Source organism: Panthera onca, chromosome D4 (assembly GCF_046562875.1).
Source record: "Panthera onca isolate mPanOnc1 chromosome D4, mPanOnc1 haplotype 2, whole genome shotgun sequence".
NCBI classification, from domain to species: Eukaryota; Metazoa; Chordata; class Mammalia; order Carnivora; family Felidae; genus Panthera; species Panthera onca.
The window spans coordinates 77,918,112-77,990,200 of record NC_138351.1 but is presented as its reverse complement, the minus strand read 5'-3'; the positions used below and the strand labels follow the sequence as shown (position 1 = coordinate 77,990,200).

General features: G+C 43.2%; 1 protein-coding gene and 1 long non-coding RNA gene across 4 annotated transcripts; both read right to left on the bottom strand.

Moving 5' to 3' along the window:
- Positions 1 to 39,797: 39,797 nt before the first annotated feature.
- LOC144614133 (uncharacterized) lies at positions 39,798 to 58,335 on the bottom strand. Its single transcript, XR_013551684.2, has 2 exons — positions 58,163 to 58,335; positions 39,798 to 57,559 (listed from the first exon to the last, which is right to left on the bottom strand). It is a non-coding gene; the product is annotated as an uncharacterized LOC144614133 (long non-coding RNA).
- Positions 58,336 to 58,767: 432 nt separating this feature from the next.
- On the bottom strand, positions 58,768 to 69,965 carry TLR4 (toll like receptor 4). Of its 3 annotated transcripts, XM_060608862.3 has the most exons (3): positions 69,550 to 69,965; positions 65,002 to 65,168; positions 58,768 to 61,681 (listed from the first exon to the last, which is right to left on the bottom strand). In XM_060608862.3, the coding sequence occupies exons 1-3, from the start codon at positions 69,640 to 69,642 to the stop codon at positions 59,440 to 59,442; spliced, it is 2,502 nt and encodes an 833-aa protein (XP_060464845.2). In that variant the 5' UTR covers positions 69,643 to 69,965; the 3' UTR covers positions 58,768 to 59,439. The 3 variants fall into 3 exon arrangements, with proteins under 3 accessions (XP_060464845.2, XP_060464846.2, XP_060464847.2); XM_060608863.3 differs by lacking the exon at positions 65,002 to 65,168 and having other exon boundaries at positions 69,550 to 69,661; XM_060608864.3 differs by lacking the exon at positions 69,550 to 69,965 and having other exon boundaries at positions 58,768 to 61,610; positions 65,002 to 65,115.
- Between the last annotated feature and the right edge of the window lie 2,124 nt (positions 69,966 to 72,089).

Sequence of the window (72,089 nt, the reverse complement as noted above, 5' to 3'; positions counted from 1 at the left end):
GGCATGGGTAATTATCTTCCCCCGACATCAGACAGGAACACTAGGCATTAGAAAGTTCTTGAGACCAAAAGCTGGCAGTTTTTGTGAGATGGTAAGGTCCCCAGATGCTACTGCCCATGGCACAGGCAACTGACCCTATGACACATCCAAGCTACAGGCAGACAAAGAGGACAGAGCTGAAGGGAAGAGAATGGAAGGGAAGGAAGGGAAGGGGAACCACAAAAAAACACAACCACTCAATTTGGGAGACTCGGGGCAGGCTGACATTGTCCATGACAAGGCAGGGTGTGATGGCAGCTACAGCCCTTTGCCTGCTAGCAGTGGCCTCCTGAGTCTCTGAGTAACCAAAATTGACTCAGAGCGCATTTGGCATAAGAATTTTAGGGGATTTTTGTGAGCTAATGGTATACCTTATACTGAGAAAGTCAGGCAAAACTCAGGTTCAAACTAAAGCACAGAGAAAGAGACTTTTATGAAGATTTTATGAGCACCAAAATTGTCACAACTTCCGGTGCTTCCCCAATCCATTCCGATAGCCACTGACACCAGCATCAGAGCCCATTATATCACAGAGGTACTTCATGACCTGTTTATTGACTATTGCCCCCATGAGAATGTAAGTTCCACGTGGAGAGCCACTTGGTTCTGTATCTTCAGCACCAAGGAGAACGCCTGCACATGATGATCACTCAGTGCTTGTTAAATAAGTCAGCACTCGGGAGGGGGAAAAGGGGGCAGAGCTTGCTGCTCTTCCTTTTCCCTTAGTCTTGGGAGGATACATCTGACTGTGTGACATTGTCAGTGAGCCACAACTGGTGCTGTTGACACCCACACCCCAATTCCAAATTCTGTGTGGGTAACCTGACTTCAAACATATTTGGGATGCAATCCCACATCTTCTACTTGGTATGCGTGTAACCCTGGCCCATCATTTAGCTGTTCTGAGATTTAATTTCCTCAAAAATCTTTTCACCAGAAGGTCATCGTGAAAATCAGATGGTGAAAGTGTGTTGAAGGTGATGATGAGGCAGGGGGGCTCAGTTATCTGGTCCAGTAAACCCCAGGTTACTTGCTGCCAAGCTTGGATAAGGGAGGAAATGGAGAAAGGAGAAGCAAGGAGGAAAAAAAAAAAAGAACAAATAAAAGAAACCTGAAGAAGAGGAAGGGAAAGAGGCCAGGCTTCTCCCACAGAGGAGCTCTAGCCAGCCGGGAGGCAGAGCCAGGGTCCCCACAGAGGCTGGGGCTCACCCCCCTGAACTAATCCTTCATTTCATGCTCCCCAGCCCCTCTGATTGGGTCTGACAATTAGCGCAGCCTTGGCTCTGTGTTTATGGCACAATGCAGGCTCCAGCAGACACCATTAGCCCTGACTTTATGGGGATTTATTCAGACTATTACCATGACTCATACTTTAGTAATGAGGTCTCTCTTCCAGGGGCTCGGTGCTTTGTTGCTAGTGTCCCTCCTCCTTGCTTCTCACAGTGGCCCCGTTTCCATTTTCCTCCCAGAATTTTCTGGCTTCCCACTTGGTCTCAACCACCACCACAGGTGGGGAGCAGACAGTGGTGTCTGTAACTTGTCTTTCACAAGGATTCGGAGACTCGCAGAACCACACAGCTAGACCCAGTCTATAAACAACCAGGGGCAAAACATACAGTATGAAGAAAATGGGGCTTATCTTCTAGAGAGACAGGAGATGGGAGGGAGGGAGGGAGATGCTGGACCTGCTATAAGAACCCCACTTTGGGAAAATGTTTACATTCCCTTACCTTGCTTGATGTAATTTAGAACATCAGAGGTGGAATGGAACTTAAAAGACAGACAAAAATCTCAGTTCATAGATGGGGAAACGGAGGCCCAGGGCTGGGGAGAGACTCGCCCAGGATCTCACAGCAAATGATCTTCCAATCTTGGATTTGTAACTTCTGACTCCTTTTTCCTGCCAATTATTTTAATTTTTTAATTTGTTTATCCACTTAAGCGAACACTTAAATCACTGATCAAGGGCCAGCTCTATCCTGAAGGCTTCCGAGACAATTAGGGTTAGCTTGGTTCCTACCTCCCTTTTGCACCTCCTGAGCCATGAACACGTATACCAATATTGTGGACTTTAACATTGCATTTATAATTTTGTGTCTAAGGGGGCATCTCTTTCCCTGGATTGCAATCTTCGAGACGGAGCTCTGGTCTTACTCATGTGTGTATCCTTAACACTGGCACAAGGCCTGGCACAAAGTAGATGCTGTTTGTAGATACATGTTTGATGAATGAATGAATGAATGAATGAATGAATGAATGAACGAACACACTTTATTTTCTTATCACTTGCTAAGTATCAGAGAGCACTATGGATTCAGAGGACCATTCTCTGTCCCAATTGACTCCTGGAACATGGACTCAGCCCTTTGGGAGGCACATACCATCCTTTCTCTTGTCCTCTTGATCTTTGATTTCCCAAACTACCTGGGGAATATGTACCACCTTCCTTCCTCTCAAGAGACTGATTAGTGCTGATTTAGAAGTTTATGGAAATTGATTTGAACTTGAAGGGGAAGAAATAAGCCCTTCATCCCTTGAGAGCTGACATGACCATTTTCAAGGTTCAAAGTTCCCTTTACCTATTTTAGTGAATCACTGAGGACATTGCTAGGCAAACTGAACCAAATACAGCTTTTAAAAGAAACAAAGCTGGGTCATTAAATCCCAGGAAAAAGAAGGGAAAAGAAGGAGCCAGAAAGATGTTTCACTCACCTGCCAATTTGGATGTTCTCGGGGTTGCATGATGCCTCTTAAGTCCAAGGGGGGGCGGAGATGACACTCCAGGGGAAAAGACCCCAAGACAAAGACCCACGGTGGGCTGTGAGTGGGCAAGATACAAACAGGCAGCCATTTCTGCCAGGTAGGCTATAAATCCAAACTTTATTACCTTTTATTATGTTGTTTCAACAGACTCTTAAAGACAGCACAACGGTCGGTTGATAGCTGCACTAAATCTCTTTCATTTTCTCCCCATATTACTTTCGCCTCCTGGATTTTTTTTTCCCCTCTCTCTCTCTTCATGAGTCAAATTTTATCGGTCTTCTCTAGAGGATGGAAGTAGAATAGAAACATTGTTTATGATTGGGAAACAAAACCCAACAACCCCCAAACCCCAAAACTGTGAGCAAGCAGTGAATGTGTATGTGTGTAATCTATATATGTATACACATTATATATATACACACACACACACACACACACACACACACACGTGCACGCACACATAAGTGGAGGAGAAGTATAAATCCAATTATGGCAAAAGGGGGGTGGGGGGATGGCAGGAATGAACTTAGGAGGAATTTACTGCCACAAAGTCAAAAGGCTGAAATGCGATGACAATAAACTAGGGATCGCAATTTCTAAAAGCCCTGCTTAAGGAACAGAATTCTGTTAAGGGCTAGAAAGTATTTCCAAGAATACTCTGCAATAGTGAAGTGAGGCAGAAAGGCAGAGAGATGGGAAGGTAGAATGAGTTAGTTAGGAAAAAAGTAAATTCTAGGATCTGTCTGAGCTCTAAAGTAAGGCTCAGAAACATTTTCATTACATTTGATGAAGTAATTATTAAGCAGGTACTGAACAAACAGATCTTTAATCCACTTTCCTTTCCTTTATTAATCAATTATTGGCATCTCTTAAACTGATTAGTAGGTGCCCATCCTTCTCTGTGACTCACACACATATGAGCACCCCCTCAGCAAATGCTGACAATCCACCTTACTTTGAAAACCCCTCAATCTACCTTCCATTTATTCTTTTTTTATTGAAAAAAAATTTTTACTGTTTACTTATTTTTGAGAGAGAAAGAGAGAAAGAATGCAAGCAGGGGAGGGGCAGAGAGAGAAGGGGGCACAGAATATGAAGCAGCTCCAGGCTCTGAGCTGTCAGCACAGAGCCCAATGCAGGACTTGAACTCACAGACCATGAGATCATGACCTGAGCCAAAGTCAGATACTTAACTGACTGAGCCACCCAGGCGCCCCTACCCTCCATTTATTCTTAAATAGTCAATTATTCCTCCTTATTGTTGAAACTCCTCCCCCCCCCCCCACCCAACTCTGATCTTTCTCTGAGTCCCTTGCCCTGTGTTCACACTGTCCATGTTATCTTTGGTCCATCAGATCTGGAAGACCTTTTTTCATCTTTATTCTGTTCCTTCTTTTAGATATGATTATCAGCTCTTTGAAAACTGGAGACCTGTACATCTTGAATTAGGCTGCCTTGTTCAAAGCCCGGCTCTACCATTTACTAGCTATGTGATCTCAGGCAAGTTACAGTCCCTCAAGAACCTCTGTTTCTTCATCTGTTATGTGGGGGAAATGCTACCATCTACATTGTGGGGTTGTATCAAGGATTTAAATGTAACAACAAATGAAAAGTGCTGGCCCTGCTATGCCACTTTGTGGATGAGAGGAGATAGGCTCTGAAGTTTCCTTTACCCGTACGAAAACTAAACATAACAACCAACTATTTGGAACATCATCAGGTAGGGCAATGCAGTGGTTACAAGCTCAGACTCTGTAGCCAGACTTTACAGGTTCAGTTATCAGGTATACCACTTACTACTCTATGACCTCGGGCAAGTGAATGGTACCGCTGTCTCTCACGGGTTACTTAGCCTCCCTTTGCCTCTATTTCCTAATTTAATGATACTAGTAGTACCTGCTCTATAAAGCACTTGTAGCTACTACGTGAGTCGATTCAAGTAAAGTCCTTAGAACAGTCCCTGGCACATTGGAAAGGTTTAATACGTGTTAACTAGTATTATTGTGATTAAATGAAATGATACATATGAGGGTCCTAGGTACATGGTAGGAGCTTATGAAGTGGTAATCCCCATGCAGAAAGTGAAGTCTTTCTACTCCTAGGGCCAGAGTCTGTTAAACCCAGATAATATCTTGCAAGAAAATGGAATTTTTATCTCCTGTAGTCAAGGTGAATGACAGATCCCATCATTACCAAGAATTTGCTTTTCATTTATATTCCTTATGCTTCAATATTTTGTTCAGGTAGAGCACCCATGAGATCGTGTCCAGAACTTGCATGTTCACCAGATAAGAAACTTTTGTTGTTTCTAACGAGGAAACCAATTCTTCAAGCCTTGTTAGAATTGCCAAACAGGGTTTCCTGCTGGGCGGTTTCATTTACTTGGCATCTCCTGCTGAGAGACACCGGTACCATTCACGGAATGGGGAAGAGAGAAGACAGACAACTGAATGAGAAATACCAACTGAAAGTTGTCATCATCTTCCAGAGAATAGGCACAGATTACTTTTAACAAAATGAATTTTAGAACTTAGACAAACTCATTGCATTTACATATCCTGAAAATGTCAGAGTTAAAAAATAAAATCTTAGAAAGCATCTAATCCTACAATGGCAGCGTTCCAGTTGGTTGGTAGCAGCTGCAGGGAGCAGTAAGGAGAGAAGGATCCTGAGGCTACTTCCTAGTTTGGTGGGAAGGTGCTTTAATCCATTAGTGATGTCTGCCACGGGCAAGGAGTTGGGCAGTGTAGGGCCAACTTGCTGTGTCTTTCTATTCCCCATCAAGTCCCACTTCCTAATTTTACAGATGGGAAAACCAAGAACTACTAGTCTGCTGATGTTTTCAGATTCCCTGTGTTGGGAAAATAGGGGTTTAGACTGTGTTCATTTTTACATGCCATTTTAGTACATGCAAATTTACTGAGATATGAAGAACTGAATATAAATAAGAATGATTTGTGTATTCTTGGCGGCAGTTGGATACAGCTAAATAGATTTTATCTAACTCTTGAATAACGTCTGATTTCCTGGATAGTTTAAACCTTCTTTTTCCTGTCCCCATTGGTAACTTTGTTTTCAATCTTTACTGCCTAGAGCTTATTAATAGTCTAATACTTGTTAAAATATCTACTGATTCTAAAATACTAAGACATATAAATAAAGTAGACTTTACTAAGAATTTAGGAATAAGCATAACAAGAAAAGCATATATGATATTTGTGGGAAGTCTTCTAAGAGTTTCAACCTAAAGAAAAGTTTTTCAGGTAGTCTATGGATCCACGAAGTTTTGTTGCAAACAGTTTCTGTTGTTGCCCTAACAGTAATTTTAGCAATTTGATTTTTTAAAAATACTCTCCCTTGTATTATCTCATTTGATCCTCATTAGCCCTGTGAGCCATGGGAGGTAGCTTTATTCCCATTCTCTTCAGGGAGAATTGGTTGGAAATACCAATTAAATAATACTCCCCTTCCCCCCTTCTTCCCTCCCTCCCTCCCTCATCTTGGGAAGGAAATCAGAGATTGGACACACGAATGTCACTGATTTGATCCAAAATTTCACCCTCCTTCATCTCTCTCCTCAACCCTAATATCCCTGGACAATAAGCAGGTATAAGTGAAATTGCAAAATGTTCAGTGCTAGATGAAAAAGTGAGATGAAAGGCTAGCATTCTAGAATAACTGGATAAAGAAAGTTACGTCTAGTGGTGGAGCCAGAGGACTCGTGGGTTAGAGGGACTGAATTTGATTCTCCAAATCAGATACAACGAAAAGAAGGAGGTGAGGATTAAAAAAAAAAAAAAATCTCAGAAGTTTCAGAGAAGTGGTGTAGGCTCCTTACCTTGAAAAGCAATGAGGAAAAAGCTACTACATCGTCTCCTCAGCGTAAAAGATGAAAGACTGTTTCTGACTCCTTTTGTGTCTTGGTTGTTATTGTCAAAGCTGACATCCAGCCACCATAAGAGTTTCTTCAGTAGTCAGTGACCCTGCTCAAACATACCACATGGCTGTTAGTGACAAATGAACCTGTTTGTGAATCTGTTCTCTGTCATTTGCTTGATGTGTGACCTCAGGTATATGATTTCACTCCTAGGCCTTTCCTTTTCCTTTTTTCCCTACACTTTGCTTAATCTGCCTTGGAGGAATAATGACATCTATCCGCCAGCGTTGGTGTGAGAATCATCACTGACATACAAAGAGCACCTGATGTATAGCATGTGTTCAGTGCATTTGTTTTCTTCCTCGTTTCTTACTGTCAGAAGTATCTATCTGACTCAAGAGGAAAGAAAATATTTGATTTTCCTCAAGTAGAACCAAGCCTGTAGATGAAAGTATCAGTGCTGAAATTGAACTTCGTGTGTCTGTGTGACATAGGGTAGAACATTTCATCAATTTCTAACTCTGTTCAGCTAGAGACTTAGGGTAGGTCTACAGGAAGGCATGGAAGTGACTCCAAATTAAATCAACCTGGTAAATTGCTCAGGGATTGTGATACTTTGCCATTAAAAAAAAAAAAAAAAAAAGACTTAGATCCCCAATGGCTTCCAGCTTGATCTAGCAGAAGTCGTTCTTTAGAAATGTTACTAAATACTTATTTAATGAGTGTGAGGCAAGAGATACAATCTAGTATGTATGAGAACAGATAATGAAAGTTATAATTGGTTCCATTTCATAGAATCAAACTTAATTCATATGAAGTCAATGGAGTGAGAAAAGAAAAACTGGAATTTTAGGATTTCGTGATGAAAAACATACACATACAGCTTTACCTGTATCCATACCTATATATGTACGTATGCATTTTTTTTTCAGATACAAGTGGTAAGTCACCTACCATATCTAAATATTTTCTCAGTAAAGATCCTTGTAGGATGGATAAGATACTATTATAACTAGCACACTATTTATTGTCATACATGTGGATGTGTCTAAAGTACAGAGAAATAATTTCCACTATTAAGCTGTCTTATCATTGCCTACCCCACAGTCTTTTTAATGGTATATTGAAAAGGCTTACTAAATAAAACATTTTAAATAGTATGTGTGAAGGCTTATTTTAAGCTGCAAACTAGGATGGCCCAGATTGACCACCACCATTAGTCACTGTTACCTGGATACAAATGTTCTATCAGGTATTGGAATGAAAGTTCTCTTTAGAGAAGTCATATGTTGGTCTAGCCATTACTCGTTGCATTGTAACTGGAGAAGCTTATCAAGTATCATCAGGGCCTTAGTGGAAACTAAAAAAGCCCAAGTAGATGGTGTTTCTCTGTGAGGATGGGTAGAACATAAAAGTTACCTTGAGAAAGTCAGATGGTTGGTAAAAATGGGAGGTTGTGATAGTGCTGATCATCTGACATGGACTAGAGATGGATAAGAGAAGAGGAGCGGAAGCAGGGGAGCCCAGGGATCTGTGTTTTCATATGCTCTTCTGGGAGATTTTGAGAACTACTGGCCTAATGGAAAGTGCTCTATAATGTCAGCTCCTCAAAACTCTCCTGACCCAGAAAATGTGAATGGGAAGCACAGCTTCCTGTAAAGTGGCAGGAAAGGGACTGATACAGTTCCTTGAGTTCTTGCTTGTTTCTTTGCCTACAGTCACTTGGTCCTATTGTAATATTGCCTGGTGTATGGGGTCCCAATATTTTCTGCCCACTAGAATTACTGAAGAGCTGTTTATTCATTCAGTCACTCATTCATTCATTCATTCATTCATCCTACAAATACTTACGGAACATTTATATTAGTCACGTAGATGCATTGGCAAAAAAGACAAAGCATTATACTTACTCATCTAGAGTTCACAGTCAAAACGGGATCTCAGAATGTAAACAATCACAATAAGAAAATAACCTTAAATATTCCACAGGAAAATAAGAAATTATGAAATAGAAAGCTTGTCTGTGTTGGGGGCGAGGGGTGATTTGAGAGTCAGGAAGTATCTCTCCGAAGAAGCAATATTTAAGCCGAGCTGAAGGATGGATAGACATTACCCAACAAGAGATGCTAGGCTGTGCAAAGATCTTGGGAGAGGCCAAACCTCAGCGTATGCAAGGAACTATAAAAGGGAGTGTGCGGCTGGGATGCAGGGAACAAGGGAGAAGATGTCCTGCTTGAGATTGACACCATATAGGTTGTAGAGATCACAGCATCCAACCTGGGGGGACATGGTGAGCAGGGAGAAGAGATGTAATTTAGGGTTTAAATGATCATTGTGGTCACAGGGAGGAAAATGGATTAGAACAGAGCAGCGGAAGCAGGGAGAGTACCTTAGAGGAGCCCGCTGCAGTGGCTGGAGTGCCCCAGGGACTGATGAATGGCATAACGGGGGGAAGGGCTAACAGGTAATGCCGTGGCTTAAAAAGCAGGACCCCTGCATCTAGAGCAGGTCAACATCATTCACTGGAATGGCTTCCAAGCTGTGTGGACTCACAGATCCCGGCCCCTCACCAAGCCTTGAAGACCGGATAGAGAGAGTGTGCATCTATGTGCTATTCTTTCAGTGACCTTAAGCAGGTCCTTGCTCAGAAGTCCCTTCTCTCTGGTGCCACCAATCCACTCTTACCTCTTAGCTTCCTTTTCCTAAAAGTGTTGCCCTCTCACTGTTCTTTTAAAGTGCACGTCTCCTGGGGAATTAAAACTCTGAACTGTCTCTGATAATGCTGAGCACATCAGTTTTTCCTGACAGAGGCAGGTTAAAAGGTTCCTCGGTTACAATGCTAAATGCTCTGACATGACCTTGGTTTCCCTCTGACCCAGGTCAGGACAGGGATGTGATGTGACTGACACTTCTTACCCCACACACGGCCTCTGGTGACTGGAGGCTGACACCTTCACCAGCCCTCCCCCTAGGGTGCCCAGCCATATCTCCCTGTGGGGCTGACAGCAGGTTGGCATCGCTGACAAATGACTCATTTCCAGCCACAGAAAATGGCTTCAATCTTCTTTTCTTTGAAGTCTCACAGATTACGTCCTCCACCCCCTGCTTTTCTGACAACTTCACTCCAGCAGTGCATTATGTTAAAACCACACTTATTATGCCAGAGTGGGGCTGGCACAATTAGAGTTCCGTTTTCATCACGGACGTTGATGTGCTGTAATGACCTGCTTGGATCCATGTTCCTGTGGGCCTTTGACTCCCGCAGAGGGGACCATAGGACCCATTGTCCTCTCCTCAGAAGTGGGAAGAGACTATTCCTCCTTCTTCATTCTCTTAGTGCTATTTGATTACAGCATGCCACCATGAACTAAGTCACCCAAGTCAGAAACCAGGGTATCAGTTCAGGTTCCTGCCCCGACTCTATCCCTCTTAGACAATCAGTCACCAAGTTTCCTTCTTTCCTTTGCTTTGGCGTCTCTCCAATGCCCACTGCCATGTCCCTGGATCACACTACCAGCACCTTTTTAAAAGTAAAGACAGCCCCCAACATACAATATTTTGACTCATAATTTTTAGATTTTATGATGGTGTAAGAGCAATCCATATTCTGCAAAAATTATACTTGGAATTTTGAATTTTGATGTTTTCTCAGGCTAGTGATATGTGGTAAGATACTCTCTCATGATGCTGGGACAGTGGCATCGAGCCACAGCTCCTGGTCAGTCACGTAGTCATGAAAGCAAACAACCAATACACTGACCACCATTCTGGACCCACACAGCCCTTCTGTTTTTCACTTTCGGTATAGTATTCAAAAAATACCTGAGATACTCAACACTTGTTATGAAAGAGGCATTGTTTTAGCTGATTTTGCCCAACTGTCTGCTAATGTATGTGTTCTTAGCATATAGTGTATACATATACATAATGTATATGTAAGGCAGGCGAGGCTGAGCTAGGACATTCAGTAGGTAAGGTGTATTAAATACATTTTTGACTTAAGATGTTTTCAACTCATGATGAGTTTATCAGGATATAAGCCATCATAAGTCAAGGAAGATCTATATTGTGAAATCCTTGATGTCAATCTCTCTTCCTCCAGTCTTGCCCCTTCCTAAATGACCCCCAAAGTAATTGTTCTAAAATGCAGACTTATTGATCTGCATTCATTGTCTTCAACCCTGTGCTAGCTTCCCACTAACCTTGGCAGAAAGTCTTCAGTTTGGAATTCAAGGATCTCTCTTTCTCTCAAGCCTCTATACCCCACCCCAGGCAACTTTCACCTAACTCCTGTTATGCCCCTAGGGTACCAAGCCGCTTGGGTCTGCATACATCCTCCTCTTGGATTCCTTCAAATCTTTGCTCAAGCTCATTCTTATATGGAATGCATGCTTTTCCTCTCTTAAGCTCACAAATTCCTTCTCATCCTGCAGGACTCATTTCACCTCTAAGATATCTATCATGACATGCCATCCCAAAGGAATTAAGGGTCCTTTCCGAGGTTCTAAGACTCTTTGTCCCCCTCTACCCTGCCATTAATCTCATTAACATATTGGTTCTTTTACTTGTCTTCTGTCCCACTGAAATACGACCTCCATGAGACACAGCTGGTACATTAGGCGACTCTGTACACCCAGAAACACATACACTGAAAAGTGATTAACTACAGGCTCATCCTTTAGGTCTGCAGCTCAGCTTTGATAATGGTTAGTTATCAGAGGTTAGTGTGTGCATCCTGGTCTTCGATGTATGACACATTTTAGCATCTCTCACAACATTTAATCTTCACAGCAAACCTATAAGAAAGTCATTGTAGCCAATCTTACACAGGAGAGAAAGGAGCCTCAGGGAGGTTGAGATTCTTGTTTGTTTTCATGCTGTGAATACAAGGTGGTGTAGTGCATGTGTACCTGCTGAGGGAAATCTACATGGATTTGGGTGTGAAATGGTTATAGTTACAGAACTAGACCGTGAAGGATCAGAAGGAATTTGTCATTGACTAGGGTGATTAGAAAGATTATTCCAAGCAGAACCAAGGATATCTTCCTACACATTGACATCAATATGAAGGAGGGAGGTGGTTAAGAAAAAGTCCTAGACTGAATGCATCTCTGCCAAAGACTAGCTGTGATTTAGGGCAGTTTCCTCACCTCATCTTCCTCATATGTATAATGGGAATAGTGAAAGCTCCAAACTCCTCTGATCATTGTGAAGACAGCATGAAGTAATGTACACAAATTCCTAAAAACATTCTCTGACAAACAGGAATGGCTCAATACACAGCAGCTATTTCGAGCACTGATATTCCAATTATCTGTTATTCTGGAAGAAACTACTTCCAAGCAGAGCACTGTCAACCATTTGACTTTGGGTGTCAGGATTCCAAGAACTGGTCAGCTGGGTGGTTTTTCTCCGACCCATGTGGCATGGACTGGAACATCCACCGCTAGGATGGCTTCTTCACTCACTTGCCTGGCGTCTGGGAAAGGATGCTAGTTGTCAGATGGACACTGAGCTTAGGCTGCTGACCAGAGAGCCTACAAAGACCAGATAGACTAGAGTGGTCTCTCCAGTGACTTGGGCTTCTCACAGGGTGGCCACTCGTTTCCCAGAGAGGAAAGAGATCTGAGCAGAAGCCACAAGGCTCTTCCAAGATAGACTCAGAGGTTACAGAACATCGCCTGAAAACATTCCCTTGGTTAAGTAAGTCACTAAGGCCAGCCCAGGTTCAAAGAGAGGCAATTAAATTCCACCTCTCAATGGGAAGACAACAAAGAAGTTGCAGCCATCTTTAATCTACCGTACACCTAGTGGTACTGATGCTATTATAACATTAGCAAGCAATAGCAGACACTCCACTGCTGTGAGAGTGTGTATGGAAAGGGGATGATGGGGCTGGGGGCATGGAGCTGCTGAGAAACGACTACACCAATGTGGCAGACTAGAAGGAAGAGCACTGTTCCAACCACTCCACTCCACCCCGCGAAGCCAGTGAGAACTAAGCAGGTGGATTTCCCAGCCCCAGGGGGTGCATATATAAACCAGGGACTCTGGGGCAGCACTCTCTGAAAACAGGTGAGAATGCCAGGAGCATCCCTGGGATTTCTTTTCTGAATCACCTGAAATGAAGCAGCTGACTCTCTCTAGCCTCTTTCTGTCTCTTACACGAGGGAGGTCACACTGAGCTATTTTTCCAAACTGTCGAGGTAAGAGGATAAAAGGTCTCCGCTATCTTGGCCATCACAAGCTGGAGTTACTCATGGGGAACAAGGCAGGAGGCATAAAGAGGACACAGCAAAGCGGATGCTGTACATGAAAGACACTTTCTAGCACAATATAGTTCACATTTCTTGTCCTTACTGACTGTGCTCATTTTTTTTTTTAACCACGTAGGTTTTTGTTACCACAAGATATGTATGGCCTCTTTTCTCAGTTCACTGATCTGGTTTGAAAAAAAAAATAACATATCTCTTTGGAGCTGACCTCCTCTTACCTGTTAATTCTATTAATGCCTCTGTTACAAGCCTACAACCTGAGAAATACCTAAATAACTTAATGACTTCTGTTCTTATAAATTCTGGACACAACACACACAAAATTAAATACAAATGTCCATTGAGGGACATATGTTCTCATGCACACATACACACACATAAATGTCATTGTGCCCTGGATTGCCTGGGCCAGTCATGGATCACACACACACACACACACACACACACACTCACATTTCATTCTCAAACATGTCCCATATGAATGATAAATTATATAGTCACCTTCACTTTTAAGCATAGACTCCTTAATAAAACATACCATTCCACAGACACATATACAAACATATATATACCAACATACTGAATTCCCCGTCTCCCCACAAACACATACAAAGATATTCAACCATTGTACAATGTACACACACTCACCAGAATGCATGGATGCCCTCAAATTCTAAGTACGCACTTTTAAATCCTTACCTAAATGATCCTTCCCACGCTAAGAAAACACCCATTCATTCACACAGACAATAACAGGTTCTCATACCCACATGCATGGAAGACAGAAATCCAGAAAGAGGATGTGTAAGGAAAAATGACAATAAAATACATGTAGACATACATACTAACACACACCCTCAATATTCGTTACACAAATGGCACCTTCCAATAGTCCACACACACCCCCATGAACACCCATAAATGTTTGTGCCCAAATGAAGCCCTCACACATACACATACTGAGACAAAATCATGCATATATATTTTTAATTATGATAGAATCAATCACCTACTTTTAAACACAAAGCCACATATAGGATATAACAAAGTATACCTGTGCACAGTCACACACACACACACACACTCTGGTCCCAATGCTCCCTTCCTGCCAGAGCCCAGACTTCACTCAGATGAACATCACCTCAGAAATCTCCCCAAAACAAACAAGTTTTCTGTTATTTTTAACACAGACCTCCTAATGTAGATAATTCCTGTGCCTTAGATGCCCCCCACCTGCCTTGTGGCCCAGACTCACTGCCCTGGCCACCAATACAGAATCCAGGAACACTTTTGCAAACCTTTAATTGGTCCCAATCTAGACAGACTAATAGCTCTGGAAATCTCAGACAACAAAGAAATGCCGCATAAGAAGGGTGATCATGAATAATGAAAGCAAAGGACCAGGTGCTGAGTGAAACAACTTGAACCCACAAGCAGGACCTGAGCTGCCTCTGCCACAGATATGCTGGGGGACCTGGGGCAAGCTCCTGTTGCTCTCTGGTCCTGGTTTCTCCACCTGTGATGGAGAGACTTAGACTCGACAGTTTATTTTGTAAGATCCCCTAAAAGCTGTGATTCAAAGTATTTGGATGTTTCTGAACCAGAAACTGGCAGCAGGTAATAATTTTTATTTTGATTAAGTCAGGACACTGAATCCTTTGGCCTGAGTGGTCTAGGAAAAGGCATGCAGCGCTTAGAATTGAAAGCCTCGACTTAAATCCTTGCTCCGCCCAGAAAAAATTAAATGAATCTTTAATGATGTATTTAGCAGCAATCAAGTGCTATGCTGGGTATGGGGACAAGAGACTCATCCAAAACAACCTCTGTCCTCAGAGTCTAGATGGAGAGAACAATACGTCCACAAAGAACATGGGCATCAATTGTTTAAATGCTATGAAAGAGGTATTATCACATGACTATCAAACCACAGTGTTATATTATATTATACCATGCTATTACCGTGTTACCACATCTACAAAAATCCAGCCCCATCTTCTTTTTCATATCCTCCCGCTGCCTGTTTACACATATCTGGATCTCTAAAAATCTCAGGGCAAGCTCCAAAGCTGCTTCCCAACCCATCCATGCTTTGGCACTGAGTCTCTGTTTCTCATATGGCAGGAAGGGCTGAGCAGCCCGTAACTGGCTCTTGAAGTTGTGCGGCATTGCATGGCACTGATACTTAATTTCATTACTTTTATCCATCCAGCCTTGGGTACTTCAGCTCGTTGGGTTCCAGCCGCGATTAATTGGTAGATCTCCCACTGACTCCTGATTAGCTGCTTTTGATTAGGGCCTAATGACTTCATTCGGTCCCTAATTCAGGGGGATGAGTTGCAAAACTGCCAGCAAACTGCTCAAACAGAATTACATTTTCCCAAGCCCTGAAGACATCACTTAAACTCTGTGTACACAACATTCTCCCTCCCTCGTTCTTCTTCCCCGTTGCCTCCGGACTGTGCTGCACAGAAGCAGGAGAGGAAGGAAGCTTGTGACCCAGCTCCTGGCTGCTAGAGCAGATGTCACAAGAAAAAGGCCTGGAAGCTGACAGCCTGGCTGCTTAGGAGGAAGTCACCCCCCACAGCACTAACTCCCGCACTGTGCCTGAAGGGAAGGCTTGGCGTAGGAGAATTTCCCTCAAGTCTACACCTTCTACCCTTACCGCTTGGCTTCTTCAGGAACAAGATACCACCCCGGAGTTTTGCCTTGATCTTTGCTACAGACACCTAGAAGCCCTGACCCAGAGCAGAAGTCAGAAGACCTAGAGAAGTCTCTACCCAGGATCTAAACTGCCCATGACTGCTGCTGGTCCCTGATACTGGCTCTGACCTCCCAGACCATGCCCCCTGGCATCCTACACTAAGGAGCAAGATGCTCAGAGATACACAATTTTGCCTGAGGATGCAAAGCCCCTGTGATACACGTGTAATGTACAGATTCCCAAGTTGTGAAGACCCACCTCAAAAGATTCTTACCTAGCCCAACATGTAATTCTACACATTCACATATTCTTAAAAGTAATTTTCTAAATATCTATTTAACACTTGTCATGTGCCAGGTCCCATGTTAGGCTCCAGAGAAACACAAATGATCAAGACTCCATCCTTGCCTTCTAAGAGCCACTGTTTACTGGGGAAGCAAATCCTTTGATTGACAAGCCAACATTCAATACTAAGCGTTTGGAACATAACAGGTGGTAACTATAATTTGATAAATTTATATGTGTACATGTGTATACATGTATACATATGGGTATATATGTGTGTGCCTACACACATATGTATATATGGTGTGTGTATACATATAAAACACACAGAGAGAATACACAAATAAGAGGATATGCTAAAATGCAAACCATTTGAAATGCAATAACAAGGGAAGTAATTCTCTATTTCCCCAGTCCTCAAGGTGTTTTCTCCAGAGTCGACTGCTGTTAGCAATTACTTGTGTTCCCTTTAAACATTTTATATTCATATGCACACATTTTAAAATGAGGAAAGCGAAATTCAGGGATAATACAAAAGAGTAACTTGCCCAAAATCACAGAGTAAGATGACAGTGATGGAGGCTGTAATGGTCCCCATGCACTCATGTTTTATTCCAAGAAATCTTTAATGGCCTTGCCTGGCTCAAGAGACTGGTCCAGCAATCTCAGTATTGGTAGACACAGGTTCAAGAGCACAGCATTGTGCAAACTAACAGACAGCTGAAAGAAGGATGTGGGAGGACGGGGGTTAGGAGGCCAATCATAGAACATCAAAGATCTCCTATGACTATGGGACATTATCCACACAGATTCTTCCAGAACTGCTAAGTGCTCTCCCTCATACGTGTACATTTCCGTCTTATCAAGGTTTAGCCAGGCATCGGGCAGGTCCTTAGATTATGGTGCCTACCCCTACCTGGCCCTCCTTCTGCACTTGAACCAGAATCTGACTCCAGGCCATCCATCATTTGTCATGCTGGTTCTCCCCCCACCACTGGATGATCATGTTCCATTCATGTCCCTAGTATATCCCAAAACTTCAGGACCGGTTTGCAAATTCTTCGTGTCTGGGCTATGCCACCTCACAAAGACCATCTAAGTCAAATGATTGTCACAACAATAGATAATATCTATATAGGATCGCTCTGCATTGAGTGAGGTAGCACAGCGAGAAAAGCATGAACCTTAAAAACATCTAGACCTGGTGTCTAATTCCAGTTTTACCATTATAATTGATAAACATTGGGCAATTGCAGAGCTTCTAATTTCTTTGTATATAAAAAAAGAATGATCATATATACTTCTTTAAATGTTTTGTGTGTCCAGCATTAAACACTGTGCCTGTCTTAATAAACATCCACTAAAAGAATGAATGGAAGAATGAAAAAATGATCATTCCTAATTATTAGCTCAATTGGAACTACAATGATAAGTCTTGGGGCACCTGGGTGGCTCTGTCAGTGAAGCATCCGACCCTTGATCTCAGTTCAGGTCATGGTTCTCACGGTTTGTGAGTTCCAGCTCTATGTCAGGCTCTGAGCTGATAGCAGGGAACCTGCTTGGGCTCCCTCTCTCTGCTCCTCCCTCACTCAATTTCTCTGTCTCTCCCTCAAAATAATAAATAAACTTAAAAAAATAAAATAAGTCTTGATTTTGTTCTTGGAGAAGAATGGAGTCGTTCAAGCTAGGGGGAGGTTACAAGTGAAGGCTAGTTAGTGTGCAGAGCCAAGGCATTTTAAGGAACTGTAGGAAAATCAATACATTTGGAAAAGAAGATTGCTAAGCATTGCTCGTGAGTGAGGTGTTGCCTATGACAGCGTCCTGTACAGATCAGGTCCTTAATACATATACTTAATACATTAGTAAGCACACCAAATACTTAATAAATGACGCTGAGAATAAACATACAGCAAACTCAACAAGGAAGTCTGAGGCGACCACAGTAACTTTGTAAAATTCACCCACAATACTTGGTTGAGAAAGCCACAACCTGGGTCCACTCTGTGTCCTCTCCTTGCATCCCCAGGAGGCTGACACGGTGCTCCAGGTAGATCAGTGGAAGCCACACACACCCATCGGCGTTAGGTAGAACAGATGTCCCGGGGTGGCTGCTGCAAGCAGCCAATGAATAAGCCTGCGTCTGGGTCCTGTACAATCTTAAACATTCTATAGCTTGCTTTCCATGCCTTCACCTCTCCTCTGCACAAATTGAGCAAATTGAGGTGGCAATAAATTGATGAAATGTACCAAATTGCATTTTCTTCAGTGTGCTGAATTAAAGTTTCTCTCCCAGCAAATGAAAGTAGGGGGTTTTAGCCAGGCACTATCCCTGGGGGAATCAGTGATGCACTCTTAGCAAATCAAAGACTTAGCACTGGTATTTTTTGTGATGTTCAGAGATAGGTTAACGGGAGGGGTCACATCAGAAGGATGGGGGAAGATAGAAGGGGTTGCAGCATAAATAAGCTGGCCTTTGCCAACCCCCTGCTATGATTCTGCCATGACTTGTGTCTTTTTCACTAACAGTATTTGTAATTATACCTGTCATTTATGGAGCACTCACCAAGTCCTAGGAATTGTACTAAGCACTTTACACACATTATTTAATTTAATCTCCATAACTACTCTGTGAGGAGTACATTATTACATCCAGGTAACAGATAAAGAAACTTCAAATCAGAGAGGCCAGTTAACTTGCCTGGTGTCATATCACAAACTGGTGACAAACTGGGGACTCTATCACAGATCCTTATGATTCCAAAGCCCAAATCCCAACACTTTCAATCTGCTCCCTCCCATTGCCAGGCCTGGTGGGAGGTCTTGCTTTAAGGCACAGCAAGGGTGTTTGCTCAATGACGAAACAAACAAACTACAGTAAGGAATTATATTTGTCTATATCCTATATTGTTACCCAGCAAATTTGAGGACGCTTTCAAAAATACCTGCAATGAAATTGAAAATGGCAAATAGAAGCCAAATAAAAGGACCAGACCAATGTAAAGAAAATACTGGAACTTAGATATACACTGTCTGACATATAAAGGTTATTAAATCAGCTTGAGCATCCCGTCTGCTGAAGCAAAAAGGAAAACACAATTGTTCGCTAGATGTCTAATATTTATAAAGGAAAAGCATACCAGTTCTTCACAGGAAATATGCTGATAAAAATTTACTATCCAGTAAAAGATGATAGTATAGTCAACAGGCATGCTGTGAGAGTTCACTATGCGTCAATCACAGAGCTAGGTGCTAGGGATATGGTGGTGAGCTAAATAAGCACGATGTATGCCTCTCAGAGCTTTCAGGCTAGTGGAAAGATAGCCCTAAAACAAGTTAGGCAGATGCACATAAAGGACTTGGGGCCCTGGACAAGGAGAATGTGACTGGGAGAGGAGTAGCATTTGCAAATACCCAGAGGTGTGGGAGAGCATGTTCTGTTCAAGAATCAAAGTTGTGGTGCCTGGGTGTTTCAGCCCATTGGGCATCTGACTCTTGACTTCGGCTCTGGTCATGATCTCACTGTTTGTGAGATTAAGTCCTACATTGGGCTCTGTGCTGACAGCACAGAGGTTGCTTGGGATTCTTTCTCTCTTTCTTTCTCTCTCTCTCAAAAAAAAAAAAAAAAAAAAAACCACAAAAACAAAAAACATAGGTAAATAAACATTGAAAAAAAAAAAAAAGAATCAGAGAAGTCCAGTGGCTCTAACAGGAGTAGGGACAGAATTAAAGACAACAACAGAACACACATAACCAGAGAGTCCTGGCACCAGTTCATGCCAGCTGCCAAGAGCCCATTGTACACATCTGTTCCTACTTGGGTAGTGGTTTGAAATCTGCCATAATGGGAACATTTATACTATGGGATTGACTATACACGTAGAACCCTTTATTTTCTCCGGAAGAACTGACCATGTCACCATCACATATAACCATATTTCAAGAAAGTGGTCCTTCCAAGGAGCTATCTTGAATGGAGAATCATGTGAAACTGAAGAGATCGGAGACAGCTTCTTAGAAGAGATAGCATTTAGGCTAATGATAGGTGAGCAAAAGTCCAGTCCAGCAGGTTGGCATACGGAATCCAAAGAGTTGAGAACCCACAAGTGATGGGAAAGCACAGATGAGGAACCTTATGGAGAGGCAGCGTGCAGAGATATGAGAGTATCCTGCTTATCTACGAGGTATCAGAAGACCTAACAGATCATTGTTACCAACCAGTCAGCAGTCTGGTGTTCCAGAAAAGGAATCTAGCCTCATGAAAAGAAGAGGCAGGGCCATAAAATTCCAAACAAAAATCAGTCCTATGGTAATGTCAAACTGTGCAGGGACCCAGGGATGATATTTGGAGCCCAAGATCAATGGCTCTCCCTCTTAGCAAACTGAAGGAGTCCAGCAGCTAGACAAATCTGGAGGACAAGTACATAATCTAGTGCAGATTGACCTAGTCTCTGTTTTTCATCTCCAAGTTTTGTGATGCATGAAATAGGCTAAGGTTGAGGCTAGGTGTGAGCCTCTAGTAACACCAGGTGTGTGGAGAGGTGAGGCAAAAGCAGGAACAGACTGGATTTGGTAATCTGGGGAAGGGGATGACTGGTGAAAGAAGGGGTGAGGGCAGAAAGCCACGGGGGAAATATACAAAGCAGTTTCTGATGAAGAAGAGTGGCAGTTCTAGGAGATAAAGTTGGAAAGATTAATTAGGGCCAGCATGTTAAATGCCTTAAATACTTGGCTAGGATGCTTTGACTTTACCCAGCAGGCACAGCGGGAGGGGGTTGGGCAATGAGGGTATCCAAGCAGGGCCATTAGTGAGGTGCCCAGAGCCATGCTTTGAGACTAATCTGGTACTGATGCATACATGTGGGACTGGACAGGGGAGAGGCTAAGGGCCTTGCATTCTCATACAAGTCCAGCTGCACTATGCTAACAGAATATGCTCCTAAAAAGTGGTAAGGGAAATGGCAGCTGAACATGGTGAGCACCATTCCCCCCATATATACACATACATATATACATATATATACATAGATATATGTATATATATGTATATATGTATGTGTATATATATGTACATACGTATATATGTGTGTGTGTGTGTGTGTGTGTATATATATATATATATATATATATATATATATATATATATATATAATTTATTTTAGAGAGCATGAGCAGGGGAGAGAGAGTGAGGGAGAGAGAGGGTGGGGGGGGAGAATCCTAAGCAGGCTCCATGGCCAGTGCAGAGTCCAATGTGGGGCTTGATCCTATGACCCTGGGATCATGACCTGAGCCAAAATCGAGTTGGCTGCTCAACCAACTGAGCCACCCAGCTGCTACACCATTCCTCACTATTTTAAACCCTTTTGCCCTTTTTATGTATTCTTCCTCTGCTCCCGGAACACCCATCAATTTACTGAAATCCTTCTATTAACCATAAGATTGTTGTATAAGGAACTAGTGCCCCAGAAAATTTTGCTGTCTTATAGTTTTCCTGAAATTTTTAAGTTTTGCTCTGTGTAAACATGGCCATGGTCTCTTCCAAAACATATGTACTATTTTTTCTGTGTTTTTCTTTCCTCAACTGAGACCAAGCATTGGAAGTAAGGTTGAGTTGATGAGGAACCCTCTCATTCCTTCAAAAATGCTACAAGGAGTGTCCTATTACAATTTCACTGAAATGACATTTAAGCAACTTGACCTCAGAACTCCATCTTTTGCAAACTCATTGGCATCACTATGGAGATAAATACTCTCATAAAAGTAATCATTGATGAGTATAGTAATATTCCTGCATTTGAGTCAGAAGATTTGGATGTAAATGTTGGCTCCAACACTTTGTGAGCTTTCAGGCAAGTCACATGGCCACTTTGAACCTCAGTTTCCCCCTCTGTAAAATGGAATGATTATGTCTGTCTTGCCTGAGAGAATTATTGTGAGGATCAAATGAGACAATGCGCAAGAAAGATTTTCTCTTTCTCTTTCTTTCTTTCTTTCTTTCTTTCTTTCTTTCTACAGTGAAGGGCTGCTCAGGTGACAAAAAGCAATTCCATCATTGGTGGCTCCTTTTCTTCGGGGTTTCCATGTACTTCCAAGCCCAAAGGAGAAGCCTCATTCCACACTGTATGTGTAGACACATTTTGAGGGACCAACTGACCTTATTGACTACAGGGAAACCATAATTGTCCTCAAATCCTGGTACAGCCTCTTTTCTCACTTGAAAGACAAGATTCAAAGGAGAGGTAAGGAAATTGGCCTCAGATAATGAATCCCCCTCCTTCCCTCACTCACCTGACTCTGGGTTGTAGATGGCCAGGAAGGTGCTACTCCTGATTCTAGAAGCTCTTCCCTCAGCCACTGTTGGCTCTGCTTACTTTAGCTTCACCCTTGAAGGCTCAGGAAGGGGGAGGGCACAGCCTCTGGATGCTCCAATCTCTGGCATCTAGGAGGGATACTGGAAGCCTATCTCCCAAGATGAGACATCTCTGTCAGAATATCTGAGGGGACATTTATCTTCCTGAAACACACACCAATCTGTCAGCCCTGATGAAGATAAAGGGATAAGGAGCAGAAAGGGAAAGGAAAGTGGCCATTTGGATGGGTGCTTGGTACATTCCTGGGGTCGTGCATCCTCCCCACACTCAGTGCAAAGAGGACAGCTGATACAGCACTCAAGGAGGTGAAGGAAGAGGCCTGGGAAGTGCCATAGTACCTATGAGAAAGAGAGTCAGAAGGCCTGAATTCAAGGGGCACCTGGGTGGCTCAGTCGGTTAAGCGTCTGACTTCGGCTCAGGTCATGATCTCACGGTTTGTGAGTTCAAGCCCCGTGTCGGGCTCTGTGCTGACAGCTCAGCCTGCTTTGGATTCTGTGTCTCCCTCTCTGTCTGCCCCTCCCCCACTTGTTCTCGTTCTCTCTCTCTCCCTCTCTCTCAAAAATAAATAAACATTAAAAAAAGAGTTAAAAAATAAAAAGAAGACCTGAACTAAAATCTCAGCCTGGCCACTTCTCAGCCAGGTGACTTCTATGAGCTTCAGTTTCCTAGTACACAAAATGGACGCATTGCTGGTTGGTGATGTTACTTCCTTCATATATCACAGGCTGGCCTGACAACTCCATGACCTAAGACATGTGAACACACCTGCCCCTATGCCTTCCCCATAACACCATCATCCCATACCCTGAACTGCATCCCGCTCTTCCCATCAAAACTGCCCTGTTTGTGTGACTGATGAATCTGCCAGTCCTGGACTGTAAGCACGTTGGTGCAAATGGTTATTATTTCATCGTTCTGATAAAATAGGGTTGCACATTGGCAATAGCCACATGAGGTCTTCATTCTTTAGTTTCCTAAACTAACGGGGTCCTCCAGAATCCCCGCAAGCCTGCAGAGGATGGAAGGACAGGCCCAACAGAGACTAAGCAGGCAGGTTCCATTAACCTGACCCCAATTTCCACTACAACAGACCCTGTATCTGTTTTATGTATGGGATTTTCTAGCAAGGTGTCTTCTGAATACAGCAAAGGTGCTGCAAGGAAAGACAAAAAAAAAAAAAAAAAGATAATAATATTTGAAAACTACCTTAGAAGTGCAGTGGCAGTCAGGGGGTAACTTAGGGCAGGCCTCTTCAGAAGTCTGTCAGGAACTTAGCATATCAAACATAAATATGTTACAAATAGGTAGAAGAATGAATGAACGTTTTAAACAGGCGACGCATTCCCAGATGGGGGCAGAGAAGCTCCAACGTTACTGAGCTGACCAAGCTTTGCTGCCATCATACAGACTCTTCACCTGTTTCTGCCACTCTTCTAGATGTCACTACTGCTGTCCCCACACATGGGCCCCCAGGATGAAAGGGAAGGCTAAAGCATCAGCAGTTTCATTTTATGCTGAAAGCTTCCTCAAGGAAGGCCCATTTTTCAGCTTTTATCTTATGAGACTATCAGAGTATCTGTGATTCCCCAGAGGACACGGGGACGTGTCAGCAATGCTGTCTGGCTGGGTTGCAACTCACCTTCACAAGTGAGCAGTAATATATTACCAACCACAGCAGTGGTGTGCCAGGATCTGTATAAGTATGTACGAGTATTTTCTCTTTCCCCGGATCGATATCCGTACCTCTCTTTTAAAAATGAGAACAGTGAGGCTCTGAGCAGTTTAAGCAGCGAGCCCAGAGTCATATGACTGCTAAGTGGTGGTGCTGACATTTGAACTCAGAGCTTTCTTCCACTCCCAAAACTAACTTCTTTTGTATTACACTAAGCTGACTTGCTCATTAAATACCGCCTCAGACCTTCAAACAACCCTGGATGAACACTTCTCTGGGAAGTGCAGTGTTACACAGATTTTAGGCCACTGCGAGAGCTCCCTCCAGCCGCTTTCAGTAACTCAAACAGGCATGTGCATGCAGGAATCCTTATACTTGTACAATGACTCTAGTCAACTTATAACACAAGCAGTCTCCTTGGGCTCAGTCGGTGAAAGACTAGACACGAGACCAAAAAGTAAGTGAATGCTTGAAGAAGTGCACGGGTGAATGAGTGAAGGAGAAATTACATGACCGAATGCCTAAGTGAATGAATGAACACGACATCTTACAAAACCCTGAAATCCAGCTGTGAAGTCAGTGAGTCATGTCAGTGAAGCTGAGACTTAGGACAGACGTGAGAAATTATCCTGGGGTGGGGGGAGTTCTAGAAGGGAAGCACAGAAATGCTCACAGAAATAGTTGAAAGCTGAGAACACAGGCCCGTATTGTAGAGCAGGAAGATGGCCACGGAGATCAGGGCTAGGCTGCTGCAAATGTAAGTCACAGCTAAATACCTATAGGCAGAGCTTTCACCGTGGTGTAAAGAAGGGAGAGGCAGCAGCTAGGACATCCAGCTTGGTGCCTTTGGCCCGTCTCACTGCAGGCTTTGCTCCAACCTGTGTCATCAGGAACAGGATTCAGATAATGGGAGAACCACAGGTCCTGGGAAGATCAAAGACACACGCTTTTATGCCTCAATTAACGTTCCCCTTGTAAGGCTTTCAAACACAATTTAGCTTTTCTCTGCTGGGCTGGGCGAGACACAAAGACAGGCCCTGGGTCTTTTTGGAACGCAGAGCCCATGAGCCCGCGTCTGTAATTAACAGTTTCCTCCCACCAAAGGGAATAAGGTTTTGGTACACAACATAGGCTGTATGTGAGAATGCAAAGGACTATTCACAGGGTACTGAGTGGGCCTTCTGCCCAGGACTGCCTGTCCTAGCCCGATAAGGCTTCAGGGCACAAAAAGTTTGAGGTAGGGAATTAAGAGATAGAGTTGTAATCAGGAAGAGAGGAAGAGGGGTGGGGACGAGGAGGACAGCAAGTCACTGTGTGTGGACAGAACATCCACTTAGAGTCAGAAAACCTACATCTGTTGTGTTCTGGCTTCCCCACTTTCTGTGTTGCCTTGGGAATTCACAGAGATCTTTCAATCATACTTTCTTGTAAGAAGGGGCTAACAAGATCGCCCTCAAGGACTGTGGCATTGAATCTATATCCCTTTTTTGGGGGACAGTGTATTTCAATATGCTCTACCAGGCTCATACTGATTCACTGATAAACTTTCTGCGAAACCCTGAATAAGCCATTGTCCTTCCAGACAGAGGGGTGTCCTGGAGAAGAGTACTTAACATTTTCTTTTTAACCCAAGTATGATCTGTTTGATGGCTTTGGATGTCATAGGGGTGGAACCATGCCCCTAGAGCCAAGAACTGACTGCCACATAGACTGGGATGACTTGGAAAGAGTTGGGGTTATAAACGTCTTAGAAGAATATTAAAGCAGAGGCCTCAGGTGGCTCAGTAGGTTAAGCGACCGACTCCTGATTTTGGCTCAGGTCATGATCTCATGGTTGGTGAGTTGGAGCCCGGCGGCTGGCTCTGTGCTGACAGCACAGAGCCTGCTTGGGATTCTCTCTCTCTCCCTCTCTCTGACCATTCCCTGCTCCTGCGCGCATGCTCTCTCTCAGAATAAATAAACTTAAAAAAAAAAAAGAATTTTAAGGCAGTTATACTGAAGACCACAGTAATAACTGGTGCAAAGGAAGGCACTGGAGACCTGTGCACGTTAAAAACTCAACCTTTGGGCAAGGAAGAACTGACAGAAACACAAGGGAGCGGAAGCACACTCGTAGAGGCGCAGGGCGCGCAACTTCTGGAGTTGAGGGGGAAAGGCCGGATGGCCACTGTGGGTCAGGCACCTTCTCTGCGTTAAGTGGCGCAGAAAATTCAAACCCAATCTGTCATTCTCAGCTCTGTCTTCCCCCTCCCCCTTCCCACTGTGGAAAGACCCCTCATTCAACCGGGGACCAAAAGGCCTGGGGCAAAAGCAGGAGAAAGGGGGTTGAGTGGCAGCGACCCTCCCTTCGCTAATAGAAACTGGGTTTCCAAACCTCAAACAGGGTTTGAACTCTCCATGTATCTGTCTGTTCTTTGCCTCCCAGATTGGGTCCCTCGGTAAGGCGGGATCACTGAGTGTTGAGAGAGAGAGAGAGAGAGAGTTATATATATCCCAAAGAAAAACTTTCAATGCTCTCACTTCAAACAGCCCATTCATCCCCCCACGGCCGGCGAGGACTCCGGGAGCCGGGCCCGTTTCCTCCGTAAATAAAGGGATGGAAGCGTGGGCGAGAACACCCACCAGACCGTCTCCTCGCTTTCATGCTCGCTGGCAGCGCGCGCGGGGGCCGCAGAGGCGGGCACGTGCGCGCCGGCCCGGCCTCCCCGACAAGCCCTGCTCGGTCCTCCAGCGCGGAGCCGGGGGAGCCCGGCCTTTCAAAGCCCCGTTTTGAAAGCGGCCGGCGGCTTGAAAGACGGCTCAGATGTAATTTGCGCGCGGCGCCGGCGGCACCGGGGGCTCGGCGCCAGCAGGGGCCCGCGGGCCGCCCCGATCCCCGCAGCGCGCCGTCCCCGGGCCCGCCGCGCCCCCGCGCGGCCCCGGCGCAGCGCCCCGCGCGGCCGGCGGAGGCGCACTCCCCCCGGCGGGGCCCGCCCGCGCGGCGCCCGGGCCCCCGCAGCCCGCGCTAATGAGCTCCGCCAAGAGTGGTTACTGTGGCACGGCTGCCCACGGGACTTCGGGGCATCGGGCGGAGTTTTCAGCGCTTCTTTTAAGTTCGCTCACTTCAAAGTTTTCCATTTGAAGCTGTTGAGAAAGCCTGGTAGACGCAAGAGAAGAAAGAACAGCAAGATTTTTTGAAATAATGTTAAAACCCCCAAACACCCTGAAAAAGAATGCTTCAAGCAGAGAAATAAGGGAAGGCGCGGGGTGGGGGGGAGCGGTAATTAAAAAATAAATAAATAACTCCAGCAATTGAAAACGACGAAGGCGTTAAGGGCTGCCTCCCCTCCCCCACCTCATTCCTGACCGGATACATTTTATCTAAACTGAGAGAGACTTGGCAGGGGGGAAAGGTGGGAGCCTGGGGCTTACCAGGAATTGAGGTAAACCCAGTTGAGGGGAATTGAGAGGGAAACCCACTAAGGGGAACTGCGTTGGCTTCTAAGAGTAAACCACATATTTCCTCTTTGGTAGTTTTGCAGATTGGCAAGTCAGTGTGAAAATTCTCCATCTCCCAACTAGGCTTCCTTGTTACGCACTTCCCCAGCGTCACTGGGGACACGGTTTGTACTTTGCTTCATCACAGACTGGGAACCACAGCCCAGAGACTTTAGGTACTTGACCCAACTTAACACAGCCTGGAGTGCAAAGGCCTGGATTCAAACACACCGCTGTGTTTTTCAACACGCCTTTCTGTCTGCAGGTAAATAATTAAGGAGATAAGTAAATGAACACATGAAATAAAGACAAAGGAAAAAAGCTGACCGAGGTAGGATTCCAATCCAGTGCTCTAAAGAGACTGGCACCTCAATGCAGACACCCAGTGTATACATGCATTCCTATTTCCCAGAGGAGGTAACTGAGACACTGAGCGTTTCTGCCCCTGCCCAGGCTCATTTACCTAGGAAACAAGGACCGAAGCTGTAGACCCAGGTCCATCTAACTCAGGTTCATTCTTTTTATGACTGCACAATATTGCCTCCCGGACCTCATAGCAGAAGTGCAAGTTTAAATCTGACTCATTCAGAAGGTTTTCAGATCCATCTTAAAGTTTCCCTGTGCAGGGCATCTGCTAGGTATTGGGGATGCAGAGAAAAACAATATAGTTCTTAGCACCTACTTTCAACGAGGACATCATATCTACCATATCCCCGTGGCAATTGAAGATGTTAAAAAAAAAAAAAAGGCATTCCAACACTAGCCCCCACAGTTCTTCAATGCAAGTCTTTCCTTCAAACAGACTCCCATCTTAGACTCAGCTCTCCCTACCTCCACCCATTCCTTCTATGTTGCCTGTTACACTGAAAACTTTGAAGTAAAACAAAAGTATTAGTAACTTTTGGCAGAACCCAAAAGAGGGGCAGTTACATATCCAAGATGATTGAATAAACTCCCTATCCAGTACAAAGAGTGTTTTACAACATCCTTCATGGTTCTTAAAAACCTACAGAAGCAAGAACCTGAGTACCTCTGGGGGCCACCTCCTTCCAGAGGCACACAGTTCCAAGTCCCAAGGATTTCTTCTTAGGCGAAACTGGAAATTCCACCCACAATTCTAGTCAGTCCATTGAAATATACACATTCAGTCTGATCTCTCTTTTCCTGGCTTTTTTTTTTTTTTTAAGTTGCATCCCTCCCTTAGCCCCACCTTAATCTTTTCTTCTCTGAATTCAATATCTCTGACACACTAGATCCTTCCTTGGAGAATATGATGTCTCAAGTATGTCAACATCCCCAATCACTCTCTTCAATAAGATCTAGAGCTTGTCTATATCCATCTTAAGGTAAAGATGCCAGAGAGAGGCAAAACTTTGGTCCCACCAGAGCGTTGTAGCTAAACTTCTATTTGGGCATTCTACTTTTATGAATGCTGTCTGAGTTGCGTTAGCTTTCCTCCACCTTGGGAAGGGAGGATTTGGTGCCAGCAGCAATATTGTTAGTTCATCTGCATCTCTGTTGGGGACAGGAGGAGCAGGTAATTAATTGTTTCTCTTCTGCACTAGGCAGCCGGCTTTCTTCGGAAAAGTTGAGCATCCCTCATCCAGCAGTGGTTTCTGCAATTAGAGCTATCCACAGCCAGGAGTTTGATTAATAGCTGGGAGGTTTCTCCTTTGCTGACAAATGAGAAAAAGAGAAATCAGATAGGGAGAAGCTGAATGCATTTGCTTAGCACAGGGTCTGGCTAATGTTCTTTCCAAAGAAAGAGCTGCAGTAATTTCCTAGGGACTGGCAGGGAGGGGAAAATATCCCTTAAAAGTTTGCAAAGTAATGGATCCAAAAAAACAGATGTGCCTGTTCCTTGGGAGCAGAGAGGAAAGGGCTATAATCCGAGGTCTCTGTTGCTGGAGAGGGTTGCTACGCCCAGAGCACAGATGGGGAGATAAGGCCCAGAGAATAGGACCTGGTTTTCCCAAGGTCACACAACCTGCCAAGAGCATCAAAGTCAGTTGTTGTTGAATTTTGCATTCCCCACTATCAGAGAGCCACTTCCTTCCAGTTGGAAGACAGGGATTAGAGGGTTGTGCCCAGCTATACAATGAAAGAAGCTAAAGCCCCGAATCCAGAACCAGAGACCCCCCAGCTCAGCGCGCTCTCGCTCGCTCTCTCTCTCTCTCTCTCTCTCTCTGTCTTTCCCATATCACAGCTGCTTGTGGCACAAGGTGTATTTAGCAGCCTAGACTAAGATCTGTAAGAGAGAGATATGCCACTTTATAAATTCCACTCACTGTTCCTAGTTTTTCCTTCCAGGATTGTCCTGAATAATTAAAGTCTCCCGCTTCTTTGCAGATCAGGAGACAGTGACCCTGTTATCCTCCTCTCCCTACTGAGTACCTCAAGTTGCTGGAACCTCAAAGGTCCTGGAAGGGATGGAGTTGGGGCAGGTAAGAATAACTGGCCAACGAAGGAAGTCTGTGGGTTTATGGGACTTGGGGCTAAGCTGTCAGCATCAACACAAGCCAGCAAAGGAAGCAAGGGTGGGAAAGGTAAATGGAGGTTGCCCCAAATGCTACAGGCTCTTCCTGGGGCTCAGCCAGAGCCTGGAGACAGTAAGAGTGTATAAATCATTATATGTCTAGGCAGAAAGCTAACCAGAGATTAGAACCATCAGGAGATATCAGGGGGCGGGGAAGCTGGGGTGTATAAGACCATTCCCAGTGAATTCTTGTGGATTTTGGATCATTGCAATGAGGTGGCTCTTAAAAGTTCCCAGGCCCTGTTCTTACAGGTGTGCTTCTGTTGGATTTGCATTTTTAAATAGTTGGGGGTGGGGGGATGGGAGGAGATCAGAAGAAGAATACTATTTCATGACCTGTGAAAAAGTATTCAAAATTCAGATTTCAGTGTCCACAAATGAAATTATACGAGAACACACCTGTCCCTTTATTCACATTCTGTCAGTAACTGCTTTTGAGCTGCAAAGCAGAGTTCCATAGTCGGTAGGGCCCACAAGCCTGAAGTACTTACTGTTTGGCCCTCTGCAGAGAAAGTTTCCTGGATTAAATCCTTCTAGTTTCTTGCTGGCCGTCTCTTCTAGGCTCCGTGCAGTCCTGGCCCCCTGGCTCTCTAGGCTGTGCACAAGGGAGTTCTGTGAGCTCTAGATGCACACTATAACCCGTAGGTTGGGTGCCCGCGTCTTCTGACACACGCATGGTGATAATTCTTCATGTAAATGTGGACTGATAGACAATAGTCTCCAATTCCCCACAGAGAGTTGAAAAAACTCTTTTCCCTGGAGTGCACCGCCCCCCTTCTCTGTGCAAACGCACGTGCTCTTTGCAAAGCCCTAACAATTCAAGTCATAATGGAAGGGAATCTCACCCATTTTATTGCCATAGTTACCAAGATTGCAAGTTTAGATGCTGTATTAGCAGTAAGTGCACGGTAATAATAGAAGTCAGGGAGGAGGGGACGAAAAGGATTCTGGCTCCTGTTTCTCCCTACAGCATCCTTCAGGGCAAATATACCAGAGACAGTTTGCATTAAATTGCAAAGTTGGCGGTTTTCTTAAAAAAAAAAAAATCCAAATAATTGCTTTAAAATCTCCTGTCTTCTCCTGACTGGTTAACCCTCACGCAGCTCGCCTCATCCTGAAACAATGAAAAGGAGGTTAAAAGAAATATAAGTGGCCAGGGTTACCATGGAAACCAAAGTGGAAGGCAAGTGAAAGTCAATTTAAGGTTTAAATGCATATGAAGCAGATGTATATGTGTGGACATATTTGCATATAGATATCTATCTCCCCTCCTCTCTGCTCTCCATAATGTGCTCTTCCTTCTGGGCCCACCTCAGGACCCTTCACCTCCAGGGAGATTGTCCTGACAATTTCAAGCCCCAGTAATCTCTCTCTTCCGTTACTTCAGTTTAACTGCAGTCTGGACGCAGGAATCAACCTTGTAATGCACACTGCCCTGTTAAGGAATCACAAGACCCTTCAAGGTCACTGAATACTCCACGCTGTCTTATCTCTGTGCCTTTGCCCTTGCCGTTCACACCACCTGGGATGTCCTTGCTCACTCCTTCCACTTGACTAGCATTTATTACCCTCCTTGTCTCAGGGTGAAGAGCAATATCTGGGCAGTTCTTTCCTCCATCCCTCAGTGTCTCTGTGCTGGGTTAAGGGCCCCTCTTCAATGCTCGTTTAGCCCCTACCACAGTTCTGATTACACGGAGTGTGAGTGCTGCTTGCAAGATGGTTGCCCCACGCCTTGCCCTCCAGATCAGGAAACGCTTCAAGACAGAGACTGTGTCTTACTTTGTGGACCCTCATTACTCAATAGAAATATATACATTGAATGAATGAATGAATGAATGAACGAATGAATGAATGAATGAATACTAGAATAAATAATTCACATTGCACAACTTAGGTCAAGACATGCATTTCCATATGCCAAGAACAGTTGCTGGTAATGGTTATCGTTGCTAATTGTTACTGTTCTCTTTAAACACACAATGAGCAACTTTCCCCTTTTGAATCTAAGAGGAATCGGGGATATTTGAGGAAGGTGCAGAAAGGTAAGCTGGAGAGAGTGGAGATGGGTAAAATCTTAGCTTGTGAAAAATGGTTAAAGGACCCTGGCCACTGTGGCACAGATAAAAAGCTCGAAGCTGTGTTCCACTGATTTCATTTCTCAGAAAGTTCTGGGACTGAACATATCCTCTGAGACTCCAGAAAGTAGACACAGGGACAGCAAAGGAGAGTCATAGAGCGCAGTTTGTGTTTCCTATGAAAAGACTTACAGAGCTTTAACACTGTTCAGTATTAGAAAAGGCTATCATGTGAGGTAGTGAGTCCCCAACCACAGGGAGTATTCAAGTGCACATGGAATCATCATATCCTTCAGGACACTAGGGAATGAAAAGTATGGTGTACATTTGGCAAATTACAAAGAGGAAACTAGATGTGGGGGTGATGGAGGCTGTGGTGGCAAGGAATGGCAAGAAATATGCAGGACCGAGTGGAAGAAATTAAAAATGTGGCTCACAGACTAAGCATGAAGAACTGTTTATGTTTACATTTTTTCTGTAGGAATGGGGAGCGTGGGAAAGGTTTGATGTGGAAAGTTACGTGATCATTGATATGCTTTTTGAAGATCATTCAAGATTGGCTGTGACCCAGAGGGATGGAGGGGATAAGCTCTGAATATTTAATATTATGCAACCGCTCCAATAGCACGGGTGATACAGGCCCCGATTAAGGCAGGGGCAGCAAGGATGATGAAGAGCAGGAATGCTGGGGACATAAATCAAAGCAGAAGAGACAGGCCGTATCACCCAGTCCCTCTAAGTTGGTTCCACTCACTGTCAGCCACCCCTGTGTTTGTCCTCCTGGAAAACAAGCCAGTCTTACTTGTTTGCAAGAGCAGCCTCGGACTGTCTGCTCTGCTGCGAAGGTTGCAGTCACCTTGAACGGATTCCCCACACAGCTCGGTGAGAAGCAGAGCCTTCCCTCTGCTGCTCTGTCAGCTCCACTTTGCATCAAAACTGCTTTGTATGTCACCAAGTTATTAAAGTTGTGGATTGCAGTGCTGTGTCAGGCGATGTTGTTCTGAAACTGGGTCAGCGAGGGCTGTCTCTCCAGCAAGACGTGGGCTCCTGGTGTCCCCGCGTGCCAGCCCTGGCTGCAGTGACTTCCTGGCTGCCTCTCCCCAGCCGGCTTTGAGAGGAGGACATCGTAACCCCGTGGATTGGCCTTTCTTTTCAGAACCTCCAGTGGCAAATAATGCCTGACACGAAGATTGAAAGGGGTTTCTCTGTTCTCCTGGTCATTGTTTTTGCTCACAAGGATGGCAAGGTCTTGTTTTTTTTCAAGTCTCTTTTGTATCATTCCTTTTCATGGATAGACCAGCTATACGAAGTGAAAAATAAGTTGTTTCAAAACCCTGAGCATGCAGGTTTCCCCTCTGCTCCAGGAGGCCTGGAGACTGAGGGGGAACAGACGCACACAAACGAATGGAAACGTGGCTAGGGAGCACGGGGGCACTTCAGAGAGGGACCCAGAACTCCACTGAAGAAGGAATTGTCGCACAGCAAGGGAGACACAGAGATGTGGATTTGAGGTCAGAAGGAGGAAGGAGAATTCCTAGTGGCCCTCCTCCAAGACAGGCAGCTACTTCAGTTTTTTTCCAATTTGATCCCATGCATCTTTATTGAACGTGTACTCTGTACCAGCTGTAGGGTAAACAAAACAGACAAAAACAAAGGTTCCTGTTCTTGTAGATCTTCTATTCTAGTAGAGGGACAAAGACCATAAGTGATGAATGTGTGGTAGATAATTAAATAACGTAAGTTATATGCAGCTGATTCTTTTTTTAAATATTTTTTTAGTTAATTTTTTGAGAGAGAGGTGGGGAAAGAGCAGGAGAGGGGTAATAGAGAGGGAGAGCAAAAATCCCAAGCAGGCTCCGCACTGTCAGTGCAGAACCTGATGTGGGGCTTGAATCCACAAACCATGAGATCACCACCTGAGCCGAAATCAAGAGTTGGACACTTACCTGACTGAGCCACCCAGGCACCCCTATATGGAGTTGATTGTTGCACAACACAGATTTGAACTGCATGGAACCACTTACATGCAGATTTTTTTTTTATATAAATACAGCACAGTACTATACATGTATTTTCTCTTACAGTTTTCTCGATAACCTTTTCTCTAGCTTACTTTATTATAAGAATACGGTATATAATACATATAACCCACAAAACATGTGTTAGTTGACTGGATGTTATCAGTAAGGCTTCCTGTCAACAATAGACTGTTCGTAGTTAAGTTTTGAGGGAGTCGACTGTGCAGGGTGTTGGTGCCCCTAACCCCTGTGTTGTTTCCAGGCTCAATTGCAGTATGTTAGAAGATGATAAACTATGGGGGAAAATATATGTGTATATATACAGACAGAGGCATAGAGAGAGAACAAAGGAAGAGAAATGACAGAGAATAGAGTTCAAGTTTTATAAAGGGTGGCTACCATAAGCCTCATTGAGAAGGTGATATTTAAACAAAGAATCAAAGAAGTGATAGAATTAACCAAATGGCTTATCTAGGGGAATTGTGTTCCATGCAAAGGGTAGAACCATTTCAAAGGGCCTAACTCAGTGTGGCTGGTAGATCCAGGATGCAGCAGGGAAGACAGTGGGGTAGGAATCCTGTGGAAGACAGGAGTAACAGTAGGAAAGTCAGAGCAGAATGGAGGGCAAGATCAGAGAGTCTTACAGATCCATGTAAGGAATTCATCTTTCACCAAGAGTGATATGGGAAGCCATTCCCAAGATCATGAGCTGTCAGCAAAAGGTAGAACATCACTGAGAGAGAACATTCTACAATAGTAGTTCTCAACTGGGGATGATTTTACCCCTGAGGGAGCAGTTGGCAATGTCTGGGGACATTTGTGGTTGTTACAACTGAGGCAAGTATGCTATCAGCATCTAGTGGATAGAGGTCAGGGATGCTTTTAAATTTCCTACAACGCACAGGACAGCCCTCCTCCGAGAACCATTACCCACTACAAATAAATGTCAGTAACCAAAGCTGAAAAACCCTACTCTAGAAGGAAGTCTAGCTTCAGATGGCTGGCAGTCTACGTGTTCTTTGAATAAAATGTACCAACACCTGGGGCTCCTGGGTGGCTCAGTGGGTTAAGCATCTGACTTCGACTCAGGTCACTATCTCGCGTGAATTCAAGTCCTGTGTCAGCTGTGACAGCTCAGAGCCTGGAGCCTGCCTTAGATTCTGCATCTCCCTCTCTTCCGGACCCTCCCCTACTCATGCTCTGTCTCTCTCTGTCTCAAAAATAAATAAACATTAAAAACAAAAAATGCACCAACATTTTTAAGAGAACCTAGCAAGGCCAACATATGCATTAAACACAGTAGGAATAGTTCCTAGGGTCCATGACAATTTTTTAGGGCTACTAAAACTTTTACTCTTTTTATATCAAAAGAAAGAATATATACTTGATCCTGAGTTATAGTCATCTTTATACCAGTGCAGTCATAAAATATACTTTTTATTTATTTAGTTATTTATTTTTAATAAATAAAAAAGGAAGGGACCCATGAAGGCATATGTGCCTACGGCACCAGAAGTCATGCTGGCCTCCCCTGATATTAGACTTGGGACAGCTGTGCCTTCTTGAGGCTTCCACCCCCTAGCTGTGTTCCTAGGCCTAAAGAATTCAGTCCTGTCCTCTGATACTTCCTGTCCAGGTGTATAAAGTTATAAAAACAACTTACTACCAAGTTCAGGCAGACGACAGACATTGTGTTGGAATCAAGAACACGATCAGAGCTAGAAGGATCTTTAGAGCTCCTCTGGTCTGGCTACCTCATTTTCCAAGATATGGAAATCAAGGCCCAGGCAGGGGAGGTGAACAGACCACATCACACACCTAATTTGTACCAGAGTCAGAACTTGGGGGATTAAGGTTCACTTTACCAGCTTTCATTTGGTTTATACCAGTTTCCTCAGAATGAAGTTGATGTTACTTGATGGGAAAACAAAACAAACAAACAAACAAACAAAAAGCAATGCTGAATGTCATGCTTTGTTATTTCTTATCACTTCTCAGTTTTCAAAGCTCTGTAATATGCTAGTTTGTTTGATCTTCCAACAACTCTATGAGAAGGGGTTGGAGAGAAGACAACTCATATCTTGCCTGTTTCTGAGATGCGCAAACTGAGATTTGGGGAGTCCTCGTGATTTCTCCTGCATTACAGAGCTAATAAGGGGTGGAGTCACAGACTTGAATTCCAAGCCATTGACATTTCTTTCAGGACTACCTTCCAAGCCATCACCTTTTATTAGTCTTGACAGGTCACATGGTGCCTACGTCAGACTCTGTGTTTATTAAATGCTTGTTAAGTGACTAGTTGAACTGTCCTGTTCCATAGATTAAATCATGCTCCCAGAAAAACAACAAATCATGTGGTCAGTGCCTGACACATAGTCATATGATGTTGGCCTTATTCATGGAAGTGTCAGCAAAGAATGGGGGATTGGGAGGCATAATTTTAGTTCACGTTTGTTTTTTAAAAATCCCAGCATGCCTTAGTTTTTTTTTTCCCCTGGGCCATTTTCATAAGTATAAGAAAATAAGTACAAGTTTAAAGAAATAAAAATGATAAGATGTCAAAACTCCAAATTGTCTAGGAACTACTAATTGAGAGAGCCAAATAAATCATATTACTCTAGTGATTTGCTTGTCTTCTTGCCTGATATTACTCTCATCCTCTGGATTGGGGCCATTTAACCCTATACCCATGCTCCAACCTACTCCACACTTAGGAACAAGTCAGTGCCTGGTCTATAGAGATTGGAAAGGTTCTAGATCAGCAGCTCAGGGCCTCAGCACCAAATCAGTCAGCCAAGTCTGTTGGGCCAAGTCTAACCTGGTTCTACACACTGGGACCAGGATGCCTGGATGGCCTGGGTCTATGCCCCAGCCATATGGCCTAATTATAGAAATGGGGAAACTGGGTCTTTGTCTTCTTCATTCTCGCATTCATCACAAACTTAGAATGAACATCTACCATTTGTCTGCATGTGTTCTTACAATTATTAACAAATGTATGTCTAGCACCTACTCTTTGCTAGGCATTGTGTCTGGTGCTGAGAAACAGAATAAAAGACTCAGCCTAGCTCTCTGAAAAGTCCTAGTCTAGAACAACATGTAGGATGTATCCCTGTAAGTAAACTGTAAGCTACAAAATAATGTGATTGGACGTACAAACTGAGCAGGGACAAAGCGCTCTGAGGACAGACAGTGGGGAATGACTGATTCTGTTTACAGCACAATGGGGCGGTTAGATAAGGCTTTGCAAAAAAGTGCAAAAAAAAAAAAAAAAAAAAAAGAAAAAGAAAATGTCACAAGAGGACACTTCAGGGATGATGTTGGTTAAAGGACATTCCAGGTCGAGGGAACAACAAGAACAAAGCCAGGCACGTATGAGGGGCCATGTCACTTCTGAGAGACGTAGAGATATCCCAATGATGATAAACCCCAGTGCTGAGTGCTTCTGATGGCCCAGGCAATGGGTTGAGTATTTTGCACAGAGGATTTTATCGAGTCTTCCCTTCATTTCTGAGATTTACCTGTTTCATAGATGTCATACCTTGCACTTCCAAAAAGGTGCTTGCCATCATGAGGAAGTGGTGACCTAAGTAGTTCATAGCCATTGAGATGGACCAGTAAGTAGCGGGGCAGTGTGATCTGTCCATCTACAAAATCCTATTCTTAGACCCTATGCTGTGCTGCTTTCCTATTTTACTGATGAAGAGAGGGGGGCCTGGGGAGATGGATTCCTTTGCTGAGGATTACACAGCTGTGGTAAGCTGAATCTGAAAGTAGGCCTGGGTCCATGTGCTTTCCACTACCTAAACTGTCATTCTGTGCAGGGATTTATTAAAGAGATTTCAGTGTAGAGACAGAAACAATACCAACCCCCCTCTCAAGTTAGTGACAAGAATCCAGCTACTCAGCCTGAAAAGGAGTGTGTTGCCTTTATGATGCAAAACAGATAATATCAATGCAAATTGGCCCTGTGTCCTTTGCATCTTGAAAGGGAAGACTACCCAGCTAGAGTAGTTTCAGGGAAAAATGAAAAGGAAAGACAGATAATGGGCTGATGGAAGAGAGATTTGGAAGTCCTTTGGGAAGGAAAAGGAAAACTAAAGACAATGGATTTCAAATGGAAGCATTTGGGAGTTGGGGGCAGACAGGTAGGAGCAAGGAATATACAAGATGCAAGAAATAAAGAGGACAGTGAAGGCTGCTCTTGTCTAGAGAAGCAAACAGAACACACATCAGTAAAGACGGCTTTGTCTGAAATCCACAGAGGAGTAATGGGAAGGGGAATTGTGAGAAATTAATGGAGGAAGAAGCAAAGAGTGGAGACTAGGAGTCCCGCTGGTGAAGAAGCACACATCCCAGTAGAAGGAGAAAGGCATGGCTGAGGAAGTTACAGCCTGAGAGAAAAAGGAGTCACACAAAAAGGAAATAGCTAAGAGGCTTAGAAAGCAAGTCTTGGAGGATGTAAATAAAATCACACAAATAGAGAGAAAACACAACTCAGAGTGGGAGACATACACTACAAAGAGAAAACAGAGCTTGTGGGCTCTGAGTGAAGAACAAGTAGAGATCATTTGAGCAAGAAGGCAATGTGGATTCAGAAAATGTAAATGATTCATGAAAGGAGAGAGGGTCCATAGCTAACATTTATTGATCATCTGTAATGTACCCAGTGTTTTACATATGGTCTATCACTTAGTTCTCCTGTTGTCAGCACGTTTAGTCATATATTCCAGATCCCGCAGCGATCATGTGTCTTGACTAAGGTCACTCTGTCAGTCATACTAGAGCTAGGACAGAATTGAGGGTGTGCCTACGTCGAGACAGTGCTTTCCCATATTTCAACCTGTCTCCATGAGGTCTGATGGCTTATACACTGGTCACTAGAGAAGAGCAATGGAAGATTGGAAATTCTATTTAACATACTCTTTGATGCCAGAATACCACCAATGGTGGGGCATCTGGTAGCTCTGTTGGTTCAATGTCCTGCTCTTGATTTCAGCTCAGATCTTGGTCTTAAATCGTGAGATTAGAGCCTGGGGTTGGGCTCCCTGCTGGGCATGGAGCCTGCTGGGGATTCCCTCTCTCTCTCACCCTCTGCCCCTTCCCCACTCATGGTCTCTCTTTCTCTCTCTCTCTCTCTCTCTTTCTCTTTCTCTCTCTTAAAAAAAAAAAGGATACAACTAATGGTAATATTATGTCAAGTGTTTTGCATAGCCCTTGGAATGCAGACATCACTCTGTAAATGTTGGTTCCCATGATTTTATTTAGTCAGAAATCAAACCTGGAAAATTGATGTGATTTTTGTGTGAGCAAGAATAGATACTTTAAAGGTTAAAGGGAGAAAATGCTGCAATTTCTGATAATTTGGCTACTGAGAGCTAGTCATAAGCATCTCTTCCTAATTGCATGTTTGGTGACATCGTGTTGGAATCGTGAAATTAGCCATGGTGGAAATATTTACACCACAGAAACCAGCCAACAGTCAAGGCTTTCTGTTTCCCTCCCCTGCCCCGGAGAGCTGGTTGTTAAACATTCACCAGCACACCAATAAATATTCCCCATGTGGGTGGGAAGCTGCATGATCTCAGTTATATAATAGGAAAGGACAAACATAATGTTTTTTAATGAGTTTGCCTTCCCCTAAAACACACACACACACACACACACACACACACACACACACACACACAAATATATTTGTAGAAGCAAAATGAATTTTTTGAAACAGTAAAACAGATTTATTTGGAAGAAGATTTCAACTGTCTAAAGGAAGAGGAAGGCATTGGGAAATGGAGAAGTATGACCTATGAAGCTACATGTTTAAAATTGGAATTGAAAAACAGATCCTCAGACACATATGTTAAAATTCTGAAGTGTAATAGTGATATTTATGAGGGTAGCTTCTGGAGTAAATGCCTCAGGATTTAAATTCTGGCTTTGCCACTTACTAGCTGTGGAATCTTAGGCCAGTTAATGAACTTCTCTGTTGCAATTTCATCAGTAAAATGAGGATAATCACAATGCTCCTCTGAGGGAGTCCATGAAGCAATGCAAGTCAAGCTAGTTACATAGTGCCTGGGACACAGAAATCACTCACTAAATGCTGGCTCTAGGACTGTTCTAAACCACAAACTGGGCCAGGTAAATAGGTACAATGTATGTGCAAGCAAGAATAGCTGTGGTAAGAGAGGAAACAGTGCTCCTTCTTCCGATCATTCTAGGGTAATAGCTAAATTAATCTTTCAAATGCTGGAATATTTGACCATAACATCAAGGAGATGCTTAAACTCCTCTTAGAGATGGAGAGGAATGAAAATGCGTTAAGAAGTTCTTAGTTTCTTTCCTATGGCATCTAGTGGATGGTTTCTATCACTACTTCTCAAATCTGCTTATTATCAGAGTCACCAGGTAGCTTTAAATATATATACTTCGTATTTCTAACACAGAAAAGTCTCGTTCAAGTCCTTAGGAGTTGAGGTCATGAATCTTTCTCTTTTCTAAAGCACCCTCTCCCTAGGAGATTTTGGTAATCAGCCACGTTTGGTGACCACTGAACTATATGTCATCTCTGTATCTATAAACCAAAGCTAAGGTGTTTTTTTTATCTCCAGCGGCCAGCCCAGCTCCACCCTGGATGTTTCTCTTACACCAGCCCCTGCACCAGCATTTCAGGCCACTGACAATCGAGGTGAGAACTGTTGGGGAAGTGACAGCTTGCAGGGAAGATCATTCCAATTCTGGTTAGGTCTGGTTCCCATGAGAATGATGGCTTGTGCTGAATCCACATCTGTCTGCCTTCCCTTTGAAGTCCATTTGTCACAGTAGCTGTATCTCTCAGGGTCAAATAGAGTCTGTGTAAAATATTAAGTCATCACACAGCCTGGCATCTTGGGAGGGCCTAGGAGATACCCATGGGAGACTTTAGGCCAGAAATCCTACTGGAGTTCAGTGTAGTGACAAACTCTGGGAGCTATTCAGATCGGAGAAGGCTTGCCCCAAGAAAGAGAGTTTTAGCTGGACCTTGAAGGATAGAAAGGTTTTGATGAGATGGAAATTGAGGTTGGGAACTAGGGAACCTCCAAATTGTAGGAAGGGATGATGAGGGACCATAAGGCAAGCTGAGGGCCAAACACAACCTAGCATACCACCCCCTCCAAAGGGGAGATATGTCTAATATTCCTCAGGAACTCCTGGCTGCCCAAGAACAAAGGAAAGGACAGAAAACAGATGGTGAAACTGTTAAAGGGTCTCCATCAGTTTACAAATATCTTAGCACAATTACAAAAAAAGGGTGGAGGGGGGCAATCTTACCAATAGCCTAAAGTCCAGGAACCCTCTACTGTCTTAATGTTAATGCTTTGCTAGAGGGAAAGACAACCTTAGCTTGACAATATCTAGTCCTCTAGTAATCTGTGAGTCTTTAGCATATGGAAAATCCCTTTAAGAAACTTCCCCTTAACTTTACCTCCCCCACTCCAGAGTATATAACCACTCTCCACAACCCCAGTGCAGCTCTTTCTGCCCATGGGTGCTGTCCGTGTGCTTTAATAAAATCACCTTTTTGCACCAAAGACATCCTTAAGAATTCTTTCTTGCCCATCAGCTCTGAACCCCACCATCACCCCAAAACCCCATCAGCATGATGGGAGGATTTTAAGCCCATGAGAGCCATGGGGGTGCCTTGTAGTCATTGAGTGGGGCTCTAGTACTTATGTAGCCTCTATGATACGCCCCATTCTACTCTTACCTTACTCCATTACCACCCTAACCTGAGAATGTAAGCAACCTTATCCTCACCTTAGGAACAAACTGAGGTTAAGGAAGGCTATGTGACTGTCTTGAAGCTACCTGTGCAGAAAGTGGTAAAAAGAAGGATTCAGACCCAGTTTGGCCTGTCTCCATGTCTCAGGAACCTTGAGGCATAGGACTAAACCCCAGACAAATAAAAGAAAAGTGACAGCAGTTTTATGCAAAGAAACTAAGAGATTATGTAGACAGAAAAAAGGAAAAAAAACCAAACAGATACACGCATCCCCACACACATGCACACACACACACACATGAACGTATACCAGTATTTATTACAGTCTGAGAAACCTCTCCACTGTCCTATGGCTAATATATTCTGGTCCAGGTTTAGGGGATCTAGGAGAGAATGACTTGTCAGCTCATAGGAAGTGAATGATAGCATGGGAATTACCAATAATCCCACTCTCCTCTTTCCAACCCTCCAAGGGACTAAGAGGCCTGTTTTGCTTTTGTTTTCTTTTTTTTAGAATGGTTTCTTTCCTTGCATAACCACTGACCTAGATTGTGTCTCTCTTCCCTCTGGTGTTTGGCCAAATGCAACTGGAGACATGACGCGACTGAGCCTTTGCTAGGGGATACAGAAATAATAAAAACAAAGCCGTGCACGTTAGGCGTTTACATTCAGAAGGGCCTCCTGTCTCTTCCACTTGGGGCTTTTGCTCAAATTAAATTACCTTCTGCCTGTTGTCACCACGGTTCTATATATATCTAGTGCTTGAGCTATTGAGACGAATGAGCAGAGCCCACATTGTTGGGTCAGACCACAGGAGACACTGCTGCTGCTTTCTCCCAAAAAGAACAGATTGTTCTGTGGCCCTGAAGGTCCCATTCTATGCTTTATGAGATGGAGATAAAAGGGGCCCAGGTTCCCAGGTCTCCTGATCTTTCAGTCCTTCTGTCACAAGATCAGGAATCAGGATCCTCTTTGACATTCAGCAAAGCTGACGAGGGTATGGCCTCCGTGCTCCAGCTGACTGGCCTTTGGCTCCCCTCTTCCTTCCATCCATCCACCACTTGATCCTCTGATCTTGTCCCTTCCTGGAGAAAAGAGCTTCACCGTTTCCCAATACCTGAAACAATTTCAGTGTCCTTCCAGATCTGGTCCCCTGCTATTTTTCCAGCCCTTTATATCCTTTATGTCCCCATCCTATTGATGGGGTATTGAACTGGGAAACAAAGGCAGAAGGAAATAGCAGATAAAATTAAATTTCCTTATAACCTGCAGCCCATTGACAAATACTTGAGGCAGGAAGAATGTTATATTCAGTATATTCAATATAATATTCTTCCTGCAACTCCCTACTGTCTTAACGGTTTGCTGGAGGGAGAAACAACCTTAGCTTGACAATAGCTAGGCCTCTGGATCCTTTGAGTCTTCGTTAGCATATGAAAGTCCTTTTGGAGACTTCCTCTTGACTTTACCTCCCCCTAACTCCCAAGTTAATAATCAGTCACGCCTCACAATCTTTCCGTGTGCTTTAGTAAAATCAACTTTTCCGGGCGCCTGGGTGGCTCAGTCGGTTAAGCGTCTGACTTCAGCTCAGGTCATGATCTCACGTTTCTTGGGTTTGAGCCCCACATCGGGCTCTGTGCTGACAGCTCAGAGTCTGAAGCCTGCTTCAGGTGTTCTGTCTCCCTCTCCCTCTGCCCCTCCCCCATTTGTGCTCACCTTGTGCAAGCGCGCATGCTCTCTCCCTCCCTCTCAAGAGTAAACATTGAAAAAAGAAAGAAATAAAAATAAAATAAAATCACCTCTTCTCATTGGCTGTGGACGCCCACCACCACTCCAAAACCATGTCAGGTATCACTTATTGAGGGCTTAGTATGTGACAGTGTGCCAATCGCTCTCTATTAATTATGTCTCTTTATTTTACACCATTCTGATTCTCTGAGGCAAGTATCTGCACTATCCTCATTTTACCAGGCAGGATGATGAAACCTAGGAACAGAGGAGTTAAGTAACCTGCCCTGGGTCACACAGCTTATATATAGTACATCTGGCATTTAGGTCTGTCTGTCACCCAACTCCATACCCTTAATCACTGGTCTTTGCCTCCAGTGTATCATGCTACAGTGGGACCAAAGTTCATATGTCTTTCTCTCTTTCAACTCAGTCAACAACTCTGATAGATTAAGAACAATGTTTTCCTTCTTTGCTCCCCATGGATTCTGGCAGGAACAAAGACCTGGCAGACATTACAGAAAATGTTTTCCAGATTGAACTCTATTCTGTCTCTTTGTGGTAGAGGCATGGCAAGAAGTAGAACCTAGCTCCAGAGTACTTCAAATCACACTTCTGTGACCTCTGGGCTTGCAATGATCTAGGGCTCAGTTGTCCGCTGCTCTGTGCCTGGTGTTGCTATCTGTATAATGGGACGGATAAATGAGTACATTCACATCACGCACGTTGAAGAATGCTGGCCATGGAGGAAGCTCTCCCCATAGGTAAGCCCCAGTTAGCAATTGGCTGCCTGGTCAGCCATGGCACCACGTGTGCACTCTTAGGGAAGGGTCCATTCCACTGCCCTTTCCTGTATACTATGTTGACTTTGACCTTCCTGAGCGAGGAGGGCACGCTTTGTTTTGTTTCGTTTTTTGTTTTTAATATCACTCCCCTTCAGAGCCTGGCAGATAGCATGAGCTCAGTGAACGTTTTTAAATGAGTTGGCAAGGGATTCTGGTATTAATGTCTATTCTCCCTTCTGGGCTATGGGGGGGCAGGGAGGCTACCAGATAGGGATTCTCAGTTGCTTCCTCCAGTTTCCATGCCTGTAAGAACTCCAGTCTACTGCTTCTGGATGCCCCATTGAACATCTGCTCAGAAGCTGGTTACAGAAGCTGACCACACATGAACCACGTAGGAAGTACGTGCCCGGCACCATGCTGAGTGTCTTACATGCATTGCCCCATTTCTTGTAAACACATGACATTAAACACCCTAGTATACTGGAGAGGAACGGGTGAGCAGCACAGACAAACTACATTACTATGGAGGTCATAGAGGAAGGAACCTCTGTGTGCATTCCTTAAGCATTTCCTACCTCCCAAACAGCTCAGTCAGTGACTTGTAGAGGGGGGAACAGCCAAGTTGGAAAAATACGAGACTCTGCAGGAAACTTCTCCAAGAATGGTGTCCCTACCCCAGGACAATGGTTTTTTGCTCCCAGCTGGCCAAGAGCTCCTGATGAGCAAAGGGCGGAGTCTGACTCCAACTCCCCTTCTGGACAAGGCTCTATTTCACCTCCCCACACCTGCAAAGCAACAAGTATCAGCGCTTTTCCACATCACAGGTGAAAAATACTAGTCCAACAATGATGCAGAGGAAGGCTGACTCGGGCTCCATTTAAATCTTTCTGTCCCTACCCCTGTCAACAGAGCTGTCAAACCATGAAATGAGACACTCTGGAGAATAATCAGCCCCATCCCTGGAGTTGCAGGTATAAGCGGAACAGTTATGTGTAAGAGATATTGGAGGGAAGGGTTTGGAATCAGGCACACATGGATTCCAGTCTTACGTCTCACCAGCTGTGATATACTGGCTAAGTGGTTTGGAAGAAGCCGTTCAACCTCCCTGATGGTCATTCTCCTCCTCTGCCCAATGGTGCTGATGAGGACAGCCACCTCTCAGGGCTTCTGGGGACATTAAATGGAATGACGGCTGTAAAACACCCAGCATTACTGCCTGGAACATGGAAACAGCCCAAAGACTGCCTTATTTAGTATACATGAAATTCATAATTATTTATGTTTTTCATTAGTATCATTTTAATTCTTACTGTTTCAAGGTAGTGGGAGGAATTCCTACATTGAATAGAGTGTTGAACAAAAGTTTCTAAAATGACCACACACACACACACACACACACACCACAAGAGTCAGCAGAAATGCTCCAGTTATTCTCCCATATTTCCCCGCCCACTTCCTTCCACCTCTGCACAGTTCTTTTCTTATCAGTCGTAGTGGTTTTCATATCATTTTGCTACTGCTAACTACCACCTCGACTCCGGTGTCTGCCTCATACACAGGCAGCATCCTGCAGTGGACCAGGCAGATGTGATTCCAATCTAGATCATGCCTCTTTCTGTCCCTGTGACATTACACAGAGCAGGAGATGTGTAGAGAGACACAGGGGAGCCCAGGCCTAAGCCTGCCATGTGAACAAACCCTGTTGTACAGAGTCCTTTGGAAGATTTCTTTTTCTGGTGTTCCCCCTTATGTCCCTATTGCTCAAGTAGTATCTCCTTGAGGGCAGGACGTAGTGGTCTCTTCTCTCTGTACCTTTTCACCATCTGGTAGGAAACTGTGCACTCAGTGAATATTCTCTGGTCGCTGGCTCTATAGCTGCTAATATCTAAGTGATTGATTTTAGTCAACTGCAATGTCTCCTTCGGGGAAGTAAAACTGCCATGTCATGAATCTTTGACTCTCTGGCATAGAAATAGGGGAAGGAGAAATTATATAACCCTGTTATGCAACTGACAACGGTTTTACCACCAGTGACACATTCCCCTTACTCAGTGACTTCTCCACCCCAGATGTTGTGACATTCCAGAATGTCTTGTTTCTTGAAACGGAGGGTGGGGTCACCCCCAATTCTCAGCGTTTAAAACAAAACAAATCACAAGTCACAGTTTCTCAGATCTGATCTATAATGTCCCCATAGTCACACAGCCTGGTTGCAGCAACACCGGGATGAGAATTTGGGCCCTGTAAGTCCCAGACATTGCAATCCAGTGGGCCTGATGCTAGGGAATTATCTGGGCTTTCATTCTCATGGTATCTTCCCCATCTCTTAACAAAAGTACACAAAAAGAATCAGTATTTTTTAAATGTTTATTTATTTTGAGAGAGAACATGAGGGGCACAGAGAAAAAAGAGAGAGGGAGACAGACAGAGAGAGAGAGAGAATCCCAAGCAGGCTCCACACTGTTAGCAGGGCTCAATCTCATAAATCGTGAGATCATGACCTGATCTGATATCAAGAGCCAGACACTTAACTGACTGAGCCACCCAGGCACCCGAAGAATTAGTATTTTTGAGTGATTGTTGGGTGGCTTGCCCTTTGTTTGTGTTAACTTGTTTAATACATTATCCTTAACTGAAAGATGAACAAACTGAGAAACAGTCCGATAGATGACTTTGCCAGGGTCAGCTGATGTCAATTAATGATTGGCATCTACCCAATTAACTATTTCTACTATATTCTTTTCCACCCCTCTGTGCTATAGCCATGCCCTTGTATTAATATTTCGTGTGTGTGCTATTTCTTTTATTTTAAAAATGTCTCTTTATTCATTTTTGAGAGAGAGAGAGAGAGAGAGAGAGAGAGCGTGAGCTGGGGAGGAGCAGAGAAAGAGGGAGACACAGAATGTGAAGGAGGCTCCAGGCTCTGAGCTGTCAGCACAGAGCCCGACGTGGGGCTCAAACTCATGAGCCATGAGATCATGACCAAAGCCGAAGTCGGGCTCCCAACTAACTGAGCCTCCAGGTGCCCCTATTTCTTTTCTCAAGAGTTCCTTTTCCTCAGCCTCCACTATGATCCACCTGCAGAGCTAGTCTTTTAAAATGTCTAGGTCAAGGGGTGCCTGGGTGGCTCAGTCGGTTAAGCGGCCGACTTCGGCTCAGGTCATGATCTCGCGGTCTGTGAGTTCGAGCCCCGCGTCAGTCTCTGTGCTGACAGCTCAGAGCCTGGATCCTGTTTCAGATTCTGTGTCTCCCTCTCTCTGACCCTCCCCCATTCATGCTCTGTCTCTCTCTGTCTCAAAAATAAATAAACATTTTTAAAAAATTAAAAAAAAATGTCTAGGTCAAATAGCACCTCCTCTGTAAAGCCTTCCGTGATTGCTTCTAAGCAGAACAACCCACCCCACCCCACCCCCGCCATGTTGGCTTAAGAGTGTATATGTGTGTGTGTGTGTGTGTGTGTGTGTGTGTGTGTGTGTGTTAATTATTTGTTGGCACATCTCGCTAACCAACTTGAATCTTAACCCCACAACTTCGGGAACATGTCTTGTTGTTTATCTGCCACCTCACGTGCCTTGCAGTGTGCCACCGTAGGGTAGCTTCTCCGTAAATAACAGATGGAAGGATTAATAAAATAAGGACAACTCTCAAGGAGATAGAGGAAACTGAGAGCTTTACTCTAGCTAATGAAACTGCCAACAAATCTGAGAGGTAGGTAGGTCTTAGTATGCTCATGTTACAGCTGAGGTGAACAAGACAGGTTCTCTAAGCCTTGGCATCAGAAAACAGATCTGATTCCCGAGCTCGCATTCTTCCCAATATGTTAGAAGAAGAAAGGGCACATTCTTTGGGGAATGCAATAGGCATTGTCACGTGCAGAAGCAGGTAATGGAGTTCACAGATAAGAAGGGAAGAGAAAGAGTAAAGGGAGAAAGAAATTCAAAAACTGAGAAGGCAGGATACTGGCAGTTCATGACAGAGTGGGAGACAGGACTTCCCGGGCAAGCACCGACTTTGTGCCCAGTAAGAAGGTGCGAAGGAAGGAAGATCGAAGTGACATTTAGACAGATGAGAATGGCAGCAGAATTGATCACCAGATAATTGGACAAGTTTCTTTTCAAAACTGTTATGGGAACCAGAAAAGGGCAAAGACAGGGGCCTGCAGCAGGCAAAGGAGGAAGAATGATTTAGAGGAAGATGCCACAGCTTGGGAAGGCGGCGGCTTGACCTCGCCGCTTGAGAAGGGAAAGTGCCTGGAAGGTCTGGCAGCCTGGCCACTGAGTGCATCTTTGGTGGCTGTTTGCGGTGGCATATGGCTGAGGGGTGATAGCAGCCCCACGGTGATAGAAGGATAGAAGGGATAATCGTGGATAGCATTTTAAGAAAGAGAGCAGGAAGGAATGAGTAACCAGAGGTCTCTGCCATTATCAAGCGCCAATTATGAAATTTACACAGAGTGTTTACTCTTAACTGGCAAGAATCCGCAGATGGTGGGAAACACCAGGGGTCAGACCGTGCCTCCATAGCTAACTGCTTGGGAGCTTGTGAGATATCACTTTACATGTCAAGTGCGGCAAAGGGGAAGGATAATAGCAAGCATTGTAGTGCAAGGAGGTGCTTGGATTTAGACAAACTGCAGTTTTCTCCTTAAGGTAATTCAAAGTAGCCAAGTAACATGTTGCTAAAATATAGAAGAGTCTTATAAAACTGACACATGTGTTAATTTTGCAGCTTTTTAAATGAGTGGGAAAGCTGGGAGGTATTCTTGGTTTATACAATTGAACCATACAATTTGGAAGAGAAACCCTCCCTTCAAGGACTTTTCAATCCAGTGTGATACTAACTTTTCTGATTTACATACCACTTGCATGAACTTTCTTGAATCCTCTGTTCCATTTGATTCATGCAAGTGATTCCTATCTGTCAAAGTGCCTGTATAAACCATGCACCCCGTGGACAAAGAGACACCAAGGGACAAAGAGATCGAGAGGCTGTTTGTTAAACAGATAGTGGTGAGGTCAGTGCACCATCCAGTTGTCCTAATCCCTTCTTCCATAGTCTTTCACCTGCCACTCAACTCGGTTGATAGCTGAGCCTTTACCAGAAATGAGGGTGAATGGGGGAAATGATAAATGCATGAATAAACCCTGAATTTATTATTGAGTCTCCCATTTTCATACAATATCACAAGTTTTAAGATGCTAGAACCACATGTTAAGGGTGATGGAACATCTGTGTGATGGAGTTATGCCTGGAATCATAGATAGAATGGCCATAAAGGACATTTACTCCAACCCCTGCATTTTAGAGATAAGGAAATAGTCCTGGAGAAGTGAACATACTAGAATGTCAGAGAGCTGGCCTGACCCTCAGCAGCCATTTGGTCCATTGCTTTCCAATAGGCAAACTTTCTCATGCAATATCAATTTTTTTTCCACATTTGCGTACCTCTTGTATTATTCATTTTGTTTTCTGTTTTTGTTCTTGATTTTTTCCTAAAAAGGCTTGCATTATAAACTTAAAAATATTTTTAAGGGATCATATTCCTTATTATTCACACAACCTATCATAAGTAGGAAAAAAAAAACATGAGAATATATAGATAATCATTAAAGGTAGTATACTCATCTGTTAACTGCATAAAATCATCTCGATTACCAACATACCACACTTTGGAAAATGCTGACACAGCCCCAGTGTCTCATTTCATAGACGAGGGACTTGAATGCAGGTCAAAGCTCTTACCCACACTACTGCTGCCTCTGCTTACTTACCTAATCTCAGCAGCAAATATTCTAATAACTGAGAAGGGTGTTCCCTGCTCTTTGGGGTTAGTTCCCAGACCTGGACGAGACATTGCAACTACGGCCAATCCAGCCAAAGATGATGTGTGGAAAGGATACACAGCTCTAGCCAGAGAGTTGCTCTCTGCCATGAATTTCAGAAGTGCTCTTTGCAGTTGGAAAGTTTCTACAGTAGATACCTCCCCACTGGGGAACAGTACATTCAACCAGAGGATTCAGGATCTCAGCCTTAAAGGACAAAATCTACTGAATATCAACCTTCAGTGCTCACTGCCCCACTTGCCTCCCAACAATATTGAAAAAGAGGTTCCTGGGAAGACTGACAATGACTCAGCTAGTCTTTGCGTCGGAGATCCTGGTGTTTCCCAGAGAAAACTATTTTTGGAATCTTGATTGTCAAAGGCAAGCTGAGTGGTCAGTTTGTGAAAGTACAGCGGACAGGTTTTATTTTTATTTATTTTGCAATAAAAATCAGAAAACCAGAATTGGCAGCAGATGGCTCAGAGAGCCCAGAGCAGACCATGACATGTTTCTGGTATAAGCTTATGCGGGGTCTCAGCTATTCTAGAGCGTGAAGAAGGAAAATCAGAACCACACTAGGAGGAACTAGGAGAAGTGGGCAAGAGCCTAGGTCACAAGATCTAAGTGGATATTGTAAGCTCAGAATCAACTAGGCCACCATTAGCATCCCATCGGGTCTGACCTGGGAGGATGAGGGGAATAACCATACAGTGTGAAAGAAAGAAACTGTCTGACCAATAGGGAGTGTCTTATTTCCCTTGATAAGAAGGATCACATATTCCATCCCGTTGACCTTGCCTTGGCTGTTTTGGATAGTAGCAATAAATCTCAAGGACAAAACCAGTAACCATATTAAATGTGGGGTATTATCCTCCATTTTCTATTATGACTGTCATTGTCAGATCTGTCTGTGCCTTAAAATCACTTGGGCAACCTTTCAAAATACAGATTCCTTAAGCCCCATCTCTGATACTAAATCAGAATTTTCAACAATAAAGATCATAAACACATCTAGAAAAATGGATGGAAATAGATAATTAACGTCCTCAAGTGATTCTTAAGCCAAGCGCTTTTTAAAAAGCCAGAGGTGGATAACTTTATCATCTCGATACACTGTTTCCATTTTTAATAGTTCCATTAAAGCTATCTCAATTGTAAGCTGCCTAAAGTCCTTGGTGGAAATAGATTGAGTACAAATGAAGGGTGAGAGAAGATGCTAGAAGAACATAGAACAGATAGAGAGAGGGACCTAGAGACACAAGAAAACGTGGTAGATTTAGTAGCTTAATCTAACTTTGGGATCTTGGAACAGAGAAGAGAGACTTCTGTTACCCTTCTAAGAAATGAAGTCAGAGACAGTTTCTCTGGGGATTTTGCGAGAAGTTCAGAGCCTCTAAAACTTTTTCACATCCTTTTTTTTAAAAACTCCTTATTTCCATATAGTGCCTCCCAGAAAATCCCTTTAACAGTAAGTGCTCATTCTTTCTTTGTGTGGAGGTGAGAAGACCAACAAGAATCTAAAGGGAAAGATAAGATAGAATCCCCTGAAGAAGATGGGCTTTGCAACCGCATCTCACAGGGCCCCCAGGGAAATAGAGGAGCAAGGTTCTTGGGGGCAGTGGATAAGATCCAGGCTGGGTTTTTTTTAGGTCAGTCATGTTGCTTGGCTCATGGGAAACGGGGTGTCATTAGTGTGAGACAAGAGCTCAAATTGGCAACTGACTGGTTTTGATTTAATTACATAGTGAGTTAGTTTCTTAAGAGCATACAACACAATCCTTTCTCCTAAACGTGGGTTTAATTTTCAACAAAACACTTCTCGCATAAACAACATGTCGTTTCCAAACCCTTATTGCCATTCCCAGAACTGCTTGCAGCCTTTCAGAAACCCATTATTTTATAATTATAATCAAGACTATTAGGACAGGACAATTTGTGCCAAAAAACACATTTACACTCAGAATTGTCACTTAGCACTGTCACAGGGAGGTATCATCTCTATTTCTGCAGAGATCGAGGCGAGGAGCAGACACTGCCTTTTAAACTTTCCATTTCTAGATGGCATGGGGGTTACTGACCTTGTCTACATTATCCTTCAGTCCTTCTCCCCATGGTAGAGTAGCCAGGGCACCATGGCAGTCGTTACATGGCGGAAGGAATGTAGCCCTGGGAATCAGGCCAGCTTGGCTTCACACCCTATCCACCCCACCTTCCAACTGGACAATTCACATTTGCCCCTCAGTTTCTTAATCTGAGAAATGGCAAAACTTGGTAGCTTAGCTACCAAGTACTTGCCCAATAGGGTCATTTTAACAATTAAGTGAATTAGTACACTGATTAGAACAGTCTCAGGCACATGCCGAGGGGAAGAAAAAAGCAAATGTCAGTTATTATTAATACTATAAACTGTGTGACCTTGGATAAGTGGCTCATCCTCTCTGAGCATCCATTTTAGCAATGAGGAGAGTAGTACCTAACTCACAGGGGATCAGTCAGAAGAGCATGCATGGTGCTCAGTGTATTTGGTTGCTTTTGATCAACTACTTATTCCACAGGGTTTCACTTTGAATTAGAAAGCTTGGGGATCTCCTTAAGAGTGTGTGATTTTATTCCAACCAGCCGGAAGGTCCTTAGCTTTTGGAACTTCCCCCCCATAACCTCTGTTAAATCACCAGTCTGTGATTCCATTCAGGAAGTCAGACTGACTAAGAAATGATACAGCTACTTAAGGCTGTTGTTTTCAGGAAAATCATCATCTACTGGGCTTGATTTGTCCATTGTTAAACAGCTTTAATCATGCATATCTTTGATTCACTTTTTCCCAGGCTCATATGGCTGTGGTATTAATATCCAAAAGTAGCATAGTAATAATTCCCTTTGGTTAATATCAGTCAAAATTATGATGGTGAGATAGGAAGTTTTATGCTTTTTTTTTTTTTTTTTTTTTTTTTTTTTTGAGAGGACCGTGCTCTGGTACAGAACAGTATTAAATAGACCTTGCTATGAAGTGGACGTGGCCTTACATCCTAACCACAGAACTCGCATTTGTTAGCAGGTGACACATTAGAGAATATCTTTAAGTGTCAGTCTTCTCATCTGTAAATTTGAAATAACTAGTATCTTCTTAATTCATTGATGTGACACAGCAAATGAGTTATTACATACAAAGCCTTTGCATGAAATGATTGGTTAGTTAAATCATTTTAATAACATCCTGGGTGGCTCAGTCAAGCGTCCGACTTCAGCTCAGGTCATGATCTCGTGGTTTGTGGGTTCGAGCCCTGTGTCTGGCTCTGTGCGGACAGCTCAGAGCCTGGAGCCTGCTTCAGATTCTGTGTCTCCCCCCGTCTCTGTCCCTCCCATGCTCATGCTCTGCCTCTCTCTGTCTCTCAATAATAAATGTTAAAAAATATTTTAAAAATAAAGGTAACATTATTATTGTCAGCATTATCATTATAGCCCCATGAGGTCTGCCAAGAAGGTACTGTTACTCCTATTTTATGTATTGAAATCTGAGCCTCCAAGGCACTTGAATGGCTTTCCCATGGTCATATAACAAGTAAATAGAGTGCCTAGACCAGATCTCACTTTCTACCCTCCCAGGTGGTTCGCTGTCCGCTACAGCAGGATTCTGCTGCATTAAAAATAAACAGAATATGGCTTTTGCCCCTTTGTAAATTCTGGCAGCAGCATCTGGTAATTCAATGTGTTTCAGAGCTAGGGCTCTTCCTGTGTTCTCTTTCCATTCTCCCTCCCCGAGATTCAATTTCTTGAGTAAGACTCCTGCCTTAGAGAACTTCAGGATGCCAGGTTTCTATGTCAACTTCATATGAGGCTTGGGATATTACCTATTCTTCAGGTGGACCCTTCAAATGGGTAAATTTAGGGTTGTGCTGTGTCTCCCTTTCACTCTCTCTTTTATCTTCATAATAGCCCTGTGGCACAGGAGAAACTTACTTACCCTTGCCACTCAAGAAAAGGAATGAGAATTAGCCTAAGAAACTGGTTCCAAATTATACCGCGAGGGGCACCTGGGTGGCTCAGTTGGTTAAGCAACCAACTTCAGCTCAAGTCATGATCTCATAGTTCATGAGTTCGAGCCCCGTGTCAGGGCTCCGTGCTGACAGCTCAGAGCCTGGAGCCTGCTTTGGATTCTGTGTCTCCCTCTCTCTCTTTGTCCCTCCTCTGCTCAGCTCATGCTCTGTCTCTTTCTCTCTCAAAAATAAATAAACATTTAAAAAATTAAAAGCAAATAAACTAAAAATTAAAAAAAAAAATTATACTGTGAAAGTGTGGCAGAACCAGGATCCAAACCCAAGTGCGCCATACACATCTACTGGGCTAATAGCTCCATAAACAGGTCCACATAGAATTTTGTTTTTATCTACACCCCTATATTTAGTAACAACAGCTAGAATGTTCCACAAGAAGAAAGTAAAAGTCAGACTTTCTAGCCACTTCTGATTTTCAAAGCATCTATATTCTTCTTTAGTTAGCCAAATAGACTCTTAGTGTTTTAGGTGGTAGGCTGAAATTCACACTCTCAGACTCTGAGCTATTGGGGTCCTCTCGTTTATCTAAGCCAAAAGAAGGGAGAATAACAGTGCCAGTAGGAAACCCAGTGCAAGGTTCATGCTATGTTGCTCCTCCTCCGGACTGTCCAGCTTAAATCCTGTGTCAAGATACGTTGCTAAAGTTGATGAATTCAGACTATATCAGCTTTATATCAAGTTGCTTTCCAATGTCATTTAATGAAGACACTGAAAGGAATGGCCACATATAAAGCCATGTGGCAGAAAGGATCACTGAGTACAGGGTGGTAGGCAATTGCTATAAATACAGAATCAGCTGGGCCCATCTGGAAGGCCATTTGGATGGGCCTATTTGCTTGAAAGCCCTGGGAGCCTCATGGACAAGAATGTGCTCTATTGGAAAAGAGCATTGAAGTGAGAAGGGCTTAGTCCAGCATCATGGGAGGAAATGGTTGATTTCATGGACAGCCTGCTGTCTCTTACACAGTTTAACCTTTGGCCCAACACCCATCCTTTGGTTTCACCACCGTAGCTCAGTTCTGGTGTTGAGTGCTGGCCATAACAAAGAGAAAATAAAAATAAAGAACAGTAGTACTAAAATCTCTATAAGAAATAGAAGGAAGGCATTAGAGAAACCATCTAGCATAGCTGACTTTTAATTTCAGAGAGACTTGTTTTAAATCCAAGCTGTGCATTTACTACTAGCTATGTGACTTTGGGTATGTTACTTACAGTTTCAAAATCTTTGTTTCCTAATGGGTAACAATGCTGATATTACCAGAATCAATCTCATAGTCATGGTATGGGAATTTAAATTAGATATCATCCATAAAGCAGTAGAGTAGGACCTAAAAATAGCCACAACGGGTAAGTAACTATTATAACTCCTCTTCCTCTCTTCTGCAAAGTAACTTTTGGGATACTTGGAGTTAAGGAACCGAGTGGAGGAAATAGTTGGGACCATCTATGCAGACAACAACAGAGACAGGAAGTAGCCATGGAAAGCTAGAGCCCCAGATACTGCATGGGTGGCAGAGAACAGTGGCCTGGGACCTGGGGGCCTTGACCAGGAGGTGCAAAGGACAACATCCCCTCTGGAGATGGTTCTTCATTCACTCATTAATTCTTCAAATAGACGATGTTGTTCTGTCTGCTGTGTGCAGGCCATTGACCTCAGGGCTGGAGCAGCAAAGGATGAGTGCACATGCCCTCTGCCCTCACAGAGCAGTCAGTCATTTTTGTGAGAACTGTGTTTATGTAAGACCCTCCAAGGACCTGCTGGTGATTTCTAGAAAGGTGATAAAGTCCAGAAGGGGGCTAGGGTTCTGACAATCCTGTGGGTGGAGGCCAAGTCAGAAAGAAACTGCCTGATTACACTTACAGTCTTCCCGTGGCCCCACAGTTTGGGAAAACAGCAATTGCTAAAATATTGTTTTTGAGAAGACCACTTAGTGTTTCTTTCTGTTCGCCCTGCATAAAGTCCCAGAGGATCGCTCCTCCATAAAAGTAGTATCCCTTATATGTGCAATTATTTTAATACTTACAACAGTTTACAGAGTAATATTCTACCCTCATTTTGTATTTGAGTTGGCTCGACTCTCATAAAAGTGAAGCCCAAAGCATACAGGATACATGGTGAATCTGAATTTTGGCTTTCTCCAGAAGCCACACTACCCAAAACACCAGCGGGGGGTGGGGGGGGGGGTCTTTCCAACAGTTGAATGGGAAAACAGTATGCTAAACCTTACGCTTAGTGTCTTCCTTTCCCCTTTTCATTCTTTGTCCAGCTTTTCTGGTTCTAATCGGCTAGCCTTATTGCCCATTTGAATCTCCCTCACATCCTTTATGGAAAGAAATGTGTTGTAAGTAAATCATTTGATATATAATATGTGTTGCATATGTATTTGCCTAAAGATTCATGGTTTCAGTGAAAAACCCTTGACTAGTGTCAACCACACAGAAAACTACAGGGGTTTCACTTCCTGTTTTACCAACTCTCAGCATGAAGCAGTGGGGTGTAGTAGAAAACTGAGCTGCCCTGAGGAGGCTGGAGGCCCAAGTCCAGGTCCTGCCGTTCATTTACACTGTGGCCTATTGACAATAAATTTACTTCCTTTCACTTCAGGTTTAATGTCAGTGAAATGAGGAAACTAATTCTTAACCTGCTACCTCACCTCAATGATAAGAAATTTATATGTGGTCATAATTGTGTGACTATATTCCAAGTTGTAAGGTATTACACAAATTTAAGGCATTCCAATTAGTATTACTTTCTCTCTATTCCACTCTTCATGTCTTTTCAATCCAGAGGACTTAAATAGCTGCAAAGAATTTGCCCTAGGTCTGACTTTCTTCTTTCCTCCCCTTACATTTCCATCGTATCATTTCTTTCCTTTCTGGTCTACCTCACCTGCAATTTTCTGAATTCCCATCTGGGAGAGGAGGCTGATGGGAAGAAGGCCAGCATCAGCCTTGTATACAAGAAACACTCTAGTTGCATTTTGATTTTCCTCCTTGGAGTCTTGTATGTTTGCTTGAACTAACACACATGTGCAAGACACACACTATAGCGTGGACACGCGCAGAAAACACATGCCTTCAGGCATACTCAGAATCTAATGTAGACATTTGTATATAAGTAATCACATACAAACACAAGAGTAGAGAACCTATCTCAGACAGCTGTAGGGGCACCTGAATGTCTCAGTCGGTTAAGCATCCGACTCTTGATATCAGCTCAGGTCACAATTTCACAGTTCCTGAGATGGAGACCCACATCGGACTCTGCACTGACAGCATGGAACTTGCTTGGGATTCTCTCTCTCATCCTCCCCCGCTTGCTCTCTGTCTCAAAATAAATAAATAAACGTTAAAAAATAATAAAAATAATAAAGCAACAGCTGTAGACATTCACATCAGTCACATAGTCCCCTTGCAATATAATCACACTGTTCCATACAGACATAATCACACAGACACACACACGCAAACTCTTGCATCCACACACAGACAGTAATACTTAGAGACACGCACAAATACATAGATCCACTATCCACTTTCACTACCACGTAAGACTTAGAAGCACACCCAGCTGTGTGCAACACCTCCCACTCTATTGCAATGAAAATGCACTCTGAAACACTCCGTCACAAGCACACTCTTGGGTGTGGCCATGTTTTCAGTTTTGACAAGCATCTTTTCCAAGCATCTTCACTGATCTTCCTTTGAATGTACCATTCTGGGGAAGATAAGTGTGTGCTCTTCGAAGAATTCTCCTCAACATGACCCACTTTACCCTCAGTGACATTGTTGTCTCAGTCATAACATCCACTCCTTCCTAAATGTGGTCACAGAGTGATACCCAACAGGAAGCCACAATGTATGCTCCCCACCTTAAACTATTTCACAATCCCTGAAGGCATCAATGTCCTGTCAGGCAATATTCACCTGCTGTGGAAGAGACTGCTGCAGCTCTCGTCATGTGATCACCTCAACTGTATCAGCCATATGTGTCTAGAACCATCAAAAAATGACCTCCTGAGGCCATCCTCAGGAGCCTGAATTGCTCTTTATAAGACCAGGAATTTGGACTTGTCCCTCTCTCTTACAAAAAGTCGCACTTTAAATTTTTTTTTTTTTTCAACGTTTTTTATTTATTTTTGGGACAGAGAGAGACAGAGCATGAACGGGGGAGGGGCAGAGAGAGAGGGAGACACAGAATCGGAAACAGGCTCCAGGCTCCGAGCCATCAGCCCAGAGCCTGACGCGGGGCTCGAACTCACGGACCGCGAGATCGTGACCTGGCTGAAGTCGGACGCTTAACCGACTGCGCCACCCAGGCGCCCCAAAAAGTCGCACTTTAAACAAAATCATTGTAATGCTTCCTTCATGACAGTCATAACTTAGTAGTTAATAACTTTAGAGTGACATCAAGCGACAAAGTGATGGAGTGAATTTCACATATTTTCTTGAATGATAGTGCTTAAATATGGAAATTTCTAGCATGTCTCTAAAAGCCTTATTTATGGTAAGAGTTTATAGAGAAGACATGAAAAATGAGAACTAGATTTATAAAAACAAAAATGTATCAGGCACAGTCAGTTAATATTTAGAACATACAAAAGAAAGACCAGGATGTTTGTGGATATGTAGTACTCAGATTTCCTTCGGAATTAGTTACAGACTTTAGCCTATGTAAGGAAACAGGTTGAAACTGGAGGGGAGGTGGTCTCAATCAGGAGCCTTCTGAGTTATCAAGTGGAATTTAAATTGCATTCAATAGAAAAGGGAAAAGTGAGTAAAGACCTCATTCAGTTAAGTTTAAGCTGGCTAAAATGTAAAACATGAGGTAGTTTCCATTCAGAAGACTCAGGTGAAGAACTATACCTTCTGATTTCACTAGGGCCCAGGGTCTTAGGTCTAATTCAGTTTGATGGGGTAAGTATTGAGTTGACTTTCCCTGCCATGGACTCCTTAGCTGATTTGGTTGAAACATCCACCTGGAGATTCTGTAATTTAGCACAGTACTTATTCCCCCTGCACTGTAAACCCCATGAGGTCAGCAGTCCTGGGTTCCTCGGGCACCACTGAATCATCTGCCCTTGGCACAGCGCCAGGTATGTCACAGCATTTAATTCTCATTTCGTGAACGAAGGTACTGGGTCAAGCTGGGCAAGGAGCACTGCAGGAGTGTTTCCTCCTCAGACAGAGGTTACTCTTCCACGCTAGCTGCCTTCTGCATCTGCCATTCCTTCTGGACTGCGTGGTTTACCATCCAGCAAGGCTTTTCTGAGTCGTCTCCAGAAGATGTGCCTCCCCAGGACACTGTCCTCCCACTCCAGGTAGGTGTTCCTGTTGAGAAGGCGATACAGCTCCACCTGCTGCCGCAGCAGGGACTTCTCCAACTTCTGCAGGACGATGAAGATGATGCCGGCACGGCTGCTCAGAAACTGCCAAGTCTGGGCAATCTCATACTCAAAGATGCACCATCGACTCTGGATAAAGTGCTGGGACACCACGACGATAACCTTCCGGCTTTTATGGAAACCTTCCTGGATGATGTTGGCGGCGATGGCCACACCAGGAATAAAGTCTCTGTAGTGAAGGCAGAGCTGAAAAGGGGGCACCCCCTCCTCCAAGTTCTTTACCAATTCATTCCTCACCCAATCTTCATCCTGGCTTGAGTAGATAACGAAGGCGTCATAGGTGCTTTCACCTCTGCTATACTTTTTACAGCCAGCAAGAAGCATCAGGTGGAAATAGAACTTATACACCAGAACCACCACCAGAGAAACCAAGAGTGCAGTGAAAACCGACACAGTAATGATGGTCTTGCTCACCTGACAGGTAGCATTCCTAAAATTCAGCATGGGCATGCCCTGCATGTCCAAAGGTTTTGCACACACCATCTGTTCAACTTCCACCAAGAGCTGCCTCTGGTCCTTGACCCACTGCAGGAAACTCTGGTGTTCACAAACACAAGCAAAATCATTCCGAGTAAGATTTAAGGAAGATAGATTACTTGGAAAATGCCGTAGTTCTTGCTCCTTAGAGGCCACTATACGGTTAAAACTGCAGTCCAGAGTCTGGAGGGAGTGAAGTGGTTCATAAGGAAGTGTATCCAATGATAAGAGGTGGTTGTGACTCATATTTAGCAACTGAAGTTTAGGGAGTGAGTTAAATGCCACTTGGGACACCTGTTCCAGCTGACAATCAGAGAGGTCTAGAATGGTCAAGTTAGTCAGCTCCATGAAAATATTTGGAAGGAAGTTGTCCTGGAAAGAATTGCCAGCCATTTTTAAGATTTGGAGGCTGATCAAGCCATTGAAGATGCCATGGAAGGCAACTTGGGTGTGAGTGTAAGAAATATCAAGGTAACGGAGGTTTTTGAGGGGTAGGAATACTGAAAAATCACTGACCTGTTTCAAACTGGAACGCTGGAAATCTAGATATTCTAACTGTTCTAAGCCCAAGAAGTTTGAACTTATGGTAATAATATTGTTGAAGCTTAGATCTAAATGCTTCAGTCTGGTTGTCCCCAAATCTCTCTCAGAACAGCAACTCTTGAAACTAAAGTCATTTCTACTGAGATCTAGAAACTCAAGGCTTTCCAACTTAACCTGAGTAAAAGTGTTCCCAACTTTGTTGGCAGAGAAAACAAGCTCCTTGAGAGAGTCCAGCTTCCATGTGGGAAATTGTTCAAATTCACAGTTAACCAATTCTAACCGTTGCCATCCGAGATTTTTAGGGAGCTGTTTTAGCCCGTTGAAATACAGATGCACCAGAGAAATGGTAGAAACGTTCGCCAAACAATCAAATGAGTCAATAGCATCCTCTGAGAACTTGTCAAAGTATGCTATCCGGAATTTTTCTATGGTCAAATTGCACAGTCCCTCCAGGATAGATTTGTCAAATCTTTCCAAGTTCCTTTCATTTTTAAATTCTCCCAGAACCAACTGATGGACCTGTAAGCCTGCCAGACCTTGAATAGAAGCTTTCATTACATCTGTACTATTAAAATTACTTCTCAAAGTCAGTTCACGGAGCTTAATTTCTTTAAAGGCACCTGGTTGGATAAAGTCTAAAGGGTTTAGGGACAAGTCTAAAGAAAGGTTGAGTAGAGGCTTTTGATGTAGAACCTGTAAGTCTTTATGATAAATATTTTGGATCTTGTTATTGGAAAGATCCAAATACTCAAGGTTGGGCATGTTAGAAAAATATTCAGGTAATTTGAAGGAATGGATAAGATTGTGAGCCACATTAAGCTCCTTCAACATTTTGAGATGTCCAATGGGGAAGTCCTCTAGAGATGCTATATTTGTCTCCACAGCCACCAGCGTCTGTAAACTCGATAGTCCAGAAAAAGCTCCTGGGAATAACCTCTGGATAGGATTTCCTGTCAATATCAAGATGGAGAGGTGGTTTAGGCCCTGATATGCATCATCTTCAATTATTTGAATTTCACACCTACAGGGAAAAGAGATACAGATTATGTAATATTTCTGCTGATCAAAACTCAAAATGGAGTAACCACCCCAGTCACCTAGCTCTTCACACAGATGTGACATGCCATATGATCTGTGCCATCGACAAAGACATGAAGCAGGACAGATCATGACACGAGCAAATAAGAAACCCCACAGATGCAGTATTATTACGCCGGACACAATGACAAACTCTTTTTAGCACACTAGGCACACGTGCTAAGCAGAGGCAACACATCCATCAGAAAGAAGTCAGTTGAAGATCAATAATGGGGACACGTGAAGACTGTATGGCTGATAGAGTATGTAACCACCTTGGATTAACTTTAGCTATTTCCTGCCATACATAATTGTGATTGTCCATCAGATTGGCACAGATGATATGGATAGCTGTTAGTTGTTAGGCATGCTAAATAACCGGTCAGTGTCAATTTTAAAGACATAAAAAATTACACATTTGTGTTACCCTCAATGTCTATGCAGCGTTCTCCATGTATGATAGCTAGATATTTGCAAGTTGTGGTTATCACAGGTAAATGTTAGTAGTAACAGGTGATGGGAGTGAGTTGTATGGAAGAAAAGGAAAGTACACTAGGAAACCTTATATGGAAGGAAGATACCTAGACAGGGGGGACCAGAGCAGACTTCCACGAGAGCACTTAAATTGAAACCTGAAAGATGAGTAAGGATTACCAAGAAAAGGAAGTGAGTCTGAGGTAGGCAACAGCCATGATACATGGAGGAACCGTAAGAAACTGCTTCTGTGTCTGGAGTACAGAGAGGGAAGTGGAGGAGTGTGAGATGAACTTGTGGAGAAAGGAGGATACAAAGCAAAGGCTTAAAGACTGGATAAAGGATTTTGAATTTTATTTCCAGAGAAATGGAAGCCGTGCTTTATACAGTGTTCGTAGAGGCGTCCTACAGACAAGGTTCTTATCCAGCCAATGAATGGCAAGTCAATGGTAAACACCTGCCAGTCCTACAAGTGCATGACAGTTACAATTTGCAAGTGAGTTATTTCCTAGTCCAACCTGAATCACGTTAACAATTTCTCCACTTGTCCTATCCCCTCCATGTGGGTCATGGGTAATCAAAGCATTTTGGCCCAAGCTTTTGTTATCGATTGGTAATTCAATAGAAGGTGGAAGATGCTATAGAAAGAATACTGGAAAAGTGGGCAAGATATCTTGGCTCTGGTGTCTTTGATGTCCTCTCTCTCATATCACATGATTTTGGAAACTTCCTCTCCGGACCTCAGTTATCACCTTTCTAAATGAGGCAGCTAAACTTGATTATTTCTCAAGTGACTTTCAGTTATAAGATGTTGTAACCTATAAACTTATGTATATTGCTGTGTGCATCAGATGACTGGAGAGGTCTTGCTCTTGCTCTGTCTCATCAAAGGGGGCTCATCACTTTAGAGAAACAGAGCATTAAGATGAAGACAACATTTAACTTGGAAGCAGGAGATGTGACTATGAATCTCTGCTGCAGCAAGCTCTACAAAACATAGAGAGTGAATGTAGATACATTACTTAAACTCTCTGTACTTCAGTTTCCTTGTCCAAAAAAGCAAATACATGTGTCAATAGGTTTCCATAAGAATAACAGGGTGACTGGTCTATTATAAAGCATCCTAGAGGACTAGTTGAATCACTATATGTGAACATTGTGAAGGGATATGAGAAGGGAAAGGATATCTACAATACTATGTTTGTCCTTGCCCTAAACCGTAATCAAGAGAGAGAGAGCTGGCCTCTCTTGAGGCACATTGTTAAGGCCTCTGAGAAAAGTTCCTTAAGTATTCCTTATAAAACACATGGTTTGATGAGAAACTACTTCTTGCTTTAAAAAAGGGGAGGGGTGATCTGTTCATCTTAATTATAGTTCTTGAAAAAGTCTTATTCAGAAAAATGAAATTCAGAAACTAATGAAGTGCTATAACAATAGTAATATTTTTATTCTTATAAAGTCTGCCTTATAAGGTTTTTAATATATATGCATGTTAACATCCACGATCACATTTAGCCCTGTGTGGTAAGTTTCATCATTTCTGTTTCACAGATAAGAATACTGAGACTCAGGGAGATCAAGTGACATGCCTCAGTCCATGTGGCTGTAAATATTGGAGGAAGATCTGGCTCAGGTCTTCTGAGCCCCACAGAGCTCTCTCCTCAACCCCCACTGCCTTTCAAAATGCTCCATTCCCTCTTTGTTATACACTTTCACTGTCCAAGTTAGAGTATAAAACATCAAGTGTCCCCTCTTCTTTCTATATAAAGATCTGCTCTAAAGAAGGTTTTCATGCTATGGTCTTAGAATTCATTAAAAGTTTCTATAATAAATAGCCATATATATAAATGCTTCTGCATTTTCCCCAAACTCTTATATAGAATATGATCCATTATCTAGTACATTTTAAACCCATCATAGCCCCATAACCCATAACCCATAACCCATCATAGCCCTAATGATGAAAATAATTTCAGAATCCAATTCTCTCCCCAAAATAATGATAATAATTTCACCTGCCCTAGTAAATGTTACATTTCCCTGAATCAGAAAAGAAAAATCTTAGTCACTGTTCTTTCTTACAGAAGATATTTTTCTTTGATCTTGTCATCTTTCTTCTCGGGTTACTTATATCTTCCTATTTCCCTATCTCTGTCACACTTTCAATATTCTAGATATTTTTTTGAATCCTACTCAGTTCATGAAATCTGTCTTGATTACCCACTGCAGAGAAGGCCTCTCTTTTGAACGACACAACATTTTGCCTCTAGTTTGCACATAGCTTATCACTTACTGGTGTGTATTCCCATGCTTATCTCAGGTTCAAAAATCCCAAATCAGAATCAAGTAACATTTATTGAATGCCTACTATGGGCCTAACATCATGCTCAGGATTTTAATATGTTACTTCATTCAAGTGTGTATGCCCTCTTTAATAGCTGGAGTTGTATATATAATATATCAATAAGCTTTTATTTCCTAGTAGATTCTATACTATATAGCAAATAGTAATCAATATATATCTGCTGGTGAAAGAGTTTGAGTCAATTTTCTCCCCTGTCCTAAAATCGAAAGATAGAACTGTTTTTAGAAATTATCTTGTCCAGGTACTCATTTCACAGATGAGGCAACTGAGACCTGGAGAAAGGAAGGGGCTTGCCCAAAGTTATACAGCAAATAAGATACCTGTTGAATGACTAAGTGAATAAAGAGGAGACTCCTGACATAAGAACGAAATGATAGAACAATGAGCATTTCACCTTGTGCCGTGTGTAAAATCTCAGTCATTACCTGGATAAATCCAGCACCTGCAGTTCTGGGAAGTTGGAGAAACTATGGCTGCCTAAATGACTCAGGGGGTTAAAGCTCATGTCCAGGTCCTTGGTTGATGAGGGGATGTTGTCGGGGATTTTGTGAAGATTCAGGTCCATGCATTGGTAAGTAATGTTAGGAACCACCTGCAATGATCACATATTAGATACAGTGTCTTAATATATGCACCTCAATGGACTGCCCTCTCCACACCCTTCTCCTAGGCCAGACCCATGGAGACCTCCTGGACTGGGGCCATCCAACCATCTTTCATCCATCCATCCATCCATCCATCCATCCATCCACTCATTCATTCATTCATTTATCCACTCACTTTATAAAATCTCTTACTCTAGATTTGGAAGGGGAGAGAACTTCCTATGTCCTGTTTTCTAACCTCTGCTATCACAATGGCAGCATTTGGGGAGAAGCAAGGGAATCAAGTGCTGAAAGGCTAAGGCTCTGGAGTCCAGAAGCCCTGAGTTTCACCCCAGTGTTCCATGGGATTTGGGGCAAAACCTTTTTTATACCAAGTACCCCACAATTGTATACAGCCTCGAGGAGGCTATCAGTTCAGGTGCCTGGACTTCATAGTCATAACTCAATTTTTGCCAGTTGCATTCTCTCTTTTGGCTGATTGACCTTTGAGTAGGTAACACAGAAATGGGGAAAAATCCTTCAGATGCTTGGACTTCAGTGGTGTAACCTAGCAAATAAGGCCAGGTACTTTATGCTCCCTTGGTTCCTATGCTTGTTTCCATCATATTTCCCAAATTCTTTGTAGGCCTTGTTCTCTAACTTCCCATTTAATTTCTGAATTCTCTGATTTATTCAACAAAATTTCTTGCTTAAGCCAGCTAATTTTGGTTTTCTGTTTAAAACCAAACCAAAATAGAATCTGTTAAAAGGATTAAATGAAATAAGGCATTTGAAGAGATTATCCCAAAGCCTATTACAGTGTAAATGATCAATACATGTTAACATTTATTGTTATTAGTTATTAATCCCCTACCATATGTGGGCCTATTTCTTATATGTTATATACTTTAATCTTCAAATAAACCTTTTAAAGAAGAAGTCAGAGTGATGGAATAATCTGCATAAGGTCTTACAGGTCACGTGTGCAGCTCTTCACTTCATCGATGGACATGTCTCTGGAAATGCTATCCCCTGTAGGAGCCTCCCAGACCATACTGTCTCATAGAGGATGGTACCAGGCATCCTTCCCTTACGCTCTGTCATCTGCCTTCGCAGGGTGTATCACCATCTAACATTACACTGTCTATGTGATTGTACCATGTGTCTTGTTCATTACCCTCACTACATTGTAAGCTTTGATATTCTTGTCCTCTGCTATGTCTCCAGCACTCACAGTTGTGCCTGGCAAATGGTGAATGCTCACTAAGTATTTATTGACTAAATGAGAGAATACCTGATTGAATGAAGATTTGCTTAAATCCAAATTGTAGCCATTTTATCTAAGTGCTATGGACAGTACAAAGACCAGTGTGAAATGGCTCCAGACTTCAAGGAGCTTACTGTCTAGAGGAAGAGCTAAGATAGGAACACAACTCACACTAGTGTAATGGACCGTAAACCAGGCCTGGAAATTTTTTTCCCCCACAATAGTTCCTTTGGCACATAAGTGGTAGAGGTCAATTCTGGATCCAGGGATTATAGAAGGCCTCTGAGAATGAGAAGGTTTCAAGGTGTGTCTTCAAGGATGAGCAAGATTTGGATATGTGGAAAGAGAAAGAAGGAGAGAATAATGTAAGCAAGAAAAGGATGGAAACTATTTCAGAGCGGCTGGTCCATAGTGGGAGAAATGGATCCTAATCCAGTGCGGAAGATAGAGCCCTGTGGCAGTATTTTTAATCATCTAAAATATATAAGTTGAGCAATTTCTATGTACTAGGTACTGGGTATAGTCTAAGCTTTGACAGTAGGCATTTCTTGTAATTCAGGTGTCTGGTTTAAGCTTTAATTGGGGGAGGCATCAGCTTCGAAGAGGGCTAAAATAAACACAACACCAGCCACATGACTAGACAGAGCCAGGACTTCTTCCCCCACTGAGCCTTCTTTTTTTTCCCCCTCGACCTCCTCCCTTTAACTCTTTGCTGTTATGTTTTAAATTCACCACTAAGAAGGGAGCCAGGGAAACCCTAAGGCCCCATTCTCAACCCCAGTCAAAACAGAACCCCACATGCTTGAGCAGTTTTTCTCTCTACCCTCAGTATTGAGGCCACATGTGTGGCCCTACATGTGCTGTATAATTTCCAGGTCTTATAAGTTATAAATTTTTAGTTTTTCAAAGTTTCCAGATGGTTATTGCTGAAAGGTACCTTACAATCCAAAAGAACCACAAGGGCTGGTCCAACCACAACATTGGTTATTGATAGACTGAGACCAGCACAAAATGCTGGGATATAGTGATAAATAAGATCAGCAATGTTATCCTTCACTTATAGATTCCATTTTAAAAGGACGGAAAAATAGTGAACAAATACACAAAAAGTATTTAATGATGTGCTATAAAAAATAAATCGTCATAGAGATTAGAGGCAAATATGGGGCATAGGGAGTTCTACATGAGGTGATCAAGGAACACTTCCAAGAGGAGGTGACATTTTAGCAGAAATATGAAGTGAGGGATTAAGTCATGATGATAAGGAAAACTGCACTTTCCAGCATGGTAGCCACTAGCTACACACGGCTATTGAGAATGAGAAACAGTCTAAATTGAGAGGTATATTAAATGTAAAATACATACTAAATCTCAAACACTCTGTGCCACAGAAAGGCTGTGAAATATTTTATTAATAGTTTAGTATATATTACATTTTCAAATAATATTTTGAATATATTGGGTTAAATAAAAATATTAAAATCAGATTTATCAGTTTTTATTTTTTCAAAGTGGCTATCAGAAATTTTAAAGCTACATTTTAAACTTAGTTACCTACAATTTAGTTAAGTACAACTTTGGCTAAATTTAGTTGCTTACATTTATTGTTTAAATAAGATCATGTGACCCACATGATATTGCCTTTGGGCAGCACTGATTTAGGAGCAAAGCATTCTAGCTAGAGGAAGCCAGTGCAAAGGCCGTGGGGTAGCAAACTGTCCTAATAGCACTCAAAAGTTATCACAAGTTGTTAAGAGGGCAATTTGTTGGAACTGAGACTTAGGCAAAACAACAAATAAACAAACAAAAATGTGCAGAGTTAATTAGAGTGGAAAGGGGACTCCAGAGGCAGGAGACCAGTCACTATCCAAGACTCAAGGCCAGGAAAATTGAGGACCTGCCCTAGGGTGGCACTTAGGGGATAGGCAGGGTTGGACAGGTTTTGGAGACTGAGAATATGGGGTGTGGGAAAAGGGAAGGTGTGATTTTATCTAGTGGTGACTTTGATTAGAGGACCATCCCCATTAACCTAACAGCAGGAGGGATACAGAGGAGACAAGGAGTAGGCCTCTGGGCAGGAAATTGGAGGAAGGCAAGACTTTGAGATGACAAATTTGTCTTTGTTACATATGGTATGTATTTCCCCCATGGTATTTCCGCCATGCCCTCAATCTCTGCACACCACTGGTTATGCTTTTCTTGAGTTTCTGACCCTGTCACACATTAAATCCCAGGACATTCTCTTGGTTATTGGGTCCTACCATGGGCTTCCAAAGCACTTGTGAAAGTCCATGCACAGGGTGGGGAGGGACAGAAGAGATCCATCATGAATGAGATTATGCAAAAGTCGGTTGGTGTTTCACAAAGAAAGAAGCCATTGCATTAGCTGTCATTTTACATGGTTCTTTCTTCCCCCACCCCTTGTATCTTTGTTTCTCATTTTCCATTTTGCCTTCATTTCTCTTTCTCCCCTTTCTTTTCTAAACTCCTTTCTTTTCATCCTTTGGAACCAGGGCTAGATCCACAAGTCTGAAATCCACTTAGAAAGTTCTCCCTATTAAGAGAAAACACACACACCCCCACACACACCCCCACACCCCTCCCACACCCCTCCCACACCCCTCCCACACCCCTCCCACACACACACTCACACACTCCTTCCTGAGATCGAAAGGGGTGAAGTGAGTGCTTGAAGCTGAGAGTACAGACCACTAGCAGAAGGAAATGACAGGAAGCAGACTTCTTACAGCTCTCTGTTTAAGCAGGTATTATTATAATGCTTTCATAGATGTGAAATCTAGCTTCAGAGAGGTTTAATAACTTCTTCAAGATCACACAGCCCAGAAGTCAAAGAACAGTGATTTTAAGCAGATCTGACCTAAAGCCCCTATTAGCACTTAAAGTCCTGAATGGGACATGACCCATGGGCTACCTGTTGGTGCCATGGAACCATGAATTGTTTGGTCCCTGTGCCTTCTCAAGTCCTTAAGGTAATTTGACTCTTTTTTGCAAATGAAATTAGGCAACTAGCAGGGGATCCACAGTGGGAAGTTCTGGGCAGAGAGCAGTTTTTCAGAAGCAAGGCAAATCTCATAGGAGATGAGCTGACACTAACCACGTACCTCCACACAAGGGTCCCAGCTCTCAGGTCTCAGGCAGGAGAGGAAGGCCATGGCTGGGATCAGAGTCCCAGCCAGGCGGGTAGGAGGCATCATTCTGGCATTTTCTGTGTCCAAAAATGGCTCGGTGAAACATGACACGCTGTATCCGCCTGCTGGTGTGGCCTCCGAGGTACTGCCGCTTTCTCTCCCCTGCTCAGTGCCCTAGGACAATAACTGTATTCAAAGCAATGCTGCGTTCAGAGGCAAGAGGAAGTGAGAAAGGCAACCTTAGCATTCTGGGCTTTTGTTTCTCTAATAGTTATGTCCCCAGTCACAGGAGGGGAAGTTAGAAGAAGAAGAAAATGTCTGCAGATCAGTGGTCCAAGTAACAGCAAGAGGAAGCTGACTTTGATCCCGGGAAGTCATCTGACCTCCTGGTTAGTGAACTTAGGAAAGCAATCAAACTGGTCAAACAGCCTGCGCAACAATCCAGGACGTGGCTTTCCAGTTTCGTTTTAGTAGAGGAAACTCACTGTATGTATTCATTTCCTAAAGCTACCGTGACAAATTACCACACACTGGGGTGGGGGTGGGGGGCTTCAAGGGCAGATGTTTATTTCCTCATGAAGTTCTGGAGCCTGGAAGTCTGAGATGGAGGTGTGGGCAGGGATGACGGCTCTTCAGGCTCTCTCCTCAGCATACAGGTGGCTGCCTTCACTTGCTCTTCCCTGTGTGTGTGTGTGTGTGTGTGTGTCCCAATTTCCCCTTCTTAAAAGGACATCAGTCATTTTGGATTAGGGTCCATCCATATGACTTCATTTTACCTTAATTACCTTTTTAAAGCTTCAGTCTCAAAACACAGTCACGTTCTGAGGGACTGGAGAACTTCAGCATGGATTTTGAGGGGAATACAATTCAGCACGTAGCAACGTCAACTCTTGTGAAATCTTGTGAAGAAATTCACTTTTGTGAAACTGACTGAAAACACAGCTCCAGTGAACCACAGTTTGAAAGCACAGCAATATTGGGAAGAGATTGGAATGAAGAATCAGATATACTGAAATCCAAACTGAGGCTGGATGACTTAAGGATGGCCCCATGGCATTTGTCAGTCACTTCATACTACTGATCCTTAATTTCTGGTCTGCAAAATGGGACAATGCCTTTAATCAGAATCAAAGCTCGAATCTATGAAATTCACAAAAATCGAGCCATGGGACAGTAGTCCAATGATGCAAGCCACTAAGCCTTAGTTTTCTAGTCTTTGAAATGGAGATAAATCACATTTGTCTTACATGATCAACTTTAGTTAATCTACATAAAATGTTTAGTACATGCTTCATCAGTATATTCCATAAATTGGTAGCTATTATAATCATTAAAAATATATGTAAAATGGGGATAAAATAATACCTCAAAGTATTGCTATGGGATTAAATGAGTTGGCATTTGTTAAACTCTTAGAGCTGTATCTGGGATGTAGCAAGTGCGAGGCAAGTTTCTGTTAAACAAGAACATCGGAAAAAATGGGGGTATTGCTAGCATTGTGTCCTAGATAGCTCTACCAAGATGTCCTGCTGGCACCTCAAGTTCAACATCTCTAAAATCAAGCTCTGAGGGAGCATGTCATAGACGACTGAGCACAAACTCTTGCAGTCTTCTTCAACACAAGTATACAATTAAGCTAAAAATAGTCCCACTGTCAAACTTTTGCTTTGAGGATTGAGACTATGTAAAGATCATAGAGCAGTGCCTGGCACAGAGTAGGTGCTCAATAAAGAAGAATAGTTCTCTGAAATGTAAATAGCATTTCACTTCCACATAGTCATCCCAGAAGGAAATCGCTTTGACTTCCTCTTTTTTCTCATCAAATGCACATTAACTACATTTTCTTGTTTTCTGCATTTTTGTTGCTCTGCCTCCCGGTGTTGCTGGCTAGGATAGACTGTCCCTCCCAGGGCTAGACAGTCCTTTGACAGCAAGTGATTTGCTCTGGAGTTCACTTTTCATATACAAATGCACCAATCCTAAGCTCAAACTTTGAATGCCTTTTCTGCCTGGCTTTTATACGCTAGGAGGCAATTTTCTGCCTTAGGTACCAGGTACCAGATACCTAGAGAAAGCACCTATACCCCATAGCTTCCTGAAATTATTCAAACTAGCCAAGTCTAAGCCTGCTGACCTTACGTTTTCTTGCCTTTCCTACTTCAGAAACTACAACCAAACCTCCTGCCTGTGTCTGCTGTTTGCTCTTTATGCCTCCTGACAGATGCTGGTGCTTCCACATGTGGCCCTGCATGGTGCAGTGTGTGGCCTTCCTCTTGGGAACTGTGAATAACAAACTATATTTTCAATGGCAATCATCTCTTGATCTGTTGGTCTCACCACACCTGAATGATAAAAACCTACACTTTAAAATAAAACATTCTACCATTTCCTAGAGATTTGATCTATAAAAGAATTCTAAAATGTCAGTCTTCATTTCTATTAGCATTGCCATTGAATATATCCCTCGGCCTGGATTAGCGGAATACACTATTAACGGGTCTCTCAGGGACCAG

Excerpts from the sequence above, each read along its gene's own strand:
- TLR4 (XM_060608862.3), bottom strand. The coding sequence starts at position 69,642 with ATGATGCCTCCTACCCGCCTGGCTGGGACTCTGATCCCAGCCATGGCC. Across the intron at positions 65,169-69,549 it reads GCTGGGACCCTTGTGTGGAG|GTGGTTCCTAACATTACTTA; the intron begins GTACGTGGTTAG and ends TGATCATTGCAG. Across the intron at positions 61,682-65,001 it reads CAGGTGCTGGATTTATCCAG|GTGTGAAATTCAAATAATTG; the intron begins GTAATGACTGAG and ends TTTTCCCTGTAG.